Raw genomic sequence first — 70,605 nt, 5'->3', positions numbered from 1 at the left:
CCGTAGGCCTCCAGACTTTTGAAAGCCTTTCATGTTTTAATCAGGGTATCCGCGGGTCCTTAAAAAGTCTTAAAAAGTCTTAAATTAGCTTTTCCTAATTTAAGGCCTTAAAAGTCCTTAAAAATGACAAATAATCCTTAAATCCAGTTTCCAAAGGCCTTAAATTACCAAAGACCCAGTAAACAAGATTCTTTTATTCCTATAAAAATTCCGTGAATTTCTAGTTAGTGTTCAGCATTTTTTGTGTACGATGTTGACGTAAGCGGAACCGTACGCAGTCAGTTGGTTGTGAAAGGGGGCTGTTTTTTTTAGATGAGCACATTAGCTGGTTAAGCTAGTGGGAGCTTGCGCCATGGGAAAGGGCAAGTTTAATGGTAACTGGATGGCTAATCCCACGTTTGCGACGTGGTTAGCACCGGTTCCAGGCAATAGCTGGAAATTTTAGCTTAAATTTAATTTTTAAAATCGCTTAAATTTGGTCAAAGTGGCCTTAAAAAGGTCTTAAAAAGTCTTAAATTTGGCTCCCTTAAATCTGCAGATACCCTGTTTAATGAGTGAAGGGTCCAGGCTTTCTGTTGAATAGGAGTACATATCTTCCAGATGGATTTGTGGAAAAAACACATGCGACTCATACCAACGCCTTCAGTCATCCCAGTGCTCATACGGGGTTTTACTAACTTTAATTTTGTCTTAAATGTAGATTTTAAGCTCTTCTCTAAACCTCCTCCTGTCTTTAGACGTTAAAGTTTTTATATATTGGGGATTTCTTGAAAGTATACCCACGTATTGATAGCAGTGTGTCACCAAAGATCCTCCTATAGGAGGCCCATGTGCACAGTGAATGAACGATGGTCTTGCTGAGGCTGACTCTTGACTAAAGATTCAACATTCTGTGTCCCGTCAGGTTCGATAAGCTGGTCTATGTTGGAATCAACAAGGATCGGGTCTCCCAGCTGCAGGTTCTCCAGGCCATCCTCAGGAAGTAAGAAACAGGAAATAGGCTCAAATATATTTATATCACCAACAGAGTTATTTAATGAGGTTGTCGTCACCAAATGTTAGAACTGAGTTTTCCTCCATCTGAAGGTTTCTCCAACCACTTATTTCTGCTTGCTCCTTACACTTTGTTGTAATTTATGAAGAAATCCCAAAAGCTGATTATAACGTGTTTCTATTCAGTCTTTGCTTAAATGGAGATTTCAATGAATTTGTGTTCATCATAAACATCTTTGATCAGAGTTAGTTCGTCGTCGTCGTCTTCCTCCGATTATCCGGATCCGGGTCGCGGGGGCAGCATCCCAACTATGGAGCTCCAGACCGTCCTCTCCCCAGCCACTTCCACCAACTCCTCCAGCAGGACCCCAAGGCGTTCCCGAACCAGATTGGAGATGTAACCTCTCCGATGTGTCCTGGGTCGACCCGGGGGTCTCCTACCGGCAGGACATGCCCGAAACACCTCCCCAGGGAGGCGTCCAGGAGGCATCCTGACCAGATGCCCAAACCACCTCAACTCACTCCTTTCGATCCAGAGGAGCAACGGTTCTACTCCGAGTCCCTCTCGAATGTCCGAGCTTCTCACCCTATCTCTAAGGCTGAGCCCGGCCACTCTATAGAGGAAACTCATTTTGGCCGCTTGTATCCGCGATCTCGTTCTTTCGGTCATTACCCAAAGCTCACGACCATAGGTGAGGATTGGGACGTAGATCGACCGGTGAATCGAGAGCCTGGTTTTCTGGCTCAGCTCCCTCTTCACCACAACAGATTGGCTCAGTGTCTGCATCACTGCAGACGCCGAACCAATCCGCCTGTTGATCTCCCGATCCCTCCTACCCTCACTCGTGAACAAGACCCCGAGATACTTAAACTCCTCCACTTGAGGTAGGACCTCTCCCCTGACCCGGAGTTGGCAAGCCACCCTTTTCCGGTCGAGAACCATGGTCTCAGATTTGGAGGTGCTGATCCTCATCCCAGCCGCTTCACACTCGCCCGTGAACCTACCCAGCAAGAGCTGAAGGTCAGAGCTGGATGAAGCTAGGAGGACCACATCATCCACAAAAAGCTGAGACGAGATTCTCCTGCCACCAAACTCGACACACTCCACACCACGGCTGCACCTAGAAATTCTGTCCATAAAGGTAATGAACAGAACCGGTGACAAAGGGCAGCCCTTGGCGGAGTCCAACCTTCACCGGAAACAGGTCCGACTTACTACCAGCTATGCGGACCAAACTCACGCTCCTCTGGTAAAGGGACTGAATGGCCCTTAACAGAAAGCCATCCACCCCATACTCCTGGAGCGTCCCCCACAGGGTGCCCCTGGGGACACGGTCATAAGCCTTCTCCAAATCCACAAAACACATGTGGATTGGTTGGGCAAACTCCCATGCCCCCTACATCACCCTTGCAAGGGTATAGAGCTGGTCCACAGTTCCACGGCCAGGATGAAAACCACATTAATCCTCTGCAATCTGAGATTCAACTATCGATCGGACCCTCCTCTCCAGTACCTTGGAGTAGACCTTTCTAGGGAGGCTGAGGAGTGTGATCCCCCTATAGTTGGAACACACCCTCAGGTCACCCTTCTTAAAGATGGGGACCACCACCCCGGACTGCCACTCCACAGGAACTGCTCCCGATGACCACGCAATGTTGCAGAGACGTGTCAACCATGACAGCCCTACAACAGCCATAGCCTTGAGATACCCAGGACAAATCTCATCCGCCCCCTGGGCTCCGCCGCTGTGTAGTTGTTTGACTACCTCAGCAACTTCTGCCCCCGAGATTTGACAGTCCATGTCCAGGTCTCCCGGCTCTGGTTCCTCCTCGGAATGTGCGTAGGTGGGATTGAGGAGCTCCTCAAAGTATTCCTTCCACCGTCCGACTATAGCCTCAGTTGACGTCAGCAGCTCCCCATCCCCACTGTAAACAGTGTGAGCAAGTTGCTGCCTTCCTCTCCTGAGGCGCCGGACAGTTTGCCAGAACCTCTTTGGAGCCGATCGATAGTCTTTCTCCATGGCCTCACCAAACTCCTCCCACACCTGAGATTTTGCCTCGGCAACTGCCACTGCTGCACCCTGCTTGGCTATCCGGTACCTGTCTGCTGCCTCCGGAGACCCACAGACCAGCCACGCCCTGTAGGCCTCCTTCTTCAGCCTGACGGCTCCCCGAACCTCTGGTGTCCCCCAGCGGGTACGGGGGTTGCCACCACGACTGGCACCGGCCACCTTGCGACCACAGCTAGCAACAGCCGCCTCAACAATCGCAGAGTGGAACAAGGCCCACTCGGAGTCAATGTCCCCCACTGCTCTCGGGACGCGGTCAAAGCTCTGCCGGAGGTGGGAGTTGAAGACTGTCTTGACAGGTTCTTCTGCCAGGCGTTCCCAGCAGACCCTCGCTATGCGTTTGGGTCTCCCAGGTCTACGCGGCATCTTCCCCTGCCATCTGATCCAACTCACCACCAGGTGGTGATCAGTTGACAGCTCCGCTCCTCTCTTCACTCGGGTGTCCAAAACATACGGCCGCAGGTCAGATGATACGACTACAAAGTCTATCATCGACCTGCGACCTAGACTGCCCTAGTACCGAGTGTACCGATGGGCATCCTTATGTTCGAACATGGTGTTCGTTATGGCCAAACTGCGGCTTGCACAGAAGTCCAATAACGAAGCACCACTCGAGTTCAGATCAGGCGGGCCGTTCCTCCCAATCACATCCCTCCAGGTCATGCTATCATTGCCCACGTGAGCATTGAAGTCCCCCAGCAGGACAATGGAGTCCCCTGATGGAGCAGGGCACTCAGGTCAGGTATCTGGCACTCGTCCCAGGGACTCCAAAAAGGGTGGGTACTCTGAACTGATATTTGGCCCATAAGCATAAACAACAGTCAGGACCGGTACCCCGACCCGAAGGCACAGGGAAGCTACCCTCTCATCCCCCGGGGTAAACCCCAACGCACAGGCAGAGAGTCTTGGGGCTAACAAAAAGCCAACCCCAGCCCTCCGCCTCTCACCCGGAGCAACTCCAGCAAAGGAGAGTGTCCAACCCCTCTCAAGGACTTGGGTTCCAGAGCCAATGCTATGTGTCGAGGTGAGTCCGACTATATCTAGCCGGTACCGCTCAACCTCTGCCACAAGCTCCTGCTCCTTCCCCGCCAGCGAGGTGACGTTCCATGTCCCAAAAACCAGTTTCCTTGTCCAGGGATCGGACCGCCAAGGCTCCCGCCTCGGTCTGCCACCCGATCCACACTACCCTTCATGTTCCTCCTGCGGGTGGTGGGTTAGTTCAAAAACTAAAATAACTTAAATATTCAAACTTGAACTCAGATATTCCACCCAAAATAGAAGTTGTGTCTGTTGACATATTTCCCAAAGTTAGATAAGTAGAAAAAACAACCAGTCCAGTAAGAGACCCGGATGTACTCTTTAGTGTTAGCTTAGCATAAAACACAGTAAGTGAATGGGTCCAACTAGCATTGTGAGTAAAAACATCCTTAAAATCACTCAGTAGTGATCCCAATTCTGCTTGGTGACCTAAATAATCAGACTGACTGCAAGTGAAAATGATTAGTATCATAACACACACACACACGACAGCGAGAGAGAAAAATCGCATCTGCGCAGGAGAGATTGGCACTTGTGTGTGTTGCATGAACATTTGTAATGCTGACAGAGTGTGCAGAGCCAGGGTTTCCCCCAACGCTGGGTCACACGCCAGGCTAAGTGTGGTCACATCCCCCTCCCTGGCCCGACCTTCTTCACTGTAAGATGTTTGGCTGCAAAACGAACCCCCCCCCCCGGGGTCTGGGGGAAACCCTGTGAGCGGTGATCTGAACCTGTGAGCAGCCTTCTGCAGTAACGAAGACCTGACTGACTGGTGATCAGTAACACCTGCTCCTCCTGCCTGGTAATCCGAAATAAATCGCTTTGAATGACCTGCTTTCCCCCTGTAGCCGTGAAACACAGAAGTCATTCCGTTTGCAGAGGACAGACGGGAGGACGGCAGGAATTAGACTTATTAAATGTGTTCAGACCGCAAAGAATTAGGGAAACTCTTCAAACAGCTCTGCAGGGAGCCTATGTTTTATTCCTGCATTATTAGGAGACAAAATAACATGGACGAGCTCTGCTGCTGCTGCTGCTGCTGTGTGTGTGTGTGTGTGTGTGTGTGTGTGTGTGTGTGTGTGTGTGTGTGTGTGTGTGTGTGTGTCTTTATAACAAATTTTGACTTTAACCTGGAACGTGTGGACATTTTGCTGGTCCACACAATGCTAATGCTAAGCACCCTAAAACCTTTTAGAGGTATGGTGTGGATTAACTTTTAGTTCAGGTTAGGGTTAGGAATAGAGCCCCATTGGTTATGGTAGGGTATGGGTAGACGTATTAGAAAAAGTGTGTGTGTGTGTGTGTGTGTGTGTGTGTGTGTTATGCCGGTTCGCTAGCAACATGTGCATCTGTGTTTAGAGAAGCAGATGGCTGCCTTGCACCTTTCAGCGGAGGCTTACAGCTGTGCTTTGTCATAAAGTAGTTCCAAGTTTTAAGTGGTGCCTGTGATTCCTTTATGATGCTAATCATTTTCACTTGCAGTCAGTCTGATTATTTAGGCCGACAAGCAGAATTGGGATCACTACTGAGTGATTTTAAGGATGTTTTTACTCACAATGCTAGTTGGACCCATTCACTTACTGTGTTTTATGCTAAGCTAAAGCTAAAGTCTCCTAAAGAATGACTGGGCTGGTTGAAAGTAGTTTTTCCCACTTATCTACTGCTGGGAAATATGTCAACAGACAAAATTTAAATTTGGATGGAATATCCATTTAAATGATTTGGAGCCATGACATCACTTGAATCTACAGCAAAAAGAAACAGTGCTGTTTTTATGTGATATTCTTTGTAAAATGAGGTTTAATCTCACCACCAGGTTCCAGCTGGACCCAGATGTGAACCTACAGGAAGTCGTGGACCGCTGCCCCGCTCACATGACTGGTGCTGATCTGTATGCTCTCTGTTCAGACGCCATGACAGCCGCCATCAAGAGGAAGATCTGTCTCATAGATGATGGTAAAAGCACAGGAACATGCGGCAGACTTAGTTTATTGGTATCACGTTCAACTCCACCCTCCTTTTCCTCAGGTCTAGATTCAGAAGAATCTCCTGTCCTCTTGTCCATCAAGGATTTCTCTACAGCTCTGGGAAACTTCAAACCATCGGTTTCTGACCATGAGCTGCTGCGATACCAAAACATTCATCAGAAGCTCTCTGCAACGTAGAAGCTGCTGTTCATCAGGATTGTGCAATTGGAGCCTTTCAGCAGCCAGCTAGATGTATAAAGAAGATTAAATTAGTAAATCAATAAATAATTTGAATAGCATTTAACCTCTGAGCAGTTCATGCTGTAAAGAACGATGGTATTGTAACCCCAGATTCTGAGTTCAGGCGTAGCCCTTTAGGTAGGGATGCTCCAATTCAATCACGTGATTTTCAGAGGAATGGGATCAGCAGGGGCGGCATTAGGCCCGGCTACTTGGGCTGAAGCTCCGGATGTTCTATGAAAAGCCCCGGGTCTAAATCGCGGAAGTAACATGCAGTACCAAAGTCCAACAGAGAGGGAGCAGCTGGCAGTAGTTTGTATGCAGCCTGCCTGAGCCTCCACCACTGAAGAAGAAGCCCTTCAGCAGCCGGCTTCTTCTACACTCTCTGCCTGAAACGCATGAGTGAAGATGGACATAAGGACGTTTTTAGACCAAAAGTACAACGACAGAACCCCAGCTTTGATGAGACCGGTGTTGACTCAGGTTTGTGAGTCTTATTTGAAAATATTTGTTGTGCTGCTGGTTTGCCTAAAGTTAGCTTATCAGGTAAAGTTGTTGGAGAAAGAAAGGTAATATTTACTATCATCTCACACTAAACACTAGCAGGAACAATACTCTGCCCTGAAAATGCTTAATATGTTGCTTCAGATTAAAAATTATGTGGTACAAGACAAATATATATGATGTTGACTAGTGCGTGTCACGTGTGTGTGTTAAGCCCCGGATCTTCTTCAGTCCTAAATCCGCCCCTGGGGATCAGGAGAAAAAAAATTAGATTTTACTTTTTAAAACATCAATCATGACTTTCAAAATTCATCTTGAGACAGATTTTTTCAAATGGAATAAAAATGGATCATTTTTAATTCCAGTAAGTTCCTCTACATCGATATTATTTGTTTCTTGTATGAAAACGACACCGTAACGTCACATAATTTACCGCAGGCAGGGATTCAGACACCAGGATGCAGCTGTTAGCAAGCAGGCCAACGCAGAGCTAGCATGTCTCCTCAGGAGAGCTAAAATGTCTTCCGCTTGGTGGTATTTTTAACTGGACAGAAAGGGCGGAGCAACAACCACTTGTAAACAACCACTGGGCATTCAGCGGGTTAGAAAGGACAGTCTGCCTTCAAGCAGACTTTAGCTTTCAGCTTTTCCCTTTGGGTTTCACTGGGAATGAATGTAAAAAGCCTAAAATTAAGCCAATACACCACGGCTGTTTCTGAGATGAGTGCATCAGTACATCTTAACCTAGAAACATGGTTCACATTTTTATTGGGTAATTTAAAAACAGCTTTTTTCTAACCACTGATTAAGTTTCGGATACATTTTGGGGGTTTTCCTATAAAGTTTGAGATTCAGCCTTTTTAATAATAGGGAGGAAATGCATGGCATGGAATTACTTAAGCTTCAAATGCACCTTTCATTAAACTGTTTTCAGTCATTTTTCAATCTCAAATGTTTAACAGTTTCAGCCACTTAAAGCTCAGGTGCAACTGTTACAGCAGAATCAGGACCAGAACCCACCCACAGACCATCATTTTCTCTTTTCCTTTTTCTTTAATTTCATCCACTTTAATTTCCTTTCATTTCATGCACTTGTCCGTTGACGGGCCGCAGGGGCAGCAGCCTAAGCATAGAGGTGCAGAGCCAGCCCCTTGGCCCAGCTCCTCTGGGGGGACCCCAATGCCTTCCCTGGCCAGCAAGAAACATAGTACCTCCAGCGTGTCTTGGGTTTTCCTTTGAATTTCCTCCTGGTTGGATGTGCATGGAAAACCTCATCCGAGCCACCTCAACTGCATCCTCTCAATGTGGAGAATTAGCGGATCTACTTGGAGCCCCTCCCGGATAACCAAATTTCTCACCTTATCTCTAAGGGAGGGCCCATCCACCCTGTGGAGAAAACTCACTTCAACCGTTTATATCCAGGATCTCGTTCTTTCGGTCACTTCCCAAAGCTTGTGACCAAAGGTGAGGGTAGGAACGTAGATCGACCAGTAAATCAAGAGCTTGCCTTCCGACTCAGCTCTCTCTTCACCATGACGGATTGATACAATGCCCGCATCACTGCAGACGCAGCACCAATCCACCTATTTGATCTTGCACTCCGTCTTTCCCTCACTCATATACAAGGACCCGAGATAACTCCTCACCAGCCAACCAAGACAAACTACTTTTGCATACTTCAACCTAGAGAATTCGTTTGTTTTATGGCTGTCACAAGACATTCAGCTACTACCGAATAATTCATCTTCATATCTTACCAATTTTCATAATCATAGTTCTTAGGTACATTTGACTAGATTAGAAAATGTGACCTTTGTCATTGCCAGCAAAGTGTATATAACAATGAATTGAGATGAACTTTTGTTATTGACCAAATACATATTTTCACTATGATTTGCAAATAAATGATTTAAAAATCAGACAACGTGACTTCCTGGATTATCTTTTTCTCATTTAGTCTCAGAGTTGAGGTATAGCCTACCTAAGATGAAAACTACAGGCCTCATCTTTTTTAAGTGGGAGAACCTGCACAGTTGGAGGCTTACTACCTAATGTTGGTTTCAGTTTTTCAGGACATTTTATCTTTCTATAAATATTTTCACCTTTTAACTAGAGCTTTAACCGTGCTTTTCAGAAATGTTTAGGCTTTTTAAGCTTCAAAATCTGCTTCACAATTAAAATATGCTTAAATTTCTAATACAGTTTTTACGAGCTAATCATTAGAAACCAACAATTTTACTCTTAACTGCTAAAATATCAGCTGTTTTAACAGTTCAGCTGTCCAGATTTTGAAGAAAGTTCAGGCATTTATGCGGTTTAGGATTCTCCCATCATTTTTACACCAGAGATCAGCTGTTGGTGCTGCGGATATCAGAGCCAATTCTCCCCAGGATTAAGGAGGAAACGTAGAGGGTGCAGAGCAGGTCGTAAGCTCCAAGAGAGAAAACGGAGGTAAACCATTTTTACCCTCTGATTAAGGGAAATGTCCGTTCTCTGCCCAATCAGATTGATGAGCTTGTCGGTCGTAAATCTGACACAGCCAACTTAAAGAGCAAGTCACCCCCTACCAGAGTAACTCCACTCTCACTTCATGTTAAAAAAATGCAACAAATGCTGTTGCCTGGCAGACCGAGAGGGTGGAGCCGCTAACAAATACACACACACAGGCTCACCACAGCATTGTGACATCATAATGTACCAGTTTACATCATAGCATATCTCTTAGCCAATAGCGGTGGCAGATTTAAATTCAAATACAGTTGTTGTGGTTATTAGCCAACAAATAATTTGTAAGCTTTTCTTACTTTTTGGATTCATCAATAAAATTCGTAAATATGGAAATATTTACTAATTTATTACGTAATTGGGTTGGCGTTGCTTGATGACATCATTAAGCTGCTGCCGGCTGCAGAGGATCATGGGACATGGAGTCCCTGATGGCGCTGATATTGTCTACACTTCAGGGCGTAGATGTACAGTCTTTTGGAGAAAATACTGCGTAGTAATTTTCTCATGAGGGCAGAACCTCAACTTTCCCCCTTTTGGTTTCCTATGCCCTGAAATGATTTATTACCAGATATGCTAATAGTTGTGTACATAAGATAAACAGCTTGGGGCTGATTGGACATCCTTGTCTTATTCCACAAGTTATATTTATTCGTTTTGTTAGTCCTGGGTTTAAGGAAACATAACTGAAAATATCAGTATAGAACAGTATTTTTATCACTGAACAAAATTTTTTTCCAAAACCAAAATATTCTAGGGTGGAAAATAAAAAATTTTGTTCTATAGAATCAAAAGCTTTGAAATAGTCTATAAATAAAATGAGGCTGTCCGTTTCCAAAATAGACCTATAATCCAGCATATCCAGTACTAATCTCACATTATTATGTATGCTTCTTCCTTTTATAAACACAGATTGATTTTCATCTATTTCATCAGTTACCGTTTTCAGTCTTTCTGCATATAATAGCGCTAATAATTTATAATCCTTGCACAACAGAGTAATTGGCCTCCAGTTGTCTAAGTCTGTTGTATCTTTTTGTGGTTTGGGAAGAAGGGTTATTATTCCAGTTTTCATTGGTGGGGTAAGACAATCCTTCATTTATACACTCATTAAATGTACTTAATAACAATTCCTGAACATCTTCCCAAAAAAATTTAAGAAATTCCGAGGTCAATCCATCAATACCGGGCGATTTCCCATTTTTCATTCTTTTCAGGGAATTTTCTATTTCTTTAAAATTCAAATCATCCTCCAGATTTTTTCTGTCTTCCTCTCCAATAGATTTAATATTTTTCTTTATCTGAGTGAAGAAGGATTTACATTCCTCCTCACAGAAATTAGAACTATATAGGTCTGAGTAAAAAAGTTGAACTTCCTCCTTTATTTGATTTTGGTTTACTATTACAGTGTCATTTTTTTTCTTAATTTGCATATTTTCTTTTTGGATTGTCTAGACTTTTCTAAACCATAAAAATGTGATGAGTTCTTTTCACCTTCTTCAATCAACTCAGCCCTGGATCTTACAAAGGCTCCATTTGCTTTTCTATATAAATTTCATCAAGCTGTTTTTGGAGCAAGTTTAGCTCTGTTAGTTCATCCTCCGTGTTATTAATTTTATCACAGAGTAGGCTGATTCTTTTTAGCAGTTCTTCTTCTTTAATTTTCTCTCTTTTGTCATAAGTTTCCCCATTTCAATTGCTAACCTCTTTGTTTCAAATTTAAACCATTCCCATTTTCCTTTATTTGACATATCCATCCTTTTTACGTTTTGACAAAGGGCTTTTATTTGTTTGCAAAACTCTTCATTTGATAAAAGGCTATTATTTAGTTTCCATAAACTGTCTGAAGAGCATGTTTGTTTTATTATTATTAAAGTTAAGCTTATTAAACAGTGATCAGTAAGCGGAGAAGTAATAATCTCACATTTCTTTACATTGTTACCTATAGAGTGTGAGATTAGCAAATAATCTATTCTTGACCATTGGTTTCCATTAGAAGCACTGATCCATGTGTATTCTGATTTTGTAGGATTATTTAATCTCCAGTAATCAAAAATATTAGTGAAAGAACAGAAATTTTGTAAGATATCATTGTTTTCAGGTTGCTGACCTCTAGGTGGTAACCTATCTAACCAAGAGTTTGGTGCGATATTAAAATCTCCTCCCACAACCACTTTATCTGTCATTTGAACATTTTGCCAATATGTTATCATTCTGCCCAAGTTTTCTAACATCTCTCTGTTTTTAGTTTTGTTATTATATCCATAAATAGAAAGTATAATAAATTTCTGATCATATATTTCTATAGCTGCTATTAACCAGTGGCCATCTTTGTCTCCTCTATGATTAATTACTTTCCCTGTAAATTTGTTAAATAGTATCATAACCCCTGCCGAATAGCTGGTACCATGGCTATATAAAATATTATCCCCCCTACTGTTGTCTCCAAAAATTTTTCCTCTGTGCCTGAATGTGTTTCCTGTAACAAAATTAAGTTGGCCTTAAGCTCTTTACAAAATAAAAAAAGTGCCTTGCGCTTTGTGGTGTTTTTCAACCTTCTAACATTCAAAGAAGTAAACAAAACTGACATACCAAACAAAACAAATGGATAGGAATGTTACCTAGTTAATCCGCTCTGGATTTATCCAAACAGCAGGAATGAGCAATATTGTCCAACTATATTATAGCTCATCCAAACCCTCCACCTTTAACAATCAGAAGATAAAAAACATTGGGCTGTTTGGTCTGGTGAGATCTCATTCTCAAAATAGCAGCCCATCTTAACAGAGGAACAGTATATTAGAAAAAAAAAGTGTGTTGGTCCTTTCCTGAATATTGAAATGTATCATATTTCTAACATATATAGACCTTCCTCCCATCGATGATGGCGTATCCGTCCTTCAAGAAGGCCTTCTTTCCACGTCGTCTGGCTTCCTCCACCTGGGGCCACAGCTTCTCCCTCGCCTCCCGATCAACTTTGGAGAAGTCCATTTTAAAGATGATCTTCTCCTTGCATACTCTGGCCTCTTTCGACATCTTCCACACTTCTTCCTTCATCGTACGTGACACAAACTGAATGATAATGGGTCTTGGCCTGGTATTCATTGCATCTTTTTTCCCCAAACGGTGAACGGTGTCCACATTCCTGCGGAGCTCGTCGACAGACACGGGGACCACTCTTGTGAGTATGCCGATAACTTCCTCTCTGATTTTCTCTTCCTCTTTTTCAGCCAACCCAAAAAGCCTGAGGTTCCATCTCCTCTTGTACCTCTCAGCTTCCAGTACCTTCTCTTTCAGAGCTTTATTTTCGACACCCAGAAACTCAACTTGTTTTTGTAGTTTAGTGATGTTTTCTTTGTTTGCATTCGTTTCTTTCATCGTGTCTTCTGTGCTTTTTTCAATGTTTTGTAGTTTGATTTCTAGAGCATCCAACTTTTTTAGAGCTTCTTGAACATTGTTCATTCTCACTTCAATGTTCTCCAACTTCCCGTCCAGCCCGTCAATTTTTTTCATCAGAATCTCCATCATTTGCACAAGGCTATTTGTACTCTCCTCTCTTGCCTTCACACTTCTCTTCCTCAGCTTTTTGAGTTGTGGACTGTTCATATCAGTTTGACTGTCCTCGAGATTTTCATCAGCTTGCTCCATGTTTTGGGGTTCGTTTTCACTCATATCATCCATCACAGCAATGCCATAATTGTGATCGATGATGCTAGCTTTGTCACGTTGTTCCATCTTTCACTCTCTCTCACCGTAATTAGCTCTTCAAAAAGTTCCTCAGTTTGTCAAAAAACGAATGAAAGTCGCTTCTAATACGTTATGGCTTGTTTGTTTTTTTTTACCTTTAAGCAATGTTTGGACTTGGAAAAAAACAGTTTTCCCTTTGCATCCTGCTATGGACCAACTGCTCACTCCACCATCTTGTCGCCTCCGCCAATCGTCTCTGGTGTAACTTCCCAGAAAACGACGAATCTGCTGAGGTAAGAGACACCCTTTTGTACAAGCTCGAGGCAAATTTCACTACGCCGTCTCCCGCCTGTGATTGGTTGAATTTATCAGCTGGCTTGGCGAAAGCGTTTCCATGGAAGCTTTATTAAAATCCTTGTTAAAAACAGATTAAATAGATTCAATCTTTTCCAGGCCAATCACTCTTTAGTATGGTGGTAAAAAGTTATTTTGTTTTGTTATGTTGTCACTCTTTAGTGGTGGTTTAGTCAAAAGTTTCTAAAAGAAGAACTGGAGAGAAACGAAACTAAACAAACATTTCCAGTATGTCAGGATGAAAGTGAAAGGAGAAAGTAACATAGCATCTGTGTGCTTTCACTAGAGCACATAACGCCTAAATTAACTTTTTTTTGCTGATAACCTGAATATGAGTGTCTAATGGTGCTGTACACGTGTGTAATCATCAGTGTGGCAAATTAGTGCAACTTACTCTAAATTTAATATTTCAGCCCCAAACCATAATTCTATCTCCATCTTCAGGTTAAAAACTGCTCCACATTCGTGTAGAACCGGCTGTGGTTGATGGCTGAGCTGAAAAACATGACGTTGTCAGCAAATGACTACGTGGCGGCACCGCACTGGTCTCCAGGTGAGGCAGCCGCACCTCCACCTGGCTCAGCCACTCACCTGCTGATATGACACGCTGGCTCTCTGAGCCGCTCGCCTCCTTGAAAAAAAACGCTCTCCTTCCCTTTTCATCTAATGATCATGGTTAACAGGAAATCCTCCAGAATGCTGCAGAATCTGTATCTGCTTTTCTCCTGAGCAGTAATTCTTGTGTGAGTGTGTGCACGCACGTTCAGTGCCTCAGTGCCACTCTCTCGGTGCGCCAGGAGACTCCTCTTTCAGAAGCGTTTTCCTAACAGGAAGTGTGGATGAAATAAATCTCCACCCATGCATTGACTCTCACTTTAAACAGAGACAGAGTCTACGTGAGGACCTCCAACACATTCTCCTCAACTGATCATCAGAACCAACTAAAAATATGAGTGAGCACTGTTACTTTTAGGCTAAGCTGGTTCTAAACTGTTTTTATCACTTAAGATGGTGAAGAAGGTCCAGGTCAGATAGACAAAAAAAAGTTATTTTGTTTTGTTATGGTGTCACTCTTTAGTATGGTGGTTTAGTAAAAAGTTTTTAAGGAAAGAACTGGAGAGAAATGAAACTAAAAACAAACATTTCCGTTATGTCAGGATGAAAGTGAAAGGAGAAAGTAAAACAGCATCTGTGTGCTTTCACTATGAAGCAGAGGCAGAGCCTGTGTGAGGACCTCTAACACATTCTCAACTGATCATCAGAACCAACTAAAAATATGAGTGAGTACTGTTACTTTTTAGGTTTTTGTCTTAGTTGATCAGTTTTAACTGTTTTAACTGTGCTTTAGAAGTTATTCAGATTCATATTTACTTCGTGCCAACTCGGCTTCAGCTGTCAAATGTTTTTGTAGAATTAATATAAACCAAATATTTGTTGTCATGGTGAAATATTGTAATCAGTTTCAAACTGACAGCTGCTGGGTGCACACCAAGCCCCCACAATGCGGCTCAAAAATTGAGGCCAACCCGGAAGTACCAAAAATTGCAGTTCCACCCTCATCCACTAGGGGCTGGTGTCAGAAGTGAGCAAATCCTCATTGGCTCCCATGTTAAAAATAGCAATTTCACAGCAGAAATAAACATGTTTAAAGCCTGGTACCAAAACATGTTTTTGGTTTAAATTATCTAGTTTACACTCATGACAACTCTGAGGGGGGTGAATGTTTTTCTCACTCTTATGTTTAAGTGTATTAAAAGCCTAAAATTCTGTATAATTAATGAGCATCAGACCCACGTGACCACAGAGCTAGCTCCGTGGAAAGGCCTCAGTAAAGCCTCGGTCTGGCCTGGAAACTGTTCCGGGATTTTGAGTCTCTGTGTTTGTGTATTCTTTTTTGGATATTATTTGTGCAATTGTTGGACAAAATGACTTGCTGTGGCATTAATTGCACTAATAGAGCGTCCAAGGAGTCTCCACTTCATTTTTTTCGGTAAGTAAATTTATATTTATGTATTTTAGGTCACTGCCGAGCTGAGCTTAGATTTTAACATGTACTGTTTAAACATGAAATCTAAATGTAATAGGGTAAAACCCAGTGCATTTAACATAATGCTGCACTTTAGAAAATGGGTTGAAATATAACATGTTGGTGGAGCTGGGTTCCCACTATCGGCTTGTGGAGCTCTCGGGAGACCGATGTTTTTCACCCGTTCTCCCCTCCCCGCCGCTCGGCGCATCTCTGTCTGATCGCGGCTTCTGTCTGCTGTGCGGCTGCCGGTTTTCGACAGCTTTCGGGAGACCTCTGTGTTCCACCCAGTTTTACCCAGCGGTCAGCCCGGTGTATCTCTGACTCAGAAGCTCTGGTGTTGTGCACAGTTAACTCCGGTTGTAGCTAGGTTGCTACCTCCATTAGCTTAGCTCTCACCTCCGCGTTAGCTTTGGGTTAGCTTCATGTTAGCTTGTAGCTAGTTTGACCGGGTGTCGTCAGTTGATCCCAGCCTTACAGCCCCACCCTCAGCTCCACCTCTCTTCCCTTTTGTGGAATTGTCTGGGCTTGACAGAACCTGTGACACGGTCAAAATGGCAGTGGTGGCCACCTCCCATTTTAGCTCAAAAACTTTTTATTGGAGCCTATGGAAACCCATTGTCCAATATTTATGTCGATGGTGCACACGCACGCTTTACAGCAATCCTCATACTAAACAAGCATTTAGTGACAGTGGAGAGGAAAACTCCCTTTTAACAGGAAGAAACCTCCAGAGGATCCTGGCTCAGCATAAGCAGCCATCCACCACGACTCACTGGGGATCGAGAAGACAGAGCAGACACACACACACACACACACATACACAAACAGAGCATGCGGTTGGTTTTCATGTTTAGTTTAATGGGGGTGCCTAAAATCCTGGATGTTTTCAGGTTACGGAGACATTGAGAAGATTCCAACCACTGGAGCCTCGAAGCAAACGGCTAAACAGGATGGACTGACCCCAGGTAAGCAGTGACGCCATCTGCTGGACAGAATTATAACATATTTATCTGCAGCTTTTCTTCGTGCTTTAACAAAGATTTACTCTTTTATTAGGATGATGCTTGAATAACGTATTTCAATTTTAAAGGAGTTGGTGCATCAGAAACCATGGCAAGAACGGATGAAGAAAGAATGAAGCAATACAAAGCAATGATCAAGAGAGTGGGAACTGAATACAGAATTGATCCTGCTCTTATTGCCGCCATCATCTCCAGAGAGTCTAGAGCTGGAAACGTTCTGCAGAACGGATGGGGGGACCACGGAAATGCCTGGGGACTGATGCAGGTTCTTTTAGGTTCCTTTTCACTTGCATCCCTTATGGCAGCAAAGTCACAAATGTTTGAACTAATTCTATTCTCAACTGTAGGTTGATGTTAATCCAAGAGGAGGGGCACACACTAGACGTGGTGACTGGAACAGCGAAGAACATCTCTGCCAAGCTACAGAGATCCTGATCGTCTTCATTGAACGAATCCAGAGAAAGTTCCCTAAATGGAGTAAGAATGAGCAGCTGAAAGGTTAGTTTACTGAACAACTCGTTGTTTTTAATTCATCATTTTCAAACACTTTGCTGAGTGATTTGTCCCTCTGAAGGAGGCATAGCAGCCTACAATGCTGGGGATGGAAATATTTATTCTAACAAGCCAGAAGACGTGGACAAGAGGACAACAGGAGGAGACTACTCCAACGATGTTGTCGCCAGGGCAAAGTGGTACAAACGAAACGGCTTCTAAACGATGCAGCAGATGAAGATCGATGCAATTCAAATGATTGTGGGAGACTTTAACCGAGGAGACCTGAGCTGGTGTTTTCAGTTGTTACTCCAGTGTGTATTACTTATCATCCACACATATTTCAACATTTGTAGAGTTAATGAAAGCCTCGATCTTGGCTTAAATTATGTCCACCTTTCAAATAAAAATTGTTCCAATTAATTTCAATTGAGTTGTTTTTTATTAAGATTTCATGAAATTGCGTAACTTTGTTTTTCAACCACAAGAATTTGAATTTAGTTTTGAGATAAAAGAAAAGTTGCGCTCAGTGCTATACAAATAAATGTGGTATGGTAGTGCTGAAAAGTGTAGCCATGAACAAAACTAATGAAACAAAAACAAGTTAGCATAGCAATGCTCAAAATCCATGCAAAAGTTCAGGGACATGTTGGATCAAATCACAACATCTTCTGGTGTGGTTGGAAAAAGCAATGAAACTAACTCTTTCACCATCATGTACTTTTATATACTTTGTGTTCTTGACAGTAAAGTTTTGATTAAACTTGACAGTTTCACAACATATGTGAAAGCTGTGTGTGTGTGTGTGTGTGTGTGTGTGTGTGTGTGTGTGTGTGTGTGTGTGTTACCTTTTACCACTTTGCAATAAAGCTCCTTGTGAATAGCAACATCTTGTCATGGTCTGTGTCTGCTTCTCCCCTCATGTGTCTCCTTGTGTCCTCCATTCGTTGTCTAGGTGCTCCTTTTGTGTCCTAGCGCCCTCATGTGTCATGTCTGCGTCTTCCTCATGTGTCTTCTGGTTTTCCCCATTTGCCCCTAGATCTCCAGCCCTCTAGGTTTCTCAAGTCATTTCCTTTAGTTACAGCCTTTCATGATTTAGTAGGTTTTTTCCCATCAGTGTTTATTATTTTTCTCCCCCCTCCCTTTGAATTGTAGTTATGTTTCCTGCTCTTTTGTATTAGGTTTTATTCTTAGGTCAAGTTAGTCTCTCCCCTGATTAGTCATTGCCTTCACCTGGTCCTCCTCCCACACCCCACACACCTGCAGCTCATCTCCCTCTCATCCTCCCTGTGTATTTAAGCCGTGTCTTGTCTCAGTGTCTTGTCGGTCCATTATTTGTATTTTCAGTCTTGTCTTGTCTCCAGTGTTTTTGATCTCAGCCTTCTCTAGCCTCCTGTGTTTTTGGTCTCTAGTTTTTGGACTGCCTTTGGATTTATTGGCTCCCAGCCTTTTGGATTTATTTTATGTTTTGGCTCCTCCAATAAAGGAGTTTTTCTTATATCATATCCTGCCTCGTGTCATCCTGGGTATCTGCATATTTGGGTCCTAAACATCCCCGAAACGTGACAGATCCATAAGTTATAGATGTATAGACTATAACACTGCATACATTTATATGAATTAAGGATGAGAAGGAGACTAAACTTGAATCTGTTCACATACTTAATCTAGAGTCGATTAGCTTTTCAGGCCAAGTTTTAAGTACTGTTCATAAACACTTTATTGGGGATATAATTTACTTTATAGTTGCATTATAAATACCTACAACTATCAAAGGTTGCGTTGTTGTAAAGTGTAAAACATGCCTTCATTTCAGAAACATGTGTAAATCCCAAATATTTGCCACAACACAGAGCCAGCATCTGAGAGCATTAGGCTGTTTAAAAGTGGTCAGACCGTGGCGGTAATGTGATGTAATTGTGTCCTTTTTAAAAACAGATTACACAATGAGGGTATGAAGGGGTGGTCCCTGTGCTGTCAGACTTCTGTTCAACATTACGTTTTTTTTGACAAGCCGCTCCTAAAGGTGTCAATCCTCCATAGTCCAGCTGTAATGGAAAAGCTCCTGGAGCTGCATCACTCTAGTTTATCATCTCGGCTGATTCTGTTTACAAAAATGAAACGTACTGCCTGTGTTTACTTTCATTTTTATTATAGCTTCTCTCCGGAGCTTAGCAGTAGCTCTCCACGTGATGATGACACTCCCCTCTGTTGCGACAAGGTGCAATGTGCATTCACAAGTTGCAGTAATATTACTATCAAGCATGGCGGCACAAATGCCGCTAAATTCCTACAAACGCCATGTCGCCATGACGCGTTTATAAGACACACCGTGGCGGCAGTATTACGCTAAGTTTCAGGCATGGTGTGTCTTCTAAAAAGGGCTACAGACTGTACCTACATTTGCTCTCAAAGATTTTAAATATCTCCAACATTAAGTTAGATAAATGGATTGTTTGTACTACCCGTCTGTTCTGAAGGACATACCATACCATACCGCATCGTACCATACCATACCATATCGTACCCTACTGTATCGCACCGTACCGTTTCATAATGTAACATACCATACCATACCGCATCGTACCGTACCATACCGCATCGTATCATACCATACTGCATCGTACCGTAACATACCATACCATATCGTACCCTACCGTTTCATAATATAACATACCATACCATACCATACCGCATCGTACCATACCATACCGCATCGTATCATACCATACCGCATCGTACCATACGGTAGCGTACCGTAACATACCATACCATATCGTACCCTACCGTTTCATAATGTAACATACCATACCATACCCTACCGCATCGTACCATACCATACCGCATCGTACCTTACGGTAGCGTACCGTAACATACCATACCATACCGCATCGTAACATACCATACCATATCGTACCCTACTGTATCGCACCGTACCGTTTCATAATGTAACATACCATACCATACCGCATCGTACCGTACCATACCGCATCGTATCATACCATACTGCATCGTACCGTAACATACCATACCATACCATATCGTACCCTACCGTTTCATAATGTAACATACCATACCATACCATACCGCATCGTACCATACCATACCGCATCGTATCATACCATACCGCATCGTACCATACGGTAGCGTACCGTAACATACCATACCATATCGTACCCTACCGTTTCATAATGTAACATACCATACCATACCATACCGCATCGTACCATACCATACCGCATCGTACCTTACGGTAGCGTACCGTAACATACCATACCATATCGTACCCTACCATTTCATAATGTAACATACCATACCATTCCCTGCCGTACCGCACTGTACCGTACCGTTTCATAATGTAACATACCATTCCATACCCTGCCGTACTGCACCGTACCGTACCGTTTCATAATGTAACATACCATACCATACCCTGCCGTACCGCACCGTACCGTACCGTTTCATAATGTAACATACCATACCATTCCCTGCCGTACCGCACCGTACCGTTTCATAATGTAACATACCATACCATTCCCTGCCGTACCGCACCGTACCGTTTCATAATGTAATATACCGTACCGTACCGTTTCATAATGTAACATACCATACCATACCATTCCCTGCCGTACTGCACCGTACCGTACAGTTTCATAATGTAACATTCCGTACCATACCAATTTTATTTAAAAAGCACCTTTAAAAACGGCATAGCAGCCGATCAAAATGATGTACAGATAAAAAGTAAAACAACATGAGAACAAAAACACAATCAATAATAAAAGTACACAGCAAAGCAGATAATCACAGTCAATAAATAGAACATATAATTAAAAATAATCAATAAAGTCAAGGGTTTAAAAATGCAGGTCGTAAAAGTGGGCGGCGGGCCTTAACCATAAACTATTTCTCTGCTCAAAGGCTGTTCAGGAAGCAATCTAAAATGAGTAAGAAAGTGATTGCGTATACCTTTTGAAACAGAGACAATTCACACTGCTGAAAAACTCCTTTAATTGTATCTTCATATACAACATCCTCATCTTTGAACAAGTAAAAGCGCAACACACCTGATAGAAGCAGGACATTGATCAAATCAACTTCAGTTATTATTCACAATGTTTTTCATTTGTTCAGAAAAGAATTAAAAGAAATATTTTTTACAGAGTTTTGTCAAAAATATACAGAATTTGACCTAAATCAACAAAAAACATTTTCCTGAATTGTACAAAAAGAACAATTAACATCAAAACCTTTAAAATAACATTTTAGAAAGATTCTGGTGGGGTAAAAACTTGAGTGACTGTAGAGTGTTGTCCAGTCCAGACCTTGATACAGGTTGTTCCTGATGGTGATTAGAAACACTATCTGAATCTGGACAAAATAAATGTTTCATTGCATTCCTATTTTTCATTTGTTTCCCCCATTTTCCTCAACATCCTTATAGTAAAAGCTGAAATAGGATTAACTGGAAGCTTGGACCTCCTCTCTCTGGGCGAGGAGAAGATGTTTCATCCACACCAAGAACTGAAGATGGACTTCCTGTTAAAATGTTCTAAACTCAACGTTCCTCCTTTTGGACCACTCTTCTCCTGAGATCTGGTGTTAAATCCCTCCAGTGACTTTGAGTAATTGAGTTTCTATGCTATTCAGTTAAACCCAGTGTAACAATAAAATAGTGCTGATTTGACAAGAACACAAATGTGACACAGAAAAAAAATCTTCATCTTGTTTCCATCCAAAATAATGTCAGATTTGTTTGGTTGAAGCAGAATATGGTTATACTCTGAAACCTGGAACAGAAAAACCATTATTCAAATCAAATGCAGACAGAATACACAAATACATGTTTGTGTTTTATTTTTCAAATGAGTTTCCTGATTCGCTTAAAGTTATTTGCTTATTTTGTTATTTTGCTTGAAATTGAGTGACAAATAAAATATCAACTTTACTTGTTTTTTATGTAAAATAAACCCAGGATAAAGTATTCTGTCAACAAATGAATAAACCATACTGTTCTGTGGTTGGATTCCTCCCAGCCTTCTTCCAGATGTTATTTCCCACCATTCAAGCATGTCCTATTAATCTTTTCTATTTTGCAGGTAAACAAACAAACAAAAACAGACCAGTTAGATTTGATTTAAAGGCAAGTTTTTGTTGATAATCGATGCTCTGCTATCAGTGCGTTTACATGCAGCCAGTAACCCTTTTAAAACCCGAATATTCACAATAAACCGGTTCCGCAGGTCCATGTAAACACCGCCAAAAACCCGGATATGCTCATAACCGGGTTTTTTACAACCCGGTTACTACACCTGAGGTAACCCTTTTCTAACCCGAATGTTTGGTCGTGTAAACGCATACCGGGATATCCCCATCAAAGCGTGTGTTCTGCGCATGCTCTGTTCGCAAGGAATCTTGGTCTTTTGAGTAGCGAGACGTCTTGTATGCGCCAGAACACCGGAAGTAAACAACAAGTTGGGAGCAACATGGCGAGTCGCGGCACAGCACCACACTTTTGGAGTGACGAGGAAACTAAAGCACAAACAAATGCGGTTGCTATCTCTTCCGAACTGGGAAACATGTTGTTTTCACGGATACCGGAACAAGAAGAACCGTAAATCACGCATATTGCGTCTGGACGTAGTCCATACGTCCTGACGCTACCCCAACGTCCGCATTTAAATCGGGTTATGCAAGTTAGAGGTAACTCTTTCTATTTATGCTTGTAAACGGGTTATTCTGATCAACTCAGAAACCCGAATACCGACCTTAACCCGATCATAACCCGGATACTGGCTGCATGTAAACGTAGTCTATGTAATTGCAGCCGCTTAGATTAGCATTTTTTTATTCTAGTATTTCTTTTCACACTTTGCACAAAAGGAAAGGTGAGGAGGAGACTTTAGTTTTTGCCTGCATGTGTGGTTGGCCAAATATTTCATGGGGCATCGGTGTACAGCAGCCATGCTTCTGCCAGGCAAATCCATCGGTGTTTCTGGCCTAATTTGGGGCCGCTGAAGGGAGCAGTGTTGGGCTAGCTGTGGGGCATTTCACTTTGGGCTACAAAAATGCCTTAGTGTGGGTTTCTGTAGCATTTCAACAACCAATCAGAGTGGGCATCAAAACATTTTCACTACTTCACTCACAGAGATTCCACAGGAAACCTTGCTAAATCAAACACTGGAGTAAAAAAAACATGGTGGTGGAGGAGCGTGCGACATGTTTTCATCATCTCGCTTTCTGATTGGCTAAACATCAAATTGAACAGACAGCACGCTTGATTACCCTTGAAAATCTGCTAAAGAAAAAATAAGACAAGATAATCTGCCCTGCCATGTTAACGGGGACTAAACATAATCCTGTCAGATTAAATCACTTTTAATTTAAAGTTAAAAGTGCTCTGGTCTTCTCGGAAGGGTGCCGGGACATCATCGATAACAAATCTGGGAAATTTAACAGGTTGAATTGTCTTGATGTCAGAGCATGTGTGCTTCCTCTGATGTTGTTTAAGAAATTAACACACACACACACACACACTTGTTCTTCTGTTTATCTGTTTTTGGAGTCACTCTGAACAGTCCTCTGCTGCTGAACTCTAGTTCCACTTCTGTCAGAATGAGGAAACTGATGTTTATGGAACAAAAAATCTCCCCAGCTGTGTGAAGTACCATCCGCATTCGTTTTCAGAAGACAAACATGAGCACGCTGCAAGCCATTGTTCTTTGTGTTCCTAATTCAACCAAATAGAAAGAAGCTGTCAGCAGAGGAAGAATCCTACAGTGGCAACTGTACTCCGTTACATTTTAGATTTCACTTCAAATCAACAAAATAAACAATACTAACGAGTACCGTTAGTGATTTATGGTTGTGTGATTGTTCCAGTGGCCGTCTTTTAAATAGAGAGGTAAACTTTCTTCGTTTGTTTACAAATGACCTGCTGTTTGGTGTGTGTGTCACATGGGCTCAGCAGAAACACACACAAACCACTTCAGGAGACGGATCAGGTGAACGGTGTGGCTCTGCTTACCCACAGTTCTCAGCTCTTCGATTAATGTGTTGAGCTGCGTCCTCTCTATTTGCCAGTAACTTTTGTCTTTGTTCACTGTTGCAGAAATAACATTTGATTACATTATTGCAATGTAACATGCGAATTAGTTAACAAAAAAGGAAATACTTTACTTTTAACAGCAAGGCAGATGATTCCGATCAGGAGCAGAAGACACAGAAGAACCAGAAACACAGAGCTCCCTCTGTCGGGACTCCTTTTTAAAGGTGCTGTTTCACTAACAATAGATGCTTAAAAGCAACAAATACATTAAAATGTAATCAAATTCCTGACTTATGTCACCTTTACCTGACTAGAAATTCTGTAAATAAATTTGGACAATCACCAAAGCAATCGACAATCATTAAGAGAAAAAGTTCAGTGGTATTGATACCTCTGTATAAGGCCCCTGCAGGCCCCTCTGAGCTCGGAGACGCATCCTCCACCCAGGGGGTGTCGAACACTCTTAGGCTTTCTGAGCTAACGTAGATGTCCACCACGCTTTCCCTTTTGTCCTGTTCAAAGTGAACCTTCCTGACATTGCAAGGCTCAGCATGTAGTCCGTCCAACATCATCTCCACTCACATCAAACGTCCAGCTGCTTTACTGTAATTGTGTTACTCTTAAAATGTTATTTCACTCTTTCCTTGGTCTCTCTATGACAGTTGTGTGGGCAGAACACCCGGCATGAATTGAGGAAGTGCATAAACACAGGAAGTTAACATGTTTGGAGCTCATTTTGTTTGTCAAAACTCAGCCTGATTAGTTTGTTTCAAGTGTCTGTAGTAGTATATATATAAAGTAGTATATATATATATATATATATATATATATATATATATATATGTATAAATAAACTTGAATATTCAGTTAATCACAACAAAAAGCACAGTGATGTTAACTAGCATGAATTAGAAGAACTTTTTCAAACTGAGACGGATTTTACAATAAATCTCAGAGTTCATGTAAATATCTGAGTACATTATTCAGAAAAAAAACCTGTTGATTTCTGCCTGATTACAACATTGAGCCATGCTACTTCCCACCAGCTGCCACTGACAAGCTAAAATCCCAGATTTCACTCATTCCATTTCCCCAAAGCCATTTTCCAATCCAATCCAATTTTATTTATAAAGCGCATTCACAAGGCATTACAACCAAACAAGGCGCTGTACACTAAAAATGTTGGTTAATTAAACAGGCGTTATATAAACATGTCGAACACAGATAAAAGATAAGAAGGAAATACAACAAAATTCCCAAAAATAACAGCTAAAAATCATTAAGACACAGGGTGAAATAAAAATAGGAAAAAACATTTTACAAAGAACCTCAATAATACGGAAGTCGATAATTGTGGAGTCCATTTTTAAACAGTGCAGATGTCAGTGAGGTTCATAATTATGTTATATAAGCTAGGTTGAAGTAGTGAGTTTTCAGGCGTGATTTAAAAATGCTAGCTGTTGGTGCTAGCCTCACTAGCAGTGGTAATGCGTTCCACAGCTTCGGTGCACAGACAGAGAAAGCCCTTTCTCCACGGCTTTTTAAACGAGCATTGGGAACAGCTAGGAGGAGCTTATCTTCAGACCTGAGAGCACGCGGCGGGTTGTAGTAATGGACCAGTTCACACAGATATGGAGGAGCTTGATGGGTCAAGGATTTGTAAGTGAGAAGCATAATTTTGAAGTTTATCCTGAACTGCACGGGCAACCAGTGGAGAGATTTCAGAATTGGAGAAATGTGTTGTCTTCTGTCAGCTCCAGTCAGCAACCTAGCTGCTGAATTCTGGACCAGCTGAAGTCTAGAAAGAGCTGCTTTACTGATGCCGTATAAGCAGGAGTTGGAGTAATCCAGCCTTGAGGTGATAAAAGTGTGGACCACCGTGAACATTTTAAACCCGTGAACATCAGTTAAACCTCAGATTTGGGAGGACCAATGTTCCTTTAGTCCTTGTTGTGAAGCAATAATAATTATGGTCCACTTATTTACCCTTGCAACGCCATTTGAGGGTGCTTGGGACTAACGGTGGGCAGCTGTTTGTGAAGAACTTGGCACTTTGGCGTTTGGACTGATTCATTAAATAAAATGGGTGGGCTGAGTAGTAATGACTATAGAATAAAGCCGGGCGTACACTGTGCGACTTTTTCACTTTTTTGAGCCGATTTTCCAGTCGTGCGAGAATCCACGACATCGGGGCGAGTTTTGCGCCGAGCGTCGTGTAGTGTACAGGGGGTTACGAGAGGCGATTAACACCACGTGACCAGCTGCCGATCAGCTGTCGTGAGGTCGCACGGACTTCTGGAGTGTTTGATATTTTGCTCGTCCCTCGTGAGGGTATCGCACTGTTGAAGCGGCGCTGCGAGCAGCTGCGACCCAAAAAGTATCAGAACCGCTCACGGCGCATGCGCAATCCTGCATCAATGCCGCCCGCCTGCTGTTTCCCTAATAACACACGCTGTTCGTTTTTGTTTCTACACGTTTTTTTACTCACAAAGATTGTCAAGGAAGCGTGTTTGTCGTGTTCATGTCAAATTAAACAAAACTCAGATTTACTTTCTTTATTTCGTTTTCCTCATCCAACCCCCATAAATCCCTGTGTGTCCTCCTGCAGCACTCCCGAAGGACAACAGGCAAGACAAGACAAAAAAGTCTGACGTGTTGAGTAAAAACTGCTATTTTTAGCATATTTTTAGGGCCGACGTGTTGCTACCAGACGTACAGTGTGAGCAGTCAGGTCGCATGCGAGAACTGGGTCGTGCAGTGTGAGCACATGGCTCGTGAGATCTGCTCTGCGAGGAAGTCGTACAGCTGAAGCTGAGTGCTACGAGTTAAAAAGTCGCACAGTGTACGCCCGGCTTAAGATGGACAAACCATCAGTGATGTCACCTAGCTTTCTGAAAAGCATATTTGAAGCCAAATGCGAGGTTACCATCTTGGCCGTGTAACTTGTGTTGTCACTATCACCAAATCAACAAATAGGCAAAGAGGTGGAGCTGAGAGCAGGTGTTTCTCAACATCAAGGAATCTTGCCTTGATCCCACCCCGGTTACCTAAACATCATCAGGAACCGCCAAGGTGTGTTTCAGTGTTCATGTGCTATGGAGGCGTCTGTCCTCTGAATGTCCGCCGTTTGTCCTGTTGTGACAGGACACTAGAAAGTTACACTAGCTGCACATAAGTAACAGGATGTAGGCTTGAGTGACTGTATCCAAATTTATGTTTTGTTTTTGTTACTCGTGTTGAATAGAGTAATCCACTTCTGTGTTGGGGCGACGGTGGCACAGGAGTTAAGTGCTCGCCCAGCAATCAGAAGGTTGCAGGTTCGAGCCCCGCTCAGTCTGTCGCTGTCGTTGTGTCCTTGGGCAAGACACTTAACCCATGTTGCCTGCTGGTGGTGGTCGGAGGGACCGGTGGCGCCAGTGCTCGGCAGCCTCGCCTCAGTCAGTGCACCCCAGGGCAGCTCTGGCTACATCGTAGCTCATCCCCACCAGGGTGTGAATGGGTGAATGACTGATTGTGTTGTAAAGCGCCTTGGGGGGTTCCAGGACTCTAGAAGGTGCTATATCAAATACAGGCCATTTACCATTCTGTGTCACTCTGGATCTATCCACAATCAGTGCGTTCACATGCAGCCAGTAACCCTTTTAAAACCCAAATATTCACAATAACCCGGTTCCGCAGGTCCATGTAAACACCGCCAAAAACCCGGATATGCTCATAACCGGGTTTTTAAAAACCCGGTTACTACACCTGGGGTAACCCTTTTCTAACCCGAATGTTTGGTCGTGTAAACGCATACCGGGATATCCCCATCAAAGCGTGTGTTCTGCGCATGCTCTGTTAGCAAGGAATCTTGGTCTTTTGAGTAGCGAGACGTCTTGTATGCGCCAGAACACCGGAAGTAAACAACAAGTTGGGAGCAACATGGCGAGTCGCGGCACAGCACCACACTTTTGGAGTGACGAAGAAAAGAAAGCGCAAAGAAACGCGGTCGCTATCTCTTCCGAACTGGGAAACGTTGTTTTCACGGATACCGGAACAAGAAGAACCGGAAATGACGCATATTGCGTCTGGACGTAGTCCATACGTCCTGACAATACCCCAACGTCCGCGTTTAAATCGGGTTATGCAAGTTAGAGGTAACTCTTTCTATTTATGCTTGTAAACGGGTTATTCTGATCAACTCAGAAACCCGAATACCGACCTTAACCCGATCATAACCCGGATTTTGGCTGCATGTAAACGTACTAAATGTTAGCTAATGCTAATCCACTTTTCAACACTAATTTAATTTTGGCTTGTAAGAAAATGCTTATGCTAAAGCTTCAGCAGCCTGTGAAATTATCTTCACTGTGACCAGCGGGCAGACTCTAGACACAACACCCTCAGCAGCTCAAATCTAATTCATTTTCTACATTCTTTTTCATTTTCTACTGAAGTGCAGTGCATAAGTAATTACACTTCATTGATAACACTTCACTTTTATTTACACATTTTATAAACTCCTTTTAACTAAATCAATCAAGTTGTGTGAGTCTATTCTGCCCTGTGTGTGTGTCTCTAATGATGTCATGAGCTCCACCAGATGACCTCGCTGCCATCTGCTACCATTTCCTTTCATCTTCTCCTGTTCTGGATTATACTCTGGGGTTCCTGACCCAAGGTGTCTTAATCCAACAAGGAAAATGTTGGTTTACATTCTAGTTCTCCTTTAAAATAGCCTTAAAATACTTTACAGCTGCTTACATTATAAGGAAATTCTTTGATGTGACTACATTTTAACAGCTTGCACTTGCTTTTTCCCAGGTGTGTAATATGAGTGTCAAATGTGTATTTGTGTCAAACGGTTTACTGTGTTTTTAGGGTCACGTGACCACCATGTCACGTCCCTTCAGGCAATACATGCCCAGCAAACCGGCCAAGTACGGGATCAAGATATGGGTGGCGTGCGAGGCCAAGTCCAGCTACGCGTGGAACATGCAAGTCTACACGGGTAAGCCGGACAAGCGGGCTCCGCCCGAGAAGAACCTAGCCTCGCGCGTTGTAGTGGATCTCACGGAGGGACTGGCTCCCACGCGCAACGTCACCTGTGATAACTTTTTCACCTCGCAGGCTCTCGCCACCCAACTGTTTGGCGAGAGGCGCCACACACTGCTGGGTACCATCAGGAAGAACAGACTAGAGCGGGGGTCGGCAACCCGCGGCTCTGGAGCCGCATGCGACTCTTCCATCCTTCTGATGCAGCTCTCTGTGCTTGTAAAATAGTGAATGGATATTTAAATAAAATGCTTTATATTTTACTGCATTAATTTTACATCTGTATGCCAATTCTAAATGTAAAGATTGTCTGCGTAAACCTGAACAGTTCCAACCCGGTCTTACTGTGTGACCGGGTTGACGCGTCACGCTTGTGCGTAATCATGTGCGCTGTCTGAGCTGAAGAGGATGTGAGATTCTGGGCTTCTCCTCAGACGGCTCCTGGATGTGTCGCCACATTGGAGACAGGAACAAGCGCTATTCAGCCAAAGTTTCATAATCAGGGAACATTTTCTAAGTGACAAGTCTCGCTTCAGTCGGAGGAACCTTCCTGCATGCGCTCTGGTTCTGCGACGCGCTCAAGCCCCTCTCCACATTTTCAGCTCGCTGTGGACCGTACGTACGCGCTGACAGCGAGCTGCGCTGAGCAGTGTCCAGCTCAGATGTTCAGATGGGAATCTTTTCTTGAGTGATTTAGCTACATCTGCGATGTGCATAACGAATAAAATGTCAGTTCGTCTGCATGCGTCGGGGTAATTCTTTCTATTCTTTCTCCGTCAAAATAAACGGTCAAATACGGGAACTGTCCGGTCAACACAACACAAGCCCTGCTTTTAACTGGTTAGGATAGGGGTGAGGGGAAGGTTAAATAAGAGGATAAGGTTAAGGTGAGGTACAATGAGCTTGTTTGGTGCCCTGGCTGCGGACATCCCATCGCGCCAGTGTAACGCTGCATTGGGATCTGCAGTCAAATAAGGGAAAAACCCCTTTTCGCACATAAGTAACGAAAAAGGGCACTTTTGGCCTCAGGGGTCTGACGTAGAGGGTGGCTGACCAAGCGTTTGCTTTTGACACGCTGGGAGTGAGAATGTGTTGGAATGCAGGCTCAATGAACAAGTACATTCAAGGAGGAGAAGGGTTATCATTGGAGAAACACATGTGCCACAACCGGTGCTTGTGTTGTGTGGACCTGTTACATAGTTCTAAGTAATAACAATATGGAGTTCCTGTGTTGAGTATGTTATATTATGTAAATATCAATCCTACTTTTTGGAAATAACAAGCAGTTTGTGCATACAAGAGAGTTAAAGAGAATTTAAGGCAAATGGCTTGCACATACTGTTATTGTGTTGTTTTTTCTTTTGGGGGGGGGGGGGGCACCACGAAGCCTTTGTGCTTAGGGCACCAAAATAGCTAGCAACGGCCCTGCACATATTCCAGAATGTCATTCTGAAAAGGGTTACTTGAAACCCGACATTGGCTTTCGGGTTTCAAGGAGAAACAGAAGAGGGAGGGGAAGAAGGAGATGAGTCAAACAGAGTGAGTGCGAGAAACCAGACTGGTGTGGAGGTGAGCAAAACGGCTGGAAAAGTGTGGGTGTTGAACAATCTCAATATGAAAAGTGTGGGTGTTGAATCCCCCACGGGTGCGATGCCCACGGTCAGCCTACCTTCTCTCAGAACCAGAGACTCACCTCACGTTGACCAGCCTCGTCTTCGCTCCTGCACACCGCCACCACGACCGTGCCGCCTCAATCACACATCCATGACTCCGTTACAGTTCCATCTGCAGTGTTGGTGGTAATAAGCTGCTGTTATGTAGAAGAATGAACCAAGGAAAATGAAGGCTGACGACTATTACACATAAATCTATATAAACATGTTAAACACGGTCAGCACGTGTTCCCACGGCACAGATCATGTTTGAAGTTATAGAGAAGTAACTGTTCAGTACGTGGACGTAATTTTCACTTTAGAAGTGGGGAGGACGGGGGGGGGGGGGGGGGGGGGGTATCTTTACAGTATGCTCTAATAGGAACCAGGCCTCAAAACAAACGGTTGTTTTCCGCTTGGTCCTAGAGCTCAGCCAGTGTCAATTTAATATGGCATAATATTGTTTTTGGGTGGTAAAAAGTGCAGGGGTCAAAGCTTGACTTTGGAGAGGGGGGGGGGGGGGGGCATGTCTCCCCTGTCCCCCCAAAAATTACGTCCATGGTTCAGTACATAAATGTCTGACAAACGGACTTGTTCACAACTTTCGTGACCCGGCGGGAACAATCCGAATAATTAAAATAACAGAATAATTTACATTTTCAGAAGGTACCTGCTTTATCAGGCTTATGTTAAATAAACAAATGCACATTGAAAACACTTCAATTCTATTTCATTAACCCAAACAACCCACTTTTAATATTTTATACCCACTTCATGCTCACGAGGAAGTTCTAAGATCCATAAAAATGCAAAATTAATTTCGTTTATTCTAATAATCTACGGTTGCTTAAGGTAAAAAAAAATCCATGAAACAATCACGTGACTCCTTAAAGCTTGTAAAGGAAATAAAGTCACGTGATCTCACAAACGCTGAAGACGCACGTGACGCAGCTAGCTTGCTGGCTGCGTCTGCCGTGCTCATCTCACGTCTGCGTGCTCCTCTCCACCCTTTGATCACGTCCCTTTGTGACGTCATCCTGCTAGCCTATAAATAGCACGCTAGAACCCACTCCGTCATTCAGTCGAGCTAAGGTTAGCTGGAAGGATGCGTGTATTCGGTAAGCTCTTAACCACCCGTACAGCCATGTTTGCTGTTACTGGCTTCGTAGCAGGTGCTCTAATTACTAAAGGTGTTAGAGTCGCTTATAAATATTTTTATGGAGACGCAGAAAAAGAGGATTTATCCTCTATAGAACCACCGGAGTCTGATTTTAATAGCCCTGAACCCCAGCTGTATTTGCAGATCTTTTAAAATGTCTCCCAGCAAAGACTTCACTGGAAATGAGGAAATGTTTGTGGGTTTCAGAGAAAAACAGTTAGGCGCAGTTTTAGAGACGGCGTTTGGGACCAGGCAGCAGAAATAACAATCTCTGCTCAGGACTTTTCTGAACAACCCTTTGACGACTTGTCTGAGACGTTTGGTGAAAATGACGGATATTCCTTTAGTCCACAAGCTGCTTTTCTCCACTCTTCTTTTGAAGATGTGTCGGCTTCTCAGGACAGAGTTACGTCAGGAAACTGTTTAGCATCAAAAGACACGACTTATTCCTCTTCTGTAACGCCTGCTGAAGAAGATCTGTCGTTAGAGGATGGATCTGAAGCCCTTTTAGCTTCACAAGCAAGCAGTGACTCCAGGTCTGTCTCTTCTGATGTAGAAGATGTGGATTTATTGTCTGAAGACACACGTGGGCAGGCTGAGGTAAAGAGGCTAAATGAATTTGATGAACTTTTGTTGGAGCTTGGTCTACAGGATTGGGCCTGTGACAGCGTGGCTGGTAGCTCGTCCTCCAGCTCAGGAAAGGAACTGGGATGAGGTTGATGTCGACATAAATTGGTCAGATATTGAAGAAGGATTAGCCGGTGGGTTAGAATTAGATAAAAATGCAGTTTAAACGTGGGATGTTGCAAAGAGCAGTAAAACATCTCAGAGAAGAGAAAAATGCAATGTTGAAAAAGTTAGTCGAGGTGAGAAAGATGATGACATTTCTTCAAGCTCATGGGATGAGGATGATTCAAATTCAAATCTTTATTTGTCACATACACATTCATACACAGTACGAAATGCAGTGAAATGCCTTGCACAACTGCTCGTGACCTAAGAGTTGAAAATAAAAAAACTGTACACCACGGATGAAGGGTAAATTTAACTGGGAAGAGTAAGGTAAAATATATCTGAATTTAAGTTGAATAATAGAATAGCTTTACAACAAAATACACAATACAAATTAGAATAAAAGGTAAATTTAGCTGGGAAGGAATAAGATAGATTATATATAAGTTGAAGTTGAGAATAAAGTAACTACAACAAAATACACAGTAAGTAAATGTATAAGAATGTATGAAGAAATAAAAATATCTGTACAAAACAGCGGCTGAACAAGTATTAAATGGAAATGAAAAATATATATATATATATAATGTCCAGAGTTGTGCAAACCACATTTTAGTGACTTTGTAGTGCAACTGTGCTTAAGCAAAGTCCAGACTGTTCAGTGTGTGTGTGTGAGAACCATATGTGTGTGCACTTACTATGTGGTGGTGTGGACATAAATTGGTCAGGATTAGCCAGTGGGTTAGGATTAGATAAAAATGCAGTTCAAATGTTTTGGGCTGTTGCAAAAAGCAGTAAAACATCTCAGAGAAGAGAAAAATGCAATGTTGAAAAAGTTAGTTCAGGTGAGGATGAAGATGGAAAATCTTCATACGAGAAGACAAGTGCAAACCCCGCATCATCAGAGGGAAAATAATGGATGTAAGTTTAAAGAAAAATCATCAGTGAGTGGCTGCAGAAAAGAGTTCAGGAGTAAATAAAAGTGGAACCTCGATGACAGGAGCCAAAGCTCGGAGGTCTCTGGTTTCTGAGACTGAACCAGAGTCCTCACAGGTAAGCGAGACTAAAGCGTCAGTCACATCTGGAAAATACCTGAAGGGACTGAAGAAGAGGTGGAGTATGTTTTAGAAGTAGGGCTGGGGGTAAACGATTATTTTTAAAACGATTATTCTGACGATTATTTTATCGAATAGTCGACTATTCTAATGACTATTTAGAAAATTAATCTAATGATTATTTTTCTATTGCACAATTAACAAAAACCAGAAAATCTCAAATAAATTCCTCAAAAAAATTGATAAATTCTTACTGTAAGAGAATAAACACTACAGGCCTTCCATTTTGTATAACACTGCTTTTATTGTGTTGCGGTTGGTTATGTTCTGGTGACGTGTAGAACTTGGGAGTGCAGGCTGCTGCCTGAGAGGTGGTAGAAGATGGAGTGTCTCCATGCTGCTTTGTTTTGGTCACTTATGTGCGTGAGGCGAGTGGTCTTACGGGTTAAACCAAACTCAGGTGATATTTTACACTAAACCGAAAACCCACAACACTCTAAATGTAATAAAAGGGAGATCTGCACCAAAAAAAAGATGAACTCTAAACCAAAACGTAACGGCTTATCCCAACGCAAGAAGCTGTTAGCGAAGATGCTAACAGTAGCTTTACCAACATTAAGTTCAAGTTACCAAGTTTAAATAAACCAAAAACACCCAGCAGCAAACAGACCAGCACGGAGGAGAGACTGCTACCACCAAAACAGCTCTCCTCATGTCTGAAAGAAGCTCCTTAATGAAGGGAGAAGCGCTCCCGGTGATTTTCTACATCTGCGATAGACACGAAGCAGCGCATCTGACCCCGGAAGTTGTTGTCCGTTGCCGGGAGACGAAGGCGGGCAAAACAGGAAAATAATCTAGTAGTGGACGGACATTGTTCCGGGTCTTCGGTATTTGGCGGAGATGTTAGTGAAGGCGGAGAAGAGGGCGAACTAGAGGAAAAACAGGCAGATTCTTCCTCTATTTACAAACTCCTGGGGATGCAACAAGTGGGCGCGGTGCGTCGACTTCCGGATCTGACGTCGACAAATTTTTAGAATCGAGCCGTCGACTTCGTCGAGGCTTCGCTACAGCCCTATTTAGAAGTAAATTAAGTTTTATGTACTTTGGAAGTAAATAAAATAAAATCTAAAAAAAAGTAGATGAGCACATGTTCTTCTTGTGCTTTTTATGTTTAGGCTCACTTGGTGACTTTAGAACCGAGAAGCTGTTTAGATTTCACTAGCAAGTAGAAAAAATAGAAGAAAGAACAAATAATAATAATAAAAATAAGTCTGAGCATTTGGCTCTTTTATGTACTGCACTTTGGTTTTCTGCCATGCTATTTTGAAATGGTGCTTTATAAATAAATTGGTATGGTATGGTAAATAAAAATTTCATTAACAAACATATAAATTTATAAAATACACAAAATAAACAATAAAATAATAATAATAAAAAAAAACATCCTTCCCGCAGAATCGCCACCTTACCGTGGTGGGAGGGTTTGAGGACCTCCATGTTCCTGGAAGCTCTGTTGTCTGGGCCTTCAGGCCCTGTTAGGGTCTCCATGGCAGCAGGGTCTCAGGAAGGCGGTCGGACTAAGAGCGATTCAAACACCTAAAGGTTAGACCTCCTCTATATGGATGAGAAGAGCGCGCTTTTCCACATAGAGGAGATGCTGTCCACGGCCAGTCTTGTTGATTATTTTGTAGACGGGGATCCGACCTCTGCAGGACAGCAGTGGGGACACGGCGTCTCCTTCCTGTTTGATGGAGACTTGTGCGCTCTTCAGTTAGCCATTCAGGGTGAGTCCTAGCCTGCCATAGGACACACACACACACACACACACACACACACACACACACACACACACACACACACACACACACACACACACACACGCATGGTCAGAAGACACACACACACGCACGGTCAGAACACACACACACAAACACGCACACACACACACACACACACACATGGTCAGAACACACACACACACGCATGGTCAGAAGACACACACACACAAACACACACACACACACATGCATGGTCAGAACACACACACACACACACACACACACACACACACACACACACACACACACATACGGTCAGAACACACACACACACACACACACACACACGCGCACACACACACACATGGTCAGAACACACACACACGCACACACACACACACACACACACACACACACACACACACACGGTCAGAACACACACACACATACACACAGACACACGTCTGAAAGGCAAAAATTGAAATTGTCTGAAATTGTATTGTGCACATATTTAATTTGTTTGAATGTTTATTTTTCATATGTACATTACATGTAATCTTCAAATAAAGTCACAAACTATAATAATCAACTAGAATTATTATTTTTTTACTCAAATCTCATGTTGCGGTGAAGCATTCAGAATTGTTATCTGAGTACCATAAAAACATGCCGGTTTTACTTTCACAAGTAAACCATTACTAGCCTGGCAAACCAGACTAAATGTATGTATGTATTATGTATTATTTATTCTGAACACGTCCGTGTTGGCTGAAGAAGAATAGAACCGGAGATAAAACAAGTTCTGGTTCGGAGCAAGAGTTTATAAAGAGGTTAGCGAGATCCAGCTTTTATTTTGGTAACCAACTTCCGCTTATTGGTAAACGAATTAGCATATTAGCTAAATGTTTAAGTACCAGCTAAATATTTATTTTCCACGATGTTATTTAGCTCCACACTATATTTTATATTTTTGGGTCAGTCTTAAATATTTACTTCCCAAATACTGATTGTGCAAAATAAATGTTTTGCTCCAAAATAAAAATTTAGCTAGGATCTAAATATTTTTTCAGAAAATAAATATTTAATTTACAAATTAAATATTTAGTTCCAAAATAAATATTTAATTAGTAAATTAAATATTTAGTTAGCGATATCAATATTTTACAAACTAAATATTTAGATCAGACCTAAATATTTAGTTTGCAAAATAAATATTTAACTATAAATTAAATATTTAGCTTGCTAACTAAATATTTATTTGGAAACTTTAACATTTATAAATGTATGAATAACATGGTGAAAATATGACTTTGAAAAAGTGAACTCCCAATTTTTTCTCTTATGATATGCTAAACAACCAAAAATATTGCTGTTAGATTATGACTGTTTGACTTCTCAAATGGCACCCCATAGCTGCCCGCAGATAACGGAGTAGGAAGTGACGCCACCATCAGAGTCAGCTCTGAGGAAGTTTACAGCCGCGCAAACGAAATTGTCAGCAAGGTTAAAAAAAAAACCTTTTCTGTGTTTTAAAAACGTCATACTAAAACAAGTCACTTTAGTGATAACCCTCTCAGGCTCAAAATAAGTTTTGATAAAAGGACGAACAACTAAGTCCTTCAGGGGAACTTCTGAGTTAAAAAATGCGTATGTGAAGTAACCAGTTATGTAGGTTTTTACGTTGCTAATCTGCAACGCCTGCCCCGAGAGGGTTAAGCAAATTATTAAATCTGAAATCAGCTTTAGTCTTCAGTTTGTTCTCAGTGTGCATGGCATAACGGATGGTGGCCCTCGGTAGTTTAGAAACTCTGGATACGGCCCTGCTACTGTCTCTCATCAGAAGCGCACGCGAAGCACCGCAGCTAGAGAGGATGAAGCCAGTGGCTTTTCAAAATAAGGTAAACATTTAACGTTCCCAGTTTAAATTAACTACCATTATGGTTAGTATAAGTGTGCAAATATATAGGCTATATGTGTCATGCCTCACGTTGTTGTACAGACAGTAGTGTAACGGGTTACGGTTTGTTATGGTTGGACTTTTATATTGAAGGGATGTTCTTGGCCGGCTGAGTGCAGAGTTCCGGTTCGGTTGTTGAGAAGAAAACGAGTTAAGTGTGATTGGAGATCGTTAACGGTGTTTCTGCTGGAGTTAAGTCGTGGGCTGCGGCCCGGAATAAAGATCCGAAACGGAAACAACAAGTTGGAGTCATTACCATATCTTAGAACAGGCAACAAAAGTGGGTTTTATAGGTGCGGTGGCTTTTGTTGTGCCGTGGCGGTGCGACACGAACTAGTTTAGCCCAGCAGAAAGGCCCCGCGGCTGGCTGGATCCAGCTCGACACAGCAGCAGAGCGGTAAGCTTCTTATCACTCTAAAATGTCGGCTAACTTTACTGTAGACGTTCATTTACGGGCATTAGCAGCGTGGTAGCATTAGCATCCGACCTGCTAACGCTAGCAGAACATGCTTGTAAAGTTAGCACCCAGATTAATGTGGATTCGCACGATTTTCGTGGAATAAAACGTGATCTGGAAATTGTGATGAACGCCTTTCTACACCAGATGATAACCTTCCACTGACTGTAGCAGCAGAGCGCCTGTGTGTGTGATGTGATGTTAGCATCCAGTAAATAAATCTCATATCAGCTAAAGAGCAGCGTGACTAAGTGGGTAACCTTACTGCTCCGTTCCCTTGTGTGGTTTATTTTAAGGATATAAAAGTACCCAACAGTGCGCTTAGCTGCGTCTGACTGATGCAGAGTTAGTTTTTATATCTGCAGAGACAAAAACTAGCCTCACTTCGCTCAGTGATTGTTCTTTGAAACTTGTATTAAATCCGCTGCAGTGTTGCCAGATCCAAAATCCCACAATATCGTACAGAGAGGCCTAAATTATCGTTTTTCAGTTCAAATGATCGTACATTATACATTTGATAACGTTCTATAAACGACTTCTCACTCCAATATAACAAAGAAAGTGTTTTGTATTGCCCTGTTTAAATAAACCTCTTTAAAACCAGTAATATAATGCCCATAGAAGTGCAGTGTGTGTCGGCACCACTCCGACCTCCACGCATTGACACAACATGCACATTTGCGCAATCCTATTTATTTCATTTCCACATAGGTTAAAAGCACGCGACAAAACATCACAGCAGTGGAAAAACTGACCCAATAAATGACAAAGCAGACTTCTCACCTAGTTGCTGATCTCGATCTCATCTGATTCACTGTCCGTCGCAGCATCACCAGCAGTAGATGTGGAGGCCTTGCCTCGGTACAAGTTTGATGAAGTCATGGAGTGCAACATAGTTTTTGTGGGAGCAAACTCTGGGCATCCTCCTCCATTGCTAACACACGTCATATGGTTGAACCTCGGTTGCACCGGCGGCTTTGGGACCCTGTAGTGACTGTTGAGCGACATCAACATGTCATCTGTTCAGCTTTTTCACTTTGAACCAGAGTGAAACATTAATGATGACATCACTGACCATGTTTCACAAAACGAGCATCAACATGAAGAGCAAGAAGGGCGGGATGAAGCGAGAGGGAGAGAGCTCACATTTGTGTCAGCAGAAGTTATCTGTAAGCTATCATGTGATCAAATGTATTCAGTGATGAATGATTTAGAAGAGTTTTGGCATCCAGAGCTGTCGTGTGCTTCATAGATGATTAGGATATTCAGTGAAACCACTTTAATAATTGTTGCAGATATTGTATATGTGGACAACACTGTGTTGCTACACTTACTGCTTGTTTTACTGACGGGAGGGGTGAATGTTCAGCTTCATCCGTGACGAGTGGCGTGTCTGATGGTTGGCTGAACGTGACAGAAGCGGCAGCTGCAGGAGCGGGTTGTCGGCTCAGGACAGTGTCCAGCGTCTCTCGTCCCTTCGAGGGCGTTTAGGCTCCTTGTGTGGGAAAATGGTCGCTAAAGCATTTAGTTTCTGCCTTCTCTTATACCCAGCCGCTCTGGTGAGCTCTTTAAGTAGTCGTGGTCGACTATAAGCCTCAAACGTATCAGGAGAAAAATGTTGGGAACACAGCCGCGGATCTTTGGGAAGTTGTGTCCGTTCACAGGCGTCTTCCCACTGCTTTCTCCTCTTCTTGCCAGTGGGAAAGCTGTAAACTCGCATCACTCCCCTTGTTGCCCTTTGACTAGAAATTACATCCAAAAGCAGCACAATGTGGCATTTTACTTAAAAATAAAACGGTGAGAGCGTAAACAAGTACTACCGTCAATAGCTGTTCTTCCAAGAGCAGCCAATGTACGTCATGGCCCCCAGAGTGCAAACATGGCGTCCTACATATGTCAACAAATGTAATAAATATTACAGATTTATAAATAACAACATAGTTTGGTACAACAGAAAACTCGTGGCTTATTCGGGCACACACGTCCTTATAGCTTGTGTTTGTAATGCCCAGGCCCAATGCCCCCTGACGCTACTGGTTACTGACGTGGACGAAGTTTTACATTCGTTTAAAGAACTCTCAGCTTGAATGTGCTGTTAACATGTTTATTGCTTTGTAAGTGTCCATGATTCAGTTACACAGGCACAATTTTATTTCTATACGTTTACCTGCCCCTGATTGTCCGTGCGTTTGTGATCACTCAGCCACCCAGTCCTCGCCACGCAGTAGAAACTGCAAACTACTGCAAAGTTAAATAAAATATTTATTTAACTTGACATAAATTGTAATGCTTGACTGTTGTGCTACAGCCTTGGGAGGAACATTTTGGGTCCCAGCCAGATTCTCTGCTTTCCTGCTGCTCTCTCCATCGTCATGCTGCTCCTTGCTCTGCCTCTCCACTTGTCTCTCCTCCACTCACCTCCTCCACTTCAGCCTACTTGTCTAATATATTAGCCACATGTTAGGTTCCCTTCAATCACCAATAGGAAAGTTGGGAATATCACACATATCCAGGGTTTCCCTTACACAGGCGTAGCAGTGGTGCCCCGCCACGGCTGAAATCCCACCGCCACGCCTACAAGATCCCAAGTTTTTTTGTTTTTGTTGGCGATGTTTCCCGAAGAAGCAGCGGGAACTACTATGTTGTCGCTTGTGATCACAACCGGCGGGCAGCAAGGAGCAGGCAGGGCGAGGTGAAGGTACAGCATAAGTTACTGAGTTTAAAATTAGAAAGGTAGCAGTGGATATAATGCTTTTTGGTTTACATGTTTCAATAGCATTAAGATAAACAAGTGTTGACGATCTTGACAGGTTCTCCTCCCACCAGGCTAAGCATCACCTATTCATGTAAAATGTATTTATTTTCTCATGTCTGACTTTAACCGCATCTAATACTGTATTACAATGTGAGCGCAACAGCGACAACTTAAGATCGATGTGTGAGCAGCCTGAGAGGTCAGGTGTTTTCCTCCAGCAGGCTACGTTGCATTATTGACGTGTTAGCGCGCGGCGCTAACAACTTAGCGACGTGACATGTCTCGGAGAAAGCGTAAAAACACGTTGGACGCTTCTTCTGAAGCGGGAAATAACACCTCTTCTTACGCAGAGCACAACGTCGCCTCGGCTCATTCACCCTCTATCGAGCCAGACTGAGCTCGATAACTGACCCAGCACAGCTACTGGGTCGCTGGAGCTGCCCCGTGACTGCCTGATGGAAAACCAGCGGGTTTCATCAGACTCGTAAAGTTTCTTGTTTTTGCTGGGGACCCCCTGTATTTTACCGCTCCCTCCTGCGGTCTTCCCCTATTAACATTTAAAATGATTCTGTAAACTCCGTGTATCAATAGAAAAAATCTCTGCCTCTGCCAGCTGCAGTAAATGTAGTCTCCAAATAATAAATAAGAGGTGCATTCATCTGTGGATCTCCTTTGATCTGCATTAGTGATATTCTCAACACCAGAACAGTGAAGCAAAGAAACAGATTCCTCAGTTTGTTAGTAATTTTATTTATTAGGTGCATCTAACCTGTTCTATTTTTCTCAGAAATGAGATCAAATCAGTGCTTCTATGGGTTGGCTCCACTCTGCACTAGAAATTTTTACTTTATTTAGAGACGTGTCATAATTTCTCCCCAAGCGCCGGCCCCACCGCCACAGCCGGAAAAATTCCTAGGGGAAACATTGATATTACAGTACAGATCACTCAGAGGGAACTGGGTCACGATAAAGAACAATGAGCATCTTCATCTAACGTTACCTCAGCATCTTCCTCGACTTCCTTCCTCTTCTTCTGAAAATGCGAGCAGAAATGAATCTCGGTGGGAACATGACCAGACATTAAGCTGTATGCTGTTACCGATCTGGAATTGCACATTAACGACGGACCCATGGACGTAATTTTGGGGGGGGACAGGGGGGACATGACTTTTTCCAAAGTCAAGTTTTGACCCCTGTACTTTTTACCATCCAAAAAAAATATTACACTATATTAAATTGACACTGGTTGAGCTCTAGGACCAAGCGGAAAGCAACCGTTTGTGTTGAAGCCTGTAAAGAACCACCCCCCCCCCCCCCCCGTGTCCCCCCCACTTCTAAAGTGAAAATTCCGTCCATGGACAGACCACATTGACTACATTACTGTTCACATGTAGCAGCGTGCGTTAGCATGAAGCTGGTTTTCACAGGTCTGAACTAAAAATGCCTTTTTCTAAAGTAAGGTTCCTTTCTTCCACCCTTTCTCTCCCTGTAGTTTTCTTTAACTCGTGAGAGCAGCGCACCGCACAGAAGCCGGCTCCTTCGCAAACGGGTAAAAACAGCATTACTGGTTTTTCAAAGTAAAATACATTTTAAAGTTTTGTTATAATTTAATTCATTTTAAACTGTGATACATTCTCTGCAGTTTTGTGTCAGTTTAAGGAAGAAGGAAGAGCTCCTGAAGAACTGAGGCCTCCTTTGAACCAGAAGGACATGGAGCCCCTCAACATGAAGCAGGAAGAGGAGGAGCAGCTTGATGAGATTAAAACTGATGCCACCAAGATTTCATTCTCTGCAGTTTCTCATCAGGTTAAGGAAGAAGGAAGAGAAGTTCTGTTGTCACAGTTTGATCAGAACCAACCTAAAGACGGAGATCTTCCAACTAGCAGCATCACTGACCAGATGAAAGCAGAAAGTGATAGAGAGGACTGTGGAGGAGCAGAAACTACCAGGAATCCAGATCTAAATCTTTATGAATATGATTCTAACTCTTCAGAGACTGAAGTCAGCAACGATGAAGATGATGCCCAGGATGGCAACAATTCTGACTGTCAACCGAAACTCTTGTCAGATTCTGAGCCAAACACCAAAGATCATAACAAAGACTGGAAGGAGAGCAGGTCTTCTAAATCACATGTTAAGGCTGTCAAATCTTTCAGCTGCCCAGAGTGTGGTGAACAGTTTCTCCATGAGCGGTCTCTCCAGAAACACATGAGAGTGACAAGTCATTCAGGACTGAAGTCTTCAAGCTATTGTGTTGATAAGAAATGTGTTAGAGTGAAGCAAAACGTAGACTCTAGCAGGAAAGCTCAGACAAAACTAAAATCGTTTAGTTGTGACAACTGTGGAAAAAGTTTCAGCTGCATATCATATTTAAATATTCACATGAGAGTTCACACAGGACAGAAGCCTTTTGCTTGTGAGCTCTGTGAAAAAAGATTTAGTGTGAAGTCAAGTTTAAACAGTCACATGAGAGTCCACACAGGACAGAAGCCTTTTGCTTGTGAGCTCTGTGGACAAAGATTCAGCTGCATATCATATTTAAACATTCACAAGAGAGTCCACACAGGACAGAAACCTTTTGCTTGTGAGCTCTGTGAAAAAAGATTTACCCAAAAGGGAAATTTAGACACACACTTGAGAGTCCACACAGGAGAAAGGCCTTTTGCCTGTGAGCTTTGTGGAAAAAAGTTTAGTCATAAGATGCATTTTAACAGACACACTAGAGTCCACACAGGACAGAAGCCTTTTGCTTGTGAGCTCTGTGGACAAAGATTCACACACAAGGGAAATTTAGACACACACATGAGAGTCCATACAGGAGAAAGGCCTTTTGCCTGTGAGCTATGTGAAAAAAGATTTAGTGTAAAGTCAGGTTTAAACAGACACATGAGTGTCCATACAGGACAGAAGCCTTTTGCTTGTGAGCTCTGTGGACAAAGATTCACGCACAAGGGAAATTTAGACACACACATGAGAGTCCATACAGGACAGAAGCCTTTTGCTTGTGAGCTCTGTGGACAAAGATTTAGTCATAAGATTGGTTTAAACAGTCATATGACAGTCCACACAGGACAGAAGCCTTTTGCTTGTGAGCTCTGTGGACAAGGATTTACCCAAAAGGGAAATTTAGACACTCACATGAGAGTTCACACAGGACAGAAGCCTTTTGCCTGTGAGCTCTGCGGACAAAGATTTGCTCAAAAGACAAGTTTGAACTTTCACATGAGAGTCCACACAGAACAGAATTAATGAACATAAATAAAATATATAATTTGGGACTTCTAAGGGTGTTGAATGAAATGTGCTACTGATCTGGAAGCTCTTAACTAAAATGAAAGGCAGCAGTTTTATTAAATGTCTTGTTTTTGGGGAAGAAAAGATTGAAAATGAAATGTTTGTTTGCCTCTAAAGTGTTTTATTAAATCTCTTTGTTTACTATTCAGTTTGTTGTTCGCTGTTTCTGGAGTTTAAACGTAAATGCTGATGTTTTGTAAAGTGAGAAAGCTCGCCATCAAAGTCACCATATTAATCCACTCGTGTAATTATCTGTCATGCAAATTAACCTGATCAAAAATTAATACCTATATTATCTGTATTGTTTGACATCCAAATACAATTGGAAACTCGGATTCACAGTTGGCAAAAGTATAAATCTGGTTTTCTCAAAAATCAGACTTTTGTGCAACAGTTATTAACCAGAACATGCACAATGAACTGTTTTTAACATTTTCAGGTTAAATAGTGCAAACTTATTTGAAATAACAGAGCATAAGATTTGCTCCGATTCCAGAGTTCATCTAGCTCCACTGCACGGTGTAGCGGCTCTCCCTCGCACATCTACACATAACATTTTACTTTCTGTAATTAGTTTCACTGTGACATATAGAAAAAGTTCATGTACAAGTTAGAAGGTTTTACTTTGCTGTTGAACGCTAACAGGGTAAGCATCGGATGGAAAGGTAGCAAAAGCAGGTTAGCTTCATGTGGCGCTCACCAAACAACAAAACCCGCCACTTCCATCGGTCTAGCTGCTTCACTCCCAAACCAAGGAAGATTCATCCACCGGCAATGGTGCCAACTAATCCAGCTTATTTTTTCCATTCTGTTTTTGTAATGTCTTCGGTGCAACCTGAGGTGGAAAGAATACTACAGTTTCTTACTAAAAGGTGTAGCAATCGATGTTTCTAAATTTCAGGAAAGAACCGCCCTCTCAACGTTGCGCAACACTCTCCCAGCGCCTGTTTACAAGTCGCTGCCGGCCGTAATGTGTAATAACAGGCTCTAAAAACAGCATGCAGAACGTTAGCTTTCCTCTCGAGCAGAAAACCGGCAACAGCGGCGTCTGTGGGGAGCGGACTGGACCGCGTTATCCTCTTCCTGGTTTCCATGAGAGTGCGGGGGTGCACAGAGTACGCATGCGCAGGAAGTGAAAACTAACGCAGGATTGGCTTCACCAGAAATTGACATTTTTGCGGACCAATGGTTGACGTGATCCACCCGGAAGAAAAACATTGTTTGCTATACCTTTAAATACGAGTAGCAATACTTTGATAATTTTTTACTCAAGTACAAGTAAAAGTACTTGCCTAAATTTTTACTCAAGTAAAATTAAAAAGTATCTTAAATAAAATGTACTCAAAGTAAAAGTTACTTAGTTTCTTTTTTGTCAGTGTAAGGATGGCTACATCTAAGTTGTGAAAAATCACAATGCCAGTTCACAACAAGCTTGTGTGTGCGTGCACACACACACACAGTTTGATGGAGGGATTTTTATCCAATCAGTGAGAACTGGACGTGCACATTGACTGGACGAGGTTCTTCCAGGATTGTGATTAAAATTATTCTTTATTTTGAGAAAGAAAAAATAATTTTTTAGATGCCATCAGCATGTGAGGTATCTCAATGTTCTCAGGACAAAATAACATGAGACTGTGCTCTAACCTGTCACATAACAAGCTAAATGAAAGTCATACATTTCAAATGGACCGTGTGACAGCTGCTAACGTTGGCCCTGCCCTACTTTACCTCTACATTACATTACAGTTCCGAAATGTAATGTAGAGGTGGTGTCAACAGGTGCCTGTCATGGCTGCAGATATTGTCTCACTGCATCTGGACACGACGATTCAAAAGTAAAATTAATTGGTTAAAGTTATGAGATACTGTATTGTGTATGTAAACAGCTAGCGAGGGTCCGTCCGTGGACCGTGCGTGGCAGGAGAGGCAGTTGGCTACAATGGTAACGCAAAAAATTCCTTTGCTAAATTTATAAAGTCTACATACCTCTGCTTTGGGCCCATTTTTTTTTCTTCCTTCCTTCGCTTTGGGAATGCTGATCCCGATGGCTTAGGTGTTCTTTTCATAGTAAAAGATACCAAAAGTTAAAACGCAACAACAGGATGTCCTTCTACCCACGGACGTGATCTACGGCACCCTTAATGGTCAAATCCTTCGGAGCAGTGGCCCAAGCGGGAGCTTGTCATGCAGCCAGATCATTAGATTTTAAATATTGATGTTTTAATTTCAGAGGGGAATTTTGAGTATGTAGAGAGTGCATTTCATATTACAAACAAAAATTTTATAAACTTTTTATTTATTTTTTGAAATTTTGCGCCCTATCCATCAGATAGCGCCCCAGGCGGCCGCCTGTGTCGCCTGTTGGCAAAGCCGGCCCTGTCAGTTCCTTTATCCATGAATAAATGAATGAATGACTTTATTTACAGAGCACATTTCCTGTACGACAACAACTCAATGTGCTTAACAGTAAAAGAGACTAAATAAAACAAACTATTATAAAATATGTACACCCTTAAAAACGATTGGTGTTTACATATTAAAATATACACATGAAACTAAAATCTACACATTCAAACATGCACGCACACATACACACACGCACACAAACATTTATATATACACGCATTTGCACATACATCCATGCATACCATAAAACATAATTGTAAGAACTTATTTATGAATAAAACCATGTCTATGAAATGAGGAACTAAATTAGAAATGAAACAACCTAGCCATATGTTTGTTCAAATAAAAAGGTTTTCAAATTTCTCCTAAAAATATTTGTTGTAGCTGCTTCCCTCTTCTCTAAAGGCAGAGTATTCCAGATCTTAGGTGCATAGACACTGAAGGCAGCCTCCCCTGACTTAGAACGTGTACGCGGTATCACCAGATTGCGCTGATCTGCAGACCGGAGTGGTCTGACCGGCGTATAAGGTACTAGCATGTCTGTAATACGTTGTGGTGCATGGCCATTGAGAGCTTTATATACAAGCAGTAGGATTTTAAAATCAATTCGTTTTTCAGCTGGTAGCCAATGCAGAGATCTTAAAACAGGACTAATGTGTTCAGAATTCTTTGTACCAGTCAGAACACGAGCAGCCGCATTCTGAATCAGTTGCAGTCTGTAAATAGCGTACTGAGGAAGGGCGATTAAAAGACCATTACAATAATCGAGCCTGCTGGTTATGAATGCATGGATTCGCTTTTCGAGATCAGTTCTTGAGACGAAATGTTTGATTTTAGAAATGTTACGTAAATGAAAAAATGCTATGCCATGTCCATCCTAGAGCTCCTCTCTGACCTTCATGCTTATTTAGAGCAGCTGATTTTTAAAGTAAGCAGAGTTCATCCTTGGTAGTGGGTTCACTCACTCATTCAACCCTTCACCACTGAAATCAGTGTGTTCATTCCAATCCTCCTAAATAATCATCCGACCAGAATCCTTATGCGTCCCGTAACGTCCGTCCTATCAGAACAAGCCTTGGAAGCCCAGGTGTTACTAGAACTAATGGTGTCTCCTCACCAGCGTGAGCCTCCAAACTGTGAAGGTTGGTCTCCAAACATGAACTTTAAATTCATGCATTTATCTCCTCTTGTAACACTTTTACATCTTTTAAAAGGCTTGTATCATAAGTTACACCTCCCAGACCAAAGATAAGATAAAATATTATCATAAACACTATTGAAACGTCATTTGTGAAATAGAAGTTATTTTTGTTCACCATTAATTCAACCAAATAATAAGATGCATGGATTTGAGGAACCACACTGTCTCATGCAGTCCTAAATGTGTAACATTGCTCTTGTTGGCTCTTACGTCTTTTAAGAGGGTGAGCGACCTGGCTGCCCTTTCTGTGGCCCCATCCTGCCTCAGGATCCGGGATGACGGGGGTTCGGCTGTGTTGTGTCCCAATCCAGCGTTCACTCCTAAGAGCACATTGGAGGGATTCTTTCCCCCTCCTCACAGCTCGGAGAAATAAGCAGCATCTCATTTGTTATGCCCGATACGGGCTCTCAGATGTTATGTTTCCTGCACCGCTGCCCCTCGTCGCACGGATCACTTGTTTGTGCACTATAGGGAGAGCTCCCTTGGCCAGCCCCTGTCTTCACAGCGCCTTTCTCATTGGTCATGTGATGCCATCTCGCTCACATGTGTCTCTTCAGGGTTGGATCCACCGGAAAAGCTGAAGGCTCACTCGACGAGAAGCGTATCGTCTTCTGTGGCGCTCCAAGGAGGAATGTCTGTTTCTGACATCTGTTTAGCGGCTTCGTGGGCCTCACCCTGCTCCTTCGTGAGGTTCTACCTGAAAGACATGTCCAGCACCTCTGCTTCCAGCGCAGTGCTTGATAATGTATCAGTTTGATTCTATCTGCTGGTGTCATCGATTCGGCATGCGCCTCCCTTCTCACACGTGCTGCTGCCATGGGCAGGGGTGTGTTAAGCCGGGCGTACACTGTGCGACTTTTTCACTTTTTGAGCCGATTTTCCAGTCGTGCGAGAATCCACGACATCGGGGCGAGTTTTGCGCCGAGCGGTCGTGTAGTGTACAGGGGGTTACGAGAGGCGATTAACACCACGTGACCAGCTACCGATCAGCAGTCGTGAGGTCGCAGGGACTTCTGGTGTGTTTAATATTTCGCTCGTCCCTCGTGAGGGTATCGCACTGTTGAAGCGGCGCTGCGAGCAGCTGCAACCCAAAATGTATCAGAACCGCTCACGGCGCATGCGCGCGCAATCCTGCATCAACGCCGGCCGGTCGCTCGCTATTTTCCTAATAACACACGCTGTTCGTTTTTGTTTCTACACGTTTTTTTTACTCACAAAGATTGTCAAGAAAGCGTGTTTGTCGTGTTCTTGTCAAATTAAACTGATCACAAAACACAGATTCACTTTCTTTATTTCGTTTTCCTCATCCAACCCCCATAAATACCTGTGTGTCCTCCTGCAGCACTCCCGAAGGACAACAGGCAAGACAAAAAAGTCTGACGTGTTGAGTAAAAACTGCTATTTTTAGCATATTTTTAGGGCCGACGTGTTGCTACCAGACGTACAGTGTGAGCAGTCAGGTCGCATGCGAGAACTGGGTCGTGCAGTGTGAGCACACGACTCGTGAGATCTGCTCTGCGAGGAAGTCGTACAGTTTGAGCTGAAGCTGAACGCTACGAGTGAAAAAGTCGCACAGTGTACGCCCGGCTTTAATGTGTTCCCCTTATCCCCTGTTGTTATAACATGTTGCTATTAGCAGCTTATGTTTTCACCCGTTGCGCTGCGGGGGTCAGTGAGATGTTATTGAACCTTCCTCAATAACCCTGCTGTTCTCCACCTATTGTTATGGTGTTGATTCTTCTTCCCATTGTTCTCTGGCTTGTTGCCAGGTGACCTCGGGATGACCCCACCCTCCCCCACGCAGTCTTCCCTCACAGCTGCTCATCTTATCTTACGCCCGCCGCAGCTGTGTTAGGGTGTTGGGGGCTTTTTTTGTTACTTGTTGTTAACCAGTGGGTGTTTACTACATCATGCTCCGCCTTTAACCCAATAGGCGAGGCTTAAAGGGCGGAGCCATATGAAATAGAACGTTGGTTACCTTTGTAACCCCAGATTCTATGAGTATGGCGGAGCCCTTTAAGCATCTGGCCCACTGGTTCTGTTTTTTTTTTTACTTTTGGAGACGATCCTTGGTCCTCATACCTATTTATAGGACCAGGGCCCACCTGTTAGGCGGGCGTACATTAAAGCTCTTCAGTCATTGGTCGTTGTCAGGGACTAACTCCCAATAGGCGAGGCTTAAAGGGCTCCGCCATACTCATAGAATCTGGGGGTTACAAAGGTAACCAACGTTTCGTGTGCATGTCACGGTTGAAGGAAAGAAACGATGTACAGAAAACGTACACCATCTGTAACTTACCAGAACGAAAATACTCCAGAAGGTGATGTTTGGTCGCCTTTTAGCTGCGATACAAGCGATCCAACAAGACTTTGTTATGCTAGATACTGGGTCTACGTGGTTTTGCCTCAAAGCAGGAAAACAGTGAAAAGTTAGCTTGTTTTCCACCTTTATTCCCCTGGCGATTCTGTGTGTCACACCACAACACAGCAATGATTTAGAGTTGTGTAATATAACCAGGCGGCTGTTGCTAGCTGTGGTCGTAAGGTGGCCGGTGCCAGTCGTGGTGGCAACCCCCGTACCCGCTGGTGGACACCAGAGGTTCGGGGAGCCGTCAGGCTGAAGAAGGAGGCCTACAGGGCGTGGCTGGTCTGTGGGTCTCCGGAGGCAGCAGACAGGTACCGGATAGCCAAGCGGGGTGCAGCAGTGGCAGTTGCCGAGGCAAAATCTCGGGCGTGGGAGGAGTTTGGTGAGGCCATGGAGAAAGACTATCGATCGGCTCCAAAGAGGTTCTGGCAAACTGTCCGGCGCCTCAGGAGAGGAAGGCAGCAACTTGCTCACACCGTTTACAGTGGGGATGGGGAGCTGCTGACGTCAACTGAGGCTATAGTCGGACGGTGGAAGGAATACTTTGAGGAGCTCCTCAATCCCACCAATGCGCATTCCGAGGAGGAACCAGAGCTGGGAGGCCTGGGGATGGACTGTCCGATCTCGGGGGCAGAAGTTGCTGAGGTAGTCAAACAACTACACAGCGGCGGAGCCCCGGGGGCGGATGAGGTTCGTCCTGGGTATCTCAAGGCTATGGATGTTGTAGGGCTGTCATGGTTGACACGTCTCTACAACATTGCGTGGTCATCGGAGGCAGTTCCTAGGGAGTGGCAGACCGGGGTGGTGGTCCCCATCTTTAAGAAGGGTGACCTGAGGGTGTGTTCCAACTCTAGGGGGATCACACTCCTCAGCCTCCCTGGAAAGGTCTACGCCAAGGTACTGGAGAGGAGGGTCCGATCGATAGTTGAATCTCAGATAGAGGAGGAGCAATGTGGTTTTCGTCCTGGTCGTGGAACTGTGGACCAGCTCTATACCCTTGCAAGGGTGATGGAGGGGGCATGGGAGTTTGCCCAACCAATCCACATGTGCTTTGTGGATTTGGAGAAGGCTTATGACCGTGTCCCCAGGGGCACCCTGTGGGGGACGCTCCAGGAGTATGGGGTGGGTGGCTTTCTGTTAAGGGCCATTCAGTCCCTTTACCAGAGGAGCGTGAGTTTGGTCCGCATAGCCGGTAGTAAGTCGGACCTGTTCCCAGTGAGGGTTGGACTCCGCCAGGGCTGCCCTTTGTCACCGGTTCTGTTCATCACTTTTATGGACAGAATTTCTAGACGCAGCCGTGGTGTGGAGTGTGTCGAGTTTGGTGGCAGGAGAATCTCGTCTCTGCTTTTTGCGAATGATGTGGTCCTCCTAGCTTCATCCAGCTCTGACCTTCAGCTCTTGCTGGGTAGGTTCGCGGCCGAATGTGAAGCGGCTGGGATGAGGATCAGCACCTCCAAATCTGAGACCATGGTTCTCGACCGGAAAAGGGTGGCTTGCCACCTCCGGGTCGGGGGAGAGGTCCTACCTCAAGTGGAGGAGTTTAAGTATCTCGGGGTCTTGTTCACGAGTGAGGGTAGGAGGGATCGGGAGATCGACAGGCGGATTGGTTCGGCGTCTGCAGTGATGCGGACGCTGAGCCGATCTGTCGTGGGGAAGAGGGAGCTGAGCCAGAAAGCCAGGCTCTCGATTTACCGGTCGATCTACGTCCCAATCCTCACCTATGGTCATGAGCTTTGGGTAATGACCGAAAGAACGAGATCGCAGATACAAGCGGCCGAAATGAGTTTCCTCCGTAGGGTGGCCGGGCTCAGCCTTAGAGATAGGGTGAGGAGCTCGGACATTCGGGAGGGACTCGGAGTAGAACCGCTGCTCCTCCGGATCGAAAGGAGCCAGTTGAGGTGGTTTGGGCATCTGGTCAGGATGCCTCCTGGACGCCTCCCCGGGGAGGTGTTTCGGGCATGTCCTGCCGGCAGAAGGCCCCCGGGTCGACCCAGGACACGTTGGAGAGGTTACATCTCCAATCTGGTCCAGGAACGCCTTGGGGTCCTGCCGGAGGAGCTGGTGGACAAGGCCGGGGAGAGGACGGCCTGGAGCTCCCTAATTGGGATGCTGCCCCCGCGACCCGGACCCGGATAAGCGGAGAAAGACGAAGACGAAGACGAAGTAATATAACCAATCAAATGAATCATAGATTAATTTAAGCCGCAAGAATGAGACTGAGCATGCTGTTTACAGTAGTAATAAGCGACAAGGACTCACACGCCTCCAATGGGGCAGCTGCATCGGTGATGACGTCACAATCTCAACCCCCAAATTCTGCTCCAGTTCTTTTCCTCCACAGATTTTATTTGAATAAACATAATTTATGTCATTTTCATGTTCTGTTCAAGAGTCTGGATGTTTAGAGACTCGAAGACTTTGCATTTGCTGAGCAGCGCAGACTTTTAAGAATATATTTTCATGGTGGTCACGTGACCCTAAAAACACAGTAAACCGTTTGACACAAATACACATTTGACACTCATATTACACACCTGGGAAAAAGCAAGTGCAAGCTGTTAAAATGTAGTCACATCAAAGAATTTCCTTATAATGTAAGCAGCTGTAAAGTATTTTAAGGCTATTTTAAAGGAGAACTAGAATGTAAACCAACATTTTCCTTGTTGGATTAAGACACCTTGGGTCAGGAACCCCAGATTATAATCCAGAACAGGAGAAGATGAAAGGAAATGGTAGCAGATGGCAGCGAGGTCATCTGGTGGAGCTCATGACATCATTAGAGACACACACACAGGGCAGAATAGACTCACACAACTTGATTGATTTAGTTAAAAGGAGTTTATAAAATGTGTAAATAAAAGTGAAGTGTTATCAATGAAGTGTAATTACTTATGCACTGCACTTCAGTAGAAAATGAAAAAGAATGTAGTAAATGAATTAAATTAATTACTAACATAAAAAGATTTGAGCTGCTGAGGGTGTTGTGTCTAGAGTCTGAACGCTGGTCACAGTGAAGATAATTTCACAGGCTGCTGAAGCTTTAGCATAAGCATTTTCTTACAAGCCAAAATTAAATTAGTGTTGAAAAGTGGATTAGCATTAGCTAACATTCAGTACGTTTACATGCAGCCAATATCCGGGTTATGATCGGGTTAAGGTCGGTATTCGGGTTTCTGAGTTGATCAGAATAACCCGTTTACAAGCATAAATAGAAAGAGTTACCTCTAACTTGCATAACCCGATTTAAACGCGGATGTTGGGGTAGCGTCAGGACGTATGGACTACATCCAGACGCAAATCCGGTTCTTCTTGTTCCGGTATCCGTGAAAACAACGTTTCCCAGTTCGGAAGAGATAGCGACCGCGTTTGTTTGCGCTTTAGTTTCTTCGTCACTCCAAAAGTGTGGTGCTGTGCCGCGACTCGCCATGTTGCTCCCAACTTGTTGTTTACTTCCGGTGTTCTGGCGCATACAAGACGTCTCGCTACTCAAAAGACCAAGATTCCTTGCGAACAGAGCATGCGCAGAACACACGCTTTGATGGGGATATCCCGATGTGTGTTTACACGACCAAACATTCGGGTTAGAAAAGGGTTACCCCAGGTGTAGTAACCGGGTTTTAAAAAACCCGGTTATGAGCATATCCGGGTTTTTGGCGGTGTTTACAAGGACCTGCGGAACCGGGTTATTGTGAATATTTGGGTTTTAAAAGGGTTACTGGCTGCATGTAAACGCACTGACTACTGTGGATAGATCCAGAGTGACACAGAAGTGGATTACTCTATTCAACACGAGTAACAAAAACAAAACATAAATTTGGATACAGTCACTCAAGCCTACATCCTGTTACTTATGTGCAGCTAGTGTAACTTTCTAGTGTCCTGTCACAACAGGACAAACGGCAGACATTCAGAGGACAGACGCCTCCATAGCACATGAACACTGAAACACACCTTGGCGGTTCCTGATGATGTTTAGGTAACCGGGGCGGGATCAAGGCAAGATTCATTGATGTTGAGAAACAGCTGCTCTCAGCTCCACCTCTTTGCCCATTTGTGCATTTGGTGATAGTGACAACACAAGTTACACGGCCAAGATGGTAACCTCACATTTGGCTTCAAATATGCTTTTCAGAAAGCTAGGTGACATCACTGATGGTTTGTCCATCTTAAGCCGGGTGTACACTGTGCGACTTTTTCACTCGTAGCACTCAGCTTCAGCTCAAACTGTACGACTTCCTCGCAGAGCAGATCTCACGAGCCATGCGCTCACACTTTACGACCCAGTTCTCGCATGCGACCTGACTGCTCACGCTGTACGTCTGGTAGCAACACGTCGGCCCTAAAAATGTGCTAAAAATAGCAGTTTTTACTCAACACGTCAGACGTTTTTGTCTTGTTTTGCCTGTTGTCCTTCGGGAGTGCTGCAGGAGGACACACAGGGATTTATGGGGGTTGGATGAGGAAAACGAAATAAAGAAAGTAAATCTGTGTTTTGTGATCAGTTTAATTTGACATGAACACGACAAACACGCTTTCTTGACAATCTTTGTGAATAAAAAAACGTGTAGAAACAAAAACGAACAACATGTGTTATTAGGGAATCAGCGGGCGAGCGGTGTTGATGCAGGATTGCGCATGCGCCGTGAGCGGTTCTGATACTTTTTGGGTCGCAGCTGCTCGCAGCGCCGCTTCAACAGTGCGATACCCTCACGAGGGACGAGCAAAATATCAAACACTCCAGAAGTCCGTGCGACCTCACGACAGCTGATCGGCAGCTGGTCACGTGGTGTTAATCGCCTCTCGTAACCCCCTGTACACTACACGACCGCTCGGCGCAAAACTCGCCCCGATGTCGTGGATTCTCGCACGACTGGAAAATCGGCTCAAAAAAGTGAAAAAGTCGCACAGTGTACGCCCGGCTTTATTCTATAGTCATTACTACTCAGCCCACCCATTTTATTTAATGAATCAGTCCAAACGCCAAAGTGCCAAGTTCTTCACAAACAGCTGCCCACCGTTAGTCCCAAGCACCCTCAAATGGCGTTGCAAGGGTAAATAAGTGGACCATAATTATTATTGCTTCACAACAAGGACTAAAGGAACATTGGTCCTCCCAAATCTGAGGTTTAACTGATGTTCAGGGGTTTAAAATGGCTTTGGGGAAATGGAATGAGTGAAATCTGGGATTTTAGCTTGTCAGTGGCAGCTGGTGGGAAGTACCATGGCTCAATGTTGTAATTAAGCAGAAATCAACAGTTTTTTTTCTGAATAATGTACTCAGATATTTACATGAACTCGGAGATTTATTGTAAAATCCGTCTCAGTTTGAAAAAGTTCTTCTAATTCATGCTAGTTAACATCACTGTGCTTTTTGTTGTGATTAACTGACTATTCAATTCAAGTTTATTTATACATATGTATATATATATATATACTAGTTTCTATATATACTACTACAGACACTTGAAACAAACTAATCAGGCTGAGTTTTGACAAACAAAATGAGCTCCAAACATGTTAATTTCCTGTGTCTATGCACTTCCTCAATTCATGCCGGGTGTTCTGCCCACACAACTGTCATAGAGAGACCAAGGAAAGAGTGAAATAACATTTTAAGAGTAACACAATTACAGTAAAGCAGCTGGACGTTTGATGTGAGTGGAGATGATGTTGGACGGACTACATGCTGAGCCTTGCAAGGTCAGGAAGGTTCACTTTGAACAGGACAAAAGGGAAAGCGTGGTGGACATCTACGTTAGCTCAGAAAGCCTAAGAGTGTTCGACACCCCCTGGGTGGAGGATGCGTCTCCGAGCTCAGAGGGGCCTGCAGGGGCCTTATACAGAGGTATCAATACCACTGAACTTTTTCTCTTAATGATTGTCGATTGCTTTGGTGATTGTCCAAATTTATTTACAGAATTTCTAGTCAGGTAAAGGTGACATAAGTCAGGAATTTGATTACCTTTTAATGTATTTGTTGCTTTTAAGCATCTATTGTTAGTGAAACAGCACCTTTAAAAAGGAGTCCCGACAGAGGGAGCTCTGTGTTTCTGGTTCTTCTGTGTCTTCTGCTCCTGATCGGAATCATCTGCCTTGCTGTTAAAAGTAAAGTATTTCCTTTTTTGTTAACTAATTCACATGTTACATTGCAATAATGTAATCAAATGTTATTTCCGCAACAGTGAACAAAGACAAAAGTTACTGGCAAATAGAGAGGACGCAGCTCAACACATTAATCGAAGAGCTGAGAACTGTGGGTAAGCAGAGCCACACCGTTCACCTGATCCGTCTCCTGAAGTGGTTTGTGTGTGTTTCTGCTGAGCCCATGTGACACACACACCAAACAGCAGGTCATTTGTAAACAAACGAAGAAAGTTTACCTCTCTATTTAAAAGACGGCCACTGGAACAATCACACAACCATAAATCACTAACGGTACTCGTTAGTATTGTTTATTTTGTTGATTTGAAGTGAAATCTAAAATGTAACGGAGTACAGTTGCCACTGTAGGATTCTTCCTCTGCTGACAGCTTCTTTCTATTTGGTTGAATTAGGAACACAAAGAACAATGGCTTGCAGCGTGCTCATGTTTGTCTTCTGAAAACGAATGCGGATGGTACTTCACACAGCTGGGGAGATTTTTTGTTCCATAAACATCAGTTTCCTCATTCTGACAGAAGTGGAACTAGAGTTCAGCAGCAGAGGACTGTTCAGAGTGACTCCAAAAACAGATAAACAGAAGAACAAGTGTGTGTGTGTGTGTGTGTGTGTGTGTGTGTGTGTGTGTGTGTGTGTGTGTGTGTGTGTGTGTGTGTGTGTGTTAATTTCTGAAACAACATCAGAGGAAGCACACATGCTCTGACATCAAGACAATTCAACCTGTTAAATTTCCCAGATTTGTTATCGATGATGTCCCGGCACCCTTCCGAGAAGACCAGAGCACTTTTAACTTTAAATTAAAAGTGATTTAATCTGACAGGATTATGTTTAGTCCCCGTTAACATGGCAGGGCAGATTATCTTGTCTTATTTTTTCTTTAGCAGATTTTCAAGGGTAATCAAGCGTGCTGTCTGTTCAATTTGATGTTCAGCCAATCAGAAAGCGAGATGATGAAAACATGTCGCACGCTCCTCCACCACCATGTTTTTTTTACTCCAGTGTTTGATTTAGCAAGGTTTCCTGTGGAATCTCTGTGAGTGAAGTAGTGAGAATGTTTTGATGCCCATTCTGATTGGTTGTTGAAATGCTACAGAAACCCACACTAAGGCATTTTTGTAGCTCAAAGTGAAATGCCCCACAGCTAGCCCAACACTGCTCCCTTCAGCAGCCCCAAATTAGGCCAGAAACACCGATGGATTTGCCTGGCAGAAGCATGGTGGCTGTACACCGATGCCCCATGAAATATTTGGCCAACCACACATGCAGGCAAAAACTAAAGTCTCCTCCTCACCTTTCCTTTTGTGCAAAGCGTGAAAAGAAATACTAGAATAAAAAAATGCTAATCTAAGCGGCTGCAATTACATAGACTACGTTTACATGCAGCCAGTATCCGGGTTATGATCGGGTTAAGGTCGGTATTCGGGTTTCTGAGTTGATCAGAATAACCCGTTTACAAGCATAAATAGAAAGAGTTACCTCTAACTTGCATAACCCGATTTAAATGCGGACGTTGGGGTAGCGTCAGGACGTATGGACTACGTCCAGATGCAATATGCGTGATTTACGGTTCTTCGTGTTCCGGTGTCCGTGAAAACAACATGTTTCCCAGTTCGGAAGAGATAGCAACCGCATTTGTTTGCGCTTTAGTTTCCTCGTCACTCCAAAAGTGTGGTGGTGTGCTGCGACTCGACATTTTGCTCCCAACTTGTTGTTTACTTCCGGAGTTCTGGCGCATACAAGACGTCTCGCTACTCAAAAGACCAAGATTCCTTGCGAACAGAGCATGCGCAGAACACACGCTTTGATGAGGATATCCCGATATGCGTTTACACGACCAAACATTCGGGTTAGAAAAGGGTTACCTCAGGTGTAGTAACCGGGTTGTAAAAAACCCGGTTATGAGCATATCCGGGTTTTTGGCGGTGTTTACAAGGACCTGCGGAACCGGGTTATTGTGAATATTCGGGTTTTAAAAGGGTTACTGGCTGCATGTAAACGCACTGATAGCAGAGCATCGATTATCAACAAAAACTTGCCTTTAAATCAAATCTAACTGGTCTGTTTTTGTTTGTTTGTTTACCTGCAAAATAGAAAAGATTAATAGGACATGCTTGAATGGTGGGAAATAACATCCGGAAGAAGGCTGGGAGGAATCCAACCACAGAACAGTAAGGTTTATTCATTTGTTGACAGAATACTTTATCCTGGGTTTGCTTTACATAAAAAAAACAAGTAAAGTTGATATTTTATTTGTCACTCAAGTTCAAGCAAAATAACAAAATAAGCAAATAACTTTAAGCGAATCAGGAAACTCATTTGAAAAAAATATATATAAACACAAACATGTATTTGTGTATTCTGTCTGCATTTGATTTGAACAATCCTGTGAGGACTCTGGTTCAGTCTCAGAAACCAGAGACCTCCGAGCTTTGGCTCCTGTCATCGAGGTTCCACTTTTATTTACTCCTGAACTCTTTTCTGCAGCCACTCACTGATGATTTTTCTTTAAACTTACATCCATTATTTTCCCTCTGATGATGCGGGGTTTGCACTTGTCTTCTCGTATGAAGATTTTCCATCTTCATCCTCACCTGAACTAACTTTTTCATCATTGCATTTTTCTCTTCTCTGAGATGTTTTACTGCTTTTTGCAACAGCCCAAAACATTTGAACTGCATTTTTATCTAATCCTAACCCACTGGCTAATCCTGACCAATTTATGTCCACACCACCACATAGTAAGTGCACACACATATGGTTCTCACACACACTGAACAGTCTGGACTTTGCTTAAGCACAGTTGCACTACAAAGTCACTAAAATGTGGTTTGCACAACTCTGGACATTATATATTTTCATTTCCATTTAATACTTGTTCAGCCGCTGTTTTGTACAGATATTTTTATTTCTTCATACATTCTTATACATTTACTTACTGTGTATTTTGTTGTAGTTACTTTATTCTCAACTTCAACTTATATATAATCTATCTTATTCCTTCCCAGCTAAATTTACCTTTTATTCTAATTTGTATTGTGTATTTTGTTGTAAAGCTATTCTATTATTCAACTTAAATTCAGATATATTTTACCTTACTCTTCCCAGTTAAATTTACCCTTCATTTTAATCCGTGGTGTACAGTTTTTTTATTTTCAACTCTTAGGTCACGAGCAGTTGTGCAAGGCATTTCACTGCATTTCGTACTGTGTATGAATGTGTATGTGACAAATAAAGATTTGAATTTGAATCATCCTCATCCCATGAGCTTGAAGAAATGTCATCATCTTTCTCACCTCGACTAACTTTTTCAACATTGCATTTTTCTCTTCTCTGAGATGTTTTACTGCTCTTTGCAACATCCCACGTTTAAACTGCATTTTTATCTAATTCTAACCCACCGGCTAATCCTTCTTCAATATCTGACCAATTTATGTCGACATCAACCTCATCCCAGTTCCTTTCCTGAGCTGGAGGACGAGCTACCAGCCATGCTGTCACAGGCCCAATCCTGTAGACCAAGCTCCAACAAAAGTTCATCAAATTCATTTAGCCTCTTTACCTCAGCCTGCCCACTTGTGTCTTCAGACAATAAATCCACATCTTCTACATCAGAAGCATGGACGTAATTTTCACTGTAGAAGTGGGGGGGACACGGGGGGGGGGGGGGTATCTTTACAGTATGTTCTAATGGGAAACAGGCTTGTACACAAACAGTTGTTTTCCGCTTGGTCCTAGAGCTCAACTAGTGTCAATTTAATATAAAGTAATATTGTTTTGGGATGGTAAAAAGTGCAGGGGTCAAAACTTGACTTTGGAAAAAGTGGGGGGGACATGCCCCCCCTGTCCCCCCCAAAAAATTACGTCCATGATCAGAAGAGACAGACCTGGAGTCACTGCTTGCTTGTGAAGCTAAAAGTGCTTCAGATTCATCCTCTAAGAATTCCAGTGACTCATCGTGGAGATAAATCCATTCCTGAAGACAAATGTTCTGACTGAATTTCTCCAAAAACTTCCTTTAAAGAGAATAAGGCGTCCATATCTGGTTTATCGCAGGAGAGGTCGTCTTCTGAATGAAATAACGACAGATCTTCTTCAGCAGGCGTTACTGAAGAGGAATAAGTCGTGTCTTCTGATGCTAAACAGTTTCCTGACGTAACTCAGTCCTGAGAAGCCGACACATCTTCAAAAGAAGAGTGGAGAAAAGCAGCTTCTGGACTAAAGGAATATCCGTCATTTTCACCAAACGTCTCAGGCAAGTCGTCAAAGGGTTGTTCAGAAAAGTCCTGAGCAGAGATTGTTATTTCTGCTGCCTGGTCCCAAACGCCGTCTCTAAAACTGCGCCTAACTGTTTTTCTCTGAAACCCACAAACATTTCCTCATTTCCAGTGAAGTCTTTGCTGGGAGACATTTTAAAAGATCTGCAAATACAGCTGGGGTTCAGGGCTATTAAAATCAGACTCCGGTGGTTCTATAGAGGATAAATCCTCTTTTTCTGCGTCTCCATAAAAATATTTATAAGCGACTCTAACACCTTTAGTAATTAGAGCACCTGCTACGAAGCCAGTAACAGCAAACATGGCTGTACGGGTGGTTATGAACTTACCGAATACACGCATCCTTCCAGCTAACCTTAGCTCGACTGAATGACGGAGTGGGTTCTAGCGCGCTATTTATAGGCTGGCAGGATGACGTCACAAAGGGACGTGATCAAAGGGTGGAGAGGAGCACGCAGACGTGAGAGGAGCACGGCAGACGCAGCCAGCAAGCTAGCTGCGTCACGTGCGTCTTCAGCGTTTGTGAGATCACGTGACTTTATTTCCTTTACAAGCTTTAAGGAGTCACGTGATTGTTTCATGGATTTTTTTTTACCTTAAGCAACCGTAGATTATTAGAATAAACGAAATTAATTTTGCATTTTTATGGATCTTAGAACTTCCTCGTGAGCATGAAGTGGGTATAAAATATTAAAAGTGGGTTGTTTGGGTTAATGAAATAGAATCGAAGTGTTTTCAATGTGCATTTGTTTATTTAACATAAGCCTGATAAAGCAGGTACCTTCTGAAAATGTAAATTATTCTGTTATTTTAATTATTCGGATTGTTCCCGCCGGGTCACGAAAGTTGTGAACAAGTCCGTTTGTCAGACATTTATGTACTGAACCATGGACGTAATTTGGGGGGAGGGGGGAGGGGGGACATGCCCCCCACCCCACCCCAAAGTAAAGTTTTGACCCCTGCACTTTTTACCACCCAAAAACAATATTATGCTATATTAAATTGACACTGGCTGAACTCTAGGACCAAGCGGAAAACAACCATTTGTTTTGAAGCCTGTTTCCTATTAGAGCATAGTGTAAAGATACCCCGTCCCCCCCATCCCCCCCACTTCTAAAGTGAAAATTACGTCCACGTACTGAACAGTTACTTCTCTATAACTTCAAACATGATCAGTGCCGTGGGAACACGTGCTGACCGTGTTTAACATGTTTATATAGATTTATGTGTAATAGTCGTCAGCCTTCATTTTCCTTGGTTCATTCTTCTACATAACAGCAGCTTATTACCACCAACACTGCAGATGGAACTGTAACGGAGTCATGGATGTGTGATTGAGGCGGCACGGTCGTGGTGGCGGTGTGCAGGAGCGAAGACGAGGCTGGTCAGCGTGAGGTGAGTCTCTGGTTCTGAGAGAAGGTAGGCTGACCGTGGGCATCGCACCCGTGGGGGATGTGGGGGATTCAACACCCACACTTTTCATATTGAGATTGTTCAACACCCACACTTTTCCAGCCGTTTTGCTCACCTCCACACCAGTCTGGTTTCTCGCACTCACTCTGTTTGCCTCATCTCCTTCTTCCCCTCCCTCTTCTGTTTCTCCTTGAAACCCGACAGCCGATGTCGGGCTTCAAGTAACCCTTTTCAGAATGACATTCTGGAATATGTGCAGGGCCGTTGCTAGCTATTTTGGTGCCCTAAGCACAAAGGCTTCGTGGTGCCCCCCCCCCCCCAAAAAAAAGAAAAAACAACACAATAACACAGTATGTGCAAGCCCTTTGCCTTAAATTCTTTTTAACTCTCTTGTATGCACAAACTGCTTATTATTTCCAAAAAGTAGGATTGATATTTACATAATATAACATACTCAACACAGGAACTCCATATTGTTATTACTTAGAACTATGTAACAGGTCCACACAACACAAGCACCGGTTGTGGCACATGTGTTTCTCCAATGATAACCCTTCTCTTCCTTGAATGTACTTGTTCATTGAGCCTGCATTCCAACACATTCTCACTCCCAGCGCGTCAGAAACAAACGCTTGGTCAGCCACCCTCCACGTCAGACCCCTGAGGCCAAAAGTGCCCTTTTTCGTTACTTATGTGCGAAAAGGGGTTTTTCCCTTATTTGACTGCAGATCCCAATGCAGCGTTACACTGACGCGATGGGATGTCCGCAGCCAGGGCACCAAACAAGCTCATTGTACCTCACCTTAACCTTATCCTCTTACTTAACCTTCCCCTCACCCCTATCCTAACCTTAACCATCTTGCTAGCGAACACGTTAGTGATGTGTCGGTCGCTCTAAAAGCCGGCTCTATGAAGTGATCGGTGGGAGCCGCCTGTCATTGGTCGAGTTTGGACCGAGCCAACGCGAGGGGGAGGTTTCAACTACTAAGGTGTAAAATGTGTAAATAGGCCCGTTTATCTGGCCTCCTAGAGCAACATGTGAAAGGTTAAAAAAGATTTTGCAGTTGTTTTCTAAATTTGGGTCTCTGGGGGTTAACTACAAATGCCAAAGTTGCAAGCACATCCAGTATTCAGTGTGTTGCAACGAATGTTAGTTTTGGAATGTAGTCCTATAAAAATAGTCCCAGAGGGGAAGCGTGCATGAGAACGCGCATTGATACAAGTGTTGTCCGCCTCCTCTGACGTCATATCCGCTCTTTATCCAGCCGGCCGGCATTTTCTTTTCAACTGCCCGGTGCGGATTTCAACCTTTCCATCGATCTTGCATTTTTTTTCCAGCCACTTGTCACAAACTCTTAAGGTTTCACAACAATCTGCTTCACGATGCCTGGATTTGCAGACAGAGACCGCGGCAGAGATAGAGGGTAGGTTAGCTAACAGCTTGACGTCAGAAGTGTGCAGCTCGACAGCGACGCAGTGTTATAACATTTGTCAAAAGAGCGTCTGAATCTTTTATTTCCGCGTTGTCGCCGAGTTTCATGCATGTCGCGCGACATTTTTAATGTTTTCTTGCGTCTGCCAGGCCCGAGTTTGTGTATTTGAAGCGTTTGTTTCCGTGTTTCTGAATTGCTGCTAAAATGGCAGCGGTGGGACGGAGGCCCTGCGGCTGATACGCATTTTTTATTTACATCTGCCTCTCCCGTGACGCAGTCCTGATTCACGTCCAGACTCCTTTTTAACACTCAAATGAGTATTTTGGTCCCTTCTGAAATGTAATGTACTGAAGGTTAAAGTTGTCGTTTGTCCGTGCGTGAAGTGGGTCACATCGTTTCCTCCCGTGTCCCTCCCCTCCCATCCCCAGCCTGGCGACACCACCAGCTGTGAGCTGCTGCAGGTGTCTGTGCTGAACTCTAATCCTCATGGCATCCTGATATTTTCTTCATTATAATATGTGAATTATAGAATATTGGTAGTCCAAAATAATAAGTAATAATTTTTTTTAAAAACTATTTCGTAACCTAATCAGAAATACCTCACTGATGAGAACTCGATTATTAACATAAGAAAACTTCAACAAGTGATTCCTCCAAGTTGAACTTGACGGTGTCTCCCAGTTTCCATTAGACCCATTAATGGTTTAGCAGAAACAACTGGGATGTATCCATTTACTTTGTGTCCTTGATACCGATCAAGGACATTTTAACTTGCCGATACCAGGTCATAATTCACTCACTCGTTATTGGTGCACGTTAGATTCTGGCAAGAATCGCTCTCAAAGCAATTTAGTTCAAAGTCTTTATCTACTATAGGTTTCTGTTCAACGCCATCTGCAAATGGGAGTAATACCATAGTTATAACCAAGTTACAGACTAAAAGCTAATTGATAACAGTGGGCCTTGACAAGAGACTTAGGCCTAGTCCACATGTAGCCATTTTTTTAAAAAACGAATATCCGCCCCTCCAAAAACTTGCATCCACACCACCTCGTTTAAAAAAAACTCTGTCCACACGTACCCGGATAAATACGTTGTTAAGGACATGCCAGACCTGTAGGCGGCAGTGCTTCCCCCGTTCTTAACCTCGTCCTTCGTCTGTGGTCTTCCGCAAGGAGCAGTAATTCCGCTTGCAAAAACAAGCAAGCAAAAAGTGCTTGGACAATTTATAAAGCGAGCGCAGCTTTGAGGGCATCCATGCTGTCGGCTAGTGTAAACACAGGTCGCACACGTGATGTCAGCATTTTTCTGTCGCGGAAAGTGACGTTGCGGACCTTAAAACTCCGGTTTTGTCCGTCCACACGCAGACACCCAAAACGGAGAAAACGCAGGTCTTCACTTTGGCCGGAGTTTTTAAAAAGATCCGTTTTCGTGTGAAAAAACTCCGTTTTCGTGTGGATGACGGGCCAAAACGTAGTAAAATATCTACGTTTTGGCAGATCCCCGGCTACGTGTGGACAGGGCCTTAGAATGGGCTATTGGAGGGTTGAAGGGGCCTGGAGTGACTTCCAGAGATTGTGAGCAGCAAATGAGAAAGTCCGGTCCCCATGAGATTTGTATTGCATTTTAGGGACAGGTAGGAGCAGGCGATCTGCAGACCTCACATGGGGCAGGATCCGTTCTGATATGTAAAGGAGAGCTGCACCACAACCAGGATCCATAAAAACAAGCTTCTAACATCACAGGATGTTGACCGCTATCTGTGTACATGCCTACAGTAAACAAGCAGCTGTGGCATTTTAACAAGCACATTTTCTACATTTGCTTTACACTGGCGCTTTGTTCTTTTTGTCCTTTTTTCACCACAGGTATGGGGGTGGCCCCCCTCGGTTTGGTGGCGGTGGGGGAGGAGGCGGCAACAGAGGAGGACCTCTGCTGGGAAAGTTTGGAAACCCTGGTGAGAGGCTGCGCAAGAAGCACTGGAACCTTGATGAACTACCAAAATTTCAAAAGAATTTCTACCAGGAACACCCAGATGTCACACACAGACCACTGGTAAGAGCTGTGCATGTTTAGCTGTACCGCCGCAAAGTTGAATTTTGAATTTACAATTCTTCAAAGTGCGTTTTATTATGGATAATGTGAAAAACATCCTTGATTGTTTGTGTGATTTAACACTCTTGTTTTTTTTTCCCCTAATTTCAGCAGGAGGTTGACCAGTACCGCAGAAACAAAGAAGTTACAGTTAAAGGCAGAGATTGTCCCAAACCGATTGTAAAATTCCATGAAGCTGCTTTTCCCAGTAAGTCCAAAAATTATGGAGGTCAAAAGTGGCACAATACAATAAATAAATCATTCAATATGTTTTTAATGAAACTGAATTAATAAAGTATACAGCAGATGTATTGAATAAATAATTTATTTATTAAATCATAAACAAATGCATATTGTTATTTATGATAAATGAATACGTGAAAAAAAAAATGGTTTTGTTAAATTTGTTTGTTGGTAAAAAGTTTTGCCCCATCCATCAATAATTGAAGTTAACACTGGATGATTTTTGTTTTTGTCTTGTTCTTTTAGACTACGTCATGGATGTCATTGTCAAACAGAACTGGACTGAACCAACTCCGATCCAGTCTCAGGGGTGGCCCATTGTCCTGAGTGGAAAAGACATGGTCGGCATCGCTCAAACGGGGTCTGGGAAGACTTTGGCAGTGAGTGTCTTATCCAAGTTACAGTTGCAGTGTAACTCTGGTTAAACTAATTTGTTTTGTCTGCTTTAGTATCTTCTGCCTGCAGTCGTTCACATCCAACATCAGCCCTTCTTGGAGCACGGAGACGGGCCTATTGTAAGTTCACTTTGTCTTCGCGTAACTAATAATGCACGGTATGGTAAACTGTTGATCCAGATTCTTGGACATATCCTGTAATTTAGTTTTAAAAAATCCCTTCTGCAGTTTCAGCAGCATGTAGTGAAAAGGTGTGAAAGCAGCTCGTCTCTTGCTCTGTACTGTGCAAACATATCTATAAATAGAAATCCTTAAAAATGAAACTAGGACATGCACAAATATGATCGAAGAGTCAATTAAACTTAACTCCAGACTAGGGATGTAAGAAAATATCGATATGGCAATATATCATGATATTTTTCCAGCAATATTATATCGATATCCAAAAACCGTGTATCGGAAATATCGATATGGCAATATATCGTGATATTTTTTCCTGTGATTATTACATCGATATTCAAAAGTCGTGTATCTAATTCTCGAAAGAATTTACATGCAAACTTTTGTGTATTTTCTTTTCGTTTTGTGCAATTCAATCACCACCCGCTAGTTGGCAGCAGTATGCAATGGGCTTTGTTTCCACCATTCAAATGTAAATCCCTCCATCATGGTTCAGCTACCTCATGTTAAACATGTTTCGTATCAGTTTGGACTGTTTATTGAACATTCTTACAATAAATTCAGTTAAAAATTTGCTTGTAACGTCTGACTGAATGTATCGCAATATATCGTGATATATCGTATCGTCTCCCCTGTATCGTGATATGTATCGTATCGCCAGAATTTCAAAAATACACATCCCTGCTCCAGAGTATGCGTGACATATTCTGAGACTGATGCAGTGTTACAGCGGGATAAAAGAAATGATCAACAACACTGGCTGCAGGATGATGGGAAGATTAAAGATTATGACGAGTAATTAATGATCTGATGCCTGAGCGGTGAACAGGTGAGCGGACCTTCCTTACATGGGAAGTCCCGCTGTCACATCAAGAAGGGGATGGCTGCAGACCTGCAGATTCACACCTGCAGCAGGGAATCAGGTGTGACCTCTAGCCTGGTTACAACTTTCTTGTTCCTTGCTGCCCCTGATGCGCTTAAACATCCGCCCATTTAACTCTCCATCAGCTGATGACAGCTTCAACACACCTCGATGCTTAATTATAGTAACACGCCCAGTGTTAAGACAGTCAGTCGTCTCAGAAAAATACAATAAACCGACAGTATTGTTTAGAAAATGATCAGAGAGACATTGTTTGTGATTGTTTACAGTCTCGAAAACATGAAGCATTTTCCCAGCTGTTTGACTACTTTCATAAACTACTGTTATGAGCAAAAACTTATTCTGTCTGGTGCTTTCAGCGCTGCACAAATGCTACGTAAAAGTAAAACATATAGCTTACCTCAACTTCTGTAAAGTTTCCGGTGCCACCCAGCAGCAGCAGAGATCAGACCATCTCTGAAAAATGTCCGCATCGCGGACTTCATGATTTTCAGGAAGTTTATTTTATTTTTATAAGTTAAGAGAAGAGGCTGACGTGTTTCCCAAATACTGCACCAGTCCACGCAAGCCAATTTTTTCAAATTATTCAGTTTTGTAGCCGTTAGCTGAGCTCTGTGCATCAGTGATATTAGGTCTGTGGAAATCGTGTAATGACAAAGGTTTCGCCTTGCTTGAAATGCAAACTCTGATGAAATCCGTGAATTTTTTTAATGTGTTTTTTTTTTCTAATTAATCAGTTAAAGTCCAACCCCTTTTATTATATATATAATATATTAGTGTTTAAATGCTCACATACTTGGATGGCCACTATTTTCTCCAGGACTTTGGATAAAAATGGAAGGTTAGATATTGGTCTATAATTCATTGGGTCATCTGGATCCAGAGAAGGCTTCTTAAGGGAAGGTTTGATTACAGCAACCTTAAAATCCTGTGGTACATACCCATTTACTAAGGATAGATTGATTATATCTAGAATGGGGGCAGCAACCAAAGGAAATGCATCTTTAAATAATTTGGTTGGGATTGGATCTAAAATGTGATTTGAAGGTTTAGATGAAGCTAATATTTTTGATAACACTAAAATCTCAACTGGATCAAAACGGTTCAAACACAGATGAGGTTCTACAGTCACCTCTGATGCTGCCTTACTTATGGAGGAAGAAGAAATCGCATTAGGGAGGATGCTAATGATTTTGTTTCTAATAGAATTTATTTTACTTGTAAAAAATCCCATAAAGTCGTTGCTGCTGAGGGCTAAGGGAATAGATGGTTCAGAGCTATGATTCTGTGTTAGTTTGGCAACTGAACTGAAAAGAAATTTTGGATTATTCTTATTCTCTTCAATTAGCGATGAAAAATGAGCACTTCTAGCTTGTTGAAGCTTATTTTTATGAAGCACAAGACTATTTTTCCAGGATAAGTAGGACTCCTCCTGGTGCATAGAGCGCCACGTTCTCTCCAATTTTCTAGTGTTCTGTTTTAGAGTACACAGTACCATTAAACATGTTACCAGAAAAGAGAGAGCGAGTTTATATTTCATTATCGGACTCAGTTGCTTTGTACACAACACCTTATTTGTGTTCTACTTCAACAGTTGAAGTTTGAGATAAGATGAGTTTGGATAAACTGGAATCTTTGTTCTGTAGTGCTTGGTGCTGGCACCAACCCGTGAGCTGGCTCAGCAGGTGCAACAGGTGGCTGCTGAGTACGGCAGGGCCTCCCGTCTCAAGAGTACATGCATCTATGGTGGTGCTCCCAAAGGACCACAAATCCGGGACCTTGAGAGGGGTATGCAGAGCTTATTACTCTTTTCTAAATGCACAAATTGTAAAACTGCTTTGTGAGTAATTATTTGAATTTTCTGTCATTTCTTTAGGTGTTGAGATTTGCATCGCCACCCCAGGTCGCCTCATTGATTTCCTGGAATGTGGTAAAACTAATTTGCGTCGTTGCACCTATCTAGTGCTGGATGAAGCTGACCGCATGCTGGACATGGGCTTTGAACCTCAGATCCGCAAGATAGTGGATCAAATACGGGTAAGTAGTAGGGGTGTAAGAATATATTGATATAGCAATATATTGTGATATTTTTTTCCTGTGATAAATGGATATTCAAAAACCGTGTATCGGATTTTTTGAAGAATTTGCATGCAAACATTTGTGGATTTTCTATTCTTTTGGAGCAATTCAAATGCTGACTGCAAGTTGGCAGCAGTGTGCAATGAAGAAGAAAATATCATTTCTATAGCGCCTCGAGATAAAAATCACGAGGCGCTTCACAAAAACAAAAATGTAAAATATAAAAAAGAATTTACAAAATGATTAAAAATATATTAAAATGAGCAAAAATGGACAATTGTGATTAAAAATAATGTAAAGAGAGAGAGTGAATAGGACTGATGGAAATCTGTGGATCCTGAGGAAGGTGGAATAGGTGGGGAGAGCAGAATAAAGAGAGGGTGATGAAGGGTGAGTGGGTTTTGTTTCCACCACTGAAACGTAAATCCCTCTATTATCAATCTCAAATGTTAAACATGTTACGTATGAGTTTGGACTGTTTATTGAATTTTCCTACAGTAAATTCAGTCTGAAAAACCCTAATATTGTCTGGCTGATACTTATTGTGATACTTACCATGGTGCCAGAATTTCACCAATACACATCCCTAGTAAGTAGGGTTGAAACGATTACCCCACGCTACCAAAAACTACAGCAAGCTTCTGAGTGTCCAATGACACAGGAGCAGTGAGAAAGCAATGGAGGCTCTTCAGCCTCCAGGGAGAGAATGTTTAGTGAGACGGTATCTTGAACTCTGTTCGTGTTTTTGAGGTGATGGCTCTGCTTGCAGAAACGAAAGGGAAAATGTGATCATCTGTGATTTATCATTTATCATTAAACTGGTCTGCTTGCTGGGTTATAAATAATGCAAAATCTGCACGTGTTTTAGCCATTTTAACCATTTTCAGTTGTCTGTTTTAATTGTGACTTCTTTGTCAAATGCTGCTGAAAGTAACATTTATCAGCATGTAGAAGTCAAATGCTTCCCAGAAAGAATTGCTTAGGATTAAGCCAAAAAAGTCCGACTACCTATTTAATGGCTGTATTTTTATTTTTGCCTTTACCAGCCAGACCGTCAGACTCTGATGTGGAGTGCCACCTGGCCTAAAGAAGTTCGTCAGCTGGCTGAGGACTTCTTGAAGGATTACGTCCAGATCAACATTGGCGCCCTGCAGCTCAGCGCCAATCATAACATCCTGCAAATAGTAGATGTTTGCAATGACTTAGAAAAGGAAGACAAGTGAGCCGGCATTAGATCTGTAATGGTGTGGTGTCTGACCAGTGGTCTTATTTTATTTGATCTGATTCAGTTTTTGTTGTTTGTCTTTTAGACTGATTCGGTTGCTGGAGGAGATCATGAGTGAAAAGGAAAACAAGACCATCATTTTTGTGGAGACCAAAAGGCGTTGTGATGAGCTCACCAGGAGGATGAGAAGAGACGGGTAAATAAATAGAAATGTTGGTTTAACCCGTTTTGTGTTGTTATTGTTAGACCAACCCTTACAACCTGCCAGCGCAGCTTGACCAAACCTCTGTCTGTCCTACAGATGGCCTGCAATGGGAATCCATGGAGATAAGAGCCAGCAGGAGAGGGACTGGGTCCTTAACGGTAAGAATAATTATGTTGCATTGCACATTTTGATGCTGAAAAGGTTTCAATCAGCCTGGTCTATACAT

At 42.9% G+C, this 70,605-nt stretch overlaps 5 protein-coding genes across 10 annotated transcripts in view; 4 read left to right on the top strand and 1 right to left on the bottom strand.

Annotated features, from left to right (window-relative positions):
- The window catches only part of pex6 (peroxisomal biogenesis factor 6), a 35,771-nt gene extending 27,036 nt beyond the window's left edge, over positions 1–8,735 (top strand). Inside the window, exons 16-18 of the mRNA XM_070553699.1 lie at positions 905–982; positions 5,917–6,056; positions 6,129–8,735. Coding sequence (XP_070409800.1) covers positions 905–982; positions 5,917–6,056; positions 6,129–6,265 — 355 coding nt within the window. The 3' untranslated portion in view covers positions 6,266–8,735. The remainder of the gene's footprint in view (positions 1–904; positions 983–5,916; positions 6,057–6,128) is intronic.
- Positions 8,736–12,399: 3,664 nt separating this feature from the next.
- On the top strand, positions 12,400–17,329 carry LOC139070787 (lysozyme g-like). Of its 2 annotated transcripts, XM_070553701.1 has the most exons (8): positions 12,400–12,497; positions 13,166–13,296; positions 13,802–14,310; positions 14,515–14,637; positions 16,277–16,351; positions 16,477–16,673; positions 16,756–16,906; positions 16,983–17,329. In XM_070553701.1, exons 4-8 carry the CDS (start codon positions 14,634–14,636, stop codon positions 17,120–17,122), a joined length of 567 nt encoding a protein of 188 aa, XP_070409802.1. In that variant the 5' UTR covers positions 12,400–12,497; positions 13,166–13,296; positions 13,802–14,310; positions 14,515–14,633; the 3' UTR covers positions 17,123–17,329. The 2 variants fall into 2 exon arrangements, with proteins under 2 accessions (XP_070409802.1, XP_070409801.1); XM_070553700.1 differs by lacking the exons at positions 12,400–12,497; positions 13,166–13,296; positions 13,802–14,310; positions 14,515–14,637 and having other exon boundaries at positions 14,652–16,351.
- Positions 17,330–20,891: 3,562 nt separating this feature from the next.
- On the bottom strand, positions 20,892–24,729 carry LOC139070788 (uncharacterized). Of its 2 annotated transcripts, XM_070553703.1 has the most exons (5): positions 24,340–24,729; positions 24,080–24,196; positions 23,928–24,002; positions 21,912–21,988; positions 20,892–21,690 (listed from the first exon to the last, which is right to left on the bottom strand). In XM_070553703.1, exons 1-4 carry the CDS (start codon positions 24,518–24,520, stop codon positions 21,951–21,953), a joined length of 411 nt encoding a protein of 136 aa, XP_070409804.1. In that variant the 5' UTR covers positions 24,521–24,729; the 3' UTR covers positions 20,892–21,690; positions 21,912–21,950. The 2 variants fall into 2 exon arrangements, with proteins under 2 accessions (XP_070409804.1, XP_070409803.1); XM_070553702.1 differs by lacking the exons at positions 20,892–21,690; positions 21,912–21,988 and having other exon boundaries at positions 21,995–24,002; positions 24,340–24,727.
- A 6,991-nt stretch (positions 24,730–31,720) lies between these two features.
- On the top strand, positions 31,721–43,969 carry LOC107373343 (gastrula zinc finger protein XlCGF57.1). 4 transcript variants are annotated; one of them, XM_070553694.1, is made up of 3 exons: positions 31,721–31,752; positions 42,020–42,076; positions 42,170–43,969. In XM_070553694.1, exon 3 carries the CDS (start codon positions 42,238–42,240, stop codon positions 43,774–43,776), a length of 1,539 nt encoding a protein of 512 aa, XP_070409795.1. In that variant the 5' UTR covers positions 31,721–31,752; positions 42,020–42,076; positions 42,170–42,237; the 3' UTR covers positions 43,777–43,969. The 4 variants fall into 4 exon arrangements, with proteins under 4 accessions (XP_070409795.1, XP_070409794.1, XP_070409792.1 ...); XM_070553693.1 differs by lacking the exon at positions 31,721–31,752 and adding an exon at positions 35,240–35,364; XM_070553691.1 differs by lacking the exon at positions 31,721–31,752 and adding an exon at positions 37,489–37,712.
- An 18,923-nt stretch (positions 43,970–62,892) lies between these two features.
- LOC139070784 (probable ATP-dependent RNA helicase DDX5) overlaps positions 62,893–70,605 on the top strand; it is a 10,540-nt gene continuing 2,827 nt past the window's right edge. Inside the window, exons 1-10 of the mRNA XM_070553690.1 lie at positions 62,893–63,066; positions 64,944–65,130; positions 65,281–65,377; positions 65,659–65,792; positions 65,862–65,927; positions 68,517–68,658; positions 68,747–68,907; positions 69,996–70,168; positions 70,260–70,370; positions 70,476–70,537. Of these exons, the coding sequence (XP_070409791.1) occupies positions 63,026–63,066; positions 64,944–65,130; positions 65,281–65,377; positions 65,659–65,792; positions 65,862–65,927; positions 68,517–68,658; positions 68,747–68,907; positions 69,996–70,168; positions 70,260–70,370; positions 70,476–70,537 (1,174 nt within the window). The 5' untranslated portion in view covers positions 62,893–63,025. The remainder of the gene's footprint in view (positions 63,067–64,943; positions 65,131–65,280; positions 65,378–65,658; positions 65,793–65,861; positions 65,928–68,516; positions 68,659–68,746; positions 68,908–69,995; positions 70,169–70,259; positions 70,371–70,475; positions 70,538–70,605) is intronic.

This window comes from Nothobranchius furzeri, chromosome 7 (assembly GCF_043380555.1).
Source record: "Nothobranchius furzeri strain GRZ-AD chromosome 7, NfurGRZ-RIMD1, whole genome shotgun sequence".
In the NCBI taxonomy this organism is placed as follows: domain Eukaryota; kingdom Metazoa; phylum Chordata; class Actinopteri; order Cyprinodontiformes; family Nothobranchiidae; genus Nothobranchius; species Nothobranchius furzeri.
The sequence above is the reverse complement of the archived record's forward strand: the minus strand, read 5'-3'. Positions and strand labels throughout refer to the sequence as shown.

Excerpts from the sequence above, each read along its gene's own strand:
- LOC139070787 (XM_070553700.1), top strand. The coding sequence starts at position 16,267 with ATGTTTTCAGGTTACGGAGACATTGAGAAGATTCCAACCACTGGAGCC. Across the intron at positions 16,674-16,755 it reads ATGCCTGGGGACTGATGCAG|GTTGATGTTAATCCAAGAGG; the intron begins GTTCTTTTAGGT and ends TCTCAACTGTAG. Across the intron at positions 16,907-16,982 it reads TAAGAATGAGCAGCTGAAAG|GAGGCATAGCAGCCTACAAT; the intron begins GTTAGTTTACTG and ends GTCCCTCTGAAG.
- LOC139070788 (XM_070553702.1), bottom strand. The coding sequence starts at position 24,520 with ATGATGTTGGACGGACTACATGCTGAGCCTTGCAATGTCAGGAAGGTT. Across the intron at positions 24,197-24,339 it reads TGCAGGGGCCTTATACAGAG|CATCTATTGTTAGTGAAACA; the intron begins GTATCAATACCA and ends GTTGCTTTTAAG. Across the intron at positions 24,003-24,079 it reads CATCTGCCTTGCTGTTAAAA|TGAACAAAGACAAAAGTTAC; the intron begins GTAAAGTATTTC and ends TTTCTGCAACAG.
- LOC107373343 (XM_070553694.1), top strand. The coding sequence starts at position 42,238 with ATGGAGCCCCTCAACATGAAGCAGGAAGAGGAGGAGCAGCTTGATGAG.